The following is a 60,948-nucleotide window of genomic DNA, read 5'->3' on the forward strand; positions in this document are numbered from 1 at the left end:
GCGACACAGTTGCGCGGTGAATCCCCAGACTCCATTACGTTATAAGTCTCTGCCCCACGTCAGTAGCCGCCGCCACGCTGAACTTTGCCCCTTTGGCTCAGAAGATAACGACCCCCTAAGAAATCCTAATTGTACCCAGTTATTAATGGAAAATGACAGAGAAAATCTAAAAATGTGAGAATGAGAGAGAATAAAGAGCTCGTTAACTCAATGGGACTGACTCACTCGTTAGGCCGGGGGGGTGTTTAAAGAAACAGTAACCCATTATACTGTGTGATGTAATGATTGGCACCCTAGGTGTTAATTATGTAGGTGCCAGGGGGCCCCACTATTCCCCTACTCTCCCCCCTGCCTGGCTGCACCCAAGGGTCCCACACCCAACCGTCCCTGGCTGCACCCAAGGGTCCCACACCCACCCGTGCCTGGCTGCACCCAAGGGTCCCACACCCACCCGTGCCTGGCTGCACCCAGGGGTCCCACACCCACCCGTCCCTGGCTGCACCCAAGGGTCCCACACCCACCCGTCCCTGGCTGCACCCAGGGGTCCCACACCCACCCATCCCTGGCTGCACCCAAGGGTCCCACACCCACCCGTCCCTGGCTGCACCCAGGGGTCCCACACCCACCCGTCCCTGGCTGCACCCAAGGGTCCCACACCCAACCGTCCCTGGCTGCACCCAAGGGTCCCACACCCACCCGTCCCTGGCTGCACCCAAGGGTCCCACACCCACCCGTGCCTGGCTGCACCCAAGGGTCCCACACCCACCCGTGCCTGGCTGCACCCAGGGGTCCCACACCCACCCGTCCCTGGCTGCACCCAAGGGTCCCACACCCACCCGTCCCTGGCTGCACCCAGGGGTCCCACACCCACCCATCCCTGGCTGCACCCAAGGGTCCCACACCCACCCGTCCCTGGCTGCACCCAGGGGTCCCACACCCACCCGTCCCTGGCTGCACCCAGGGGTCCCACACCCACCCGTCCCTGGCTGCACCCAAGGGTCCCACACCCAACCGTCCCTGGCTGCACCCAAGGGTCCCACACCCAACCGTCCCTGGCTGCACCCAAGGGTCCCACACCCACCCGTGCCTGGCTGCACCCAGGGGTCCCACACCCACCCGTGCCTGGCTGCACCCAGGGGTCCCACACCCACCCGTCCCTGGCTGCACCCAAGGGTCCCACACCCAACCGTCCCTGGCTGCACCCAAGGGTCCCACACCCACCCGTGCCTGGCTGCACCCAGGGGTCCCACACCCACCCGTGCCTGGCTGCACCCAAGGGTCCCACACCCACCCGTGCCTGGCTGCACCCAAGGGTCCCACACCCACCCGTGCCTGGCTGCACCCAGGGGTCCCACACCCACCCGTGCCTGGCTGCACCCAGGGGTCCCACACCCACCCGTCCCTGGCTGCACCCAGGGGTCCCACACCCACCCGTGCCTGGCTGCACCCAGGGGTCCCACACCCACCCGTCCCTGGCTGCACCCAGGGGTCCCACACCCACCCGTGCCTGGCTGCACCCAGGGGTCCCACACCCACCCGTGCCTGGCTGCACCCAGGGGTCCCACACCCACCCGTCCCTGGCTGTACCCAAGGGTCCCACACCCACCCGTCCCTGGCTGCACCCAGGGGTCCCACACCCACCCGTCTCTGGCTGCACCCAAGGGTCCCACACCCACCCGTGCCTGGCTGCACCCAAGGGTCCCACACCCATCCGTGCCTGGCTGCACCCAAGGGTCCCACACCCACCCGTGCCTGGCTGCACCCAAGGGTTCCACACCCACCCGTGCCTGGCTGCACCCAAGGGTCCCACACCCACCCGTGCCTGGCTGCACCCAAGGGTCCCACACCCACCCGTGCCTAGCTGCACCTAGGGGTCCCACACCCACCCGTGCCAGACACTGACCCCCCATGACAGGGCCCAGCAATATACTTATTATATAAAGCTGTTTTTTGCCCCCAACTCTGGGCCAAACCATTGGATCAGTTGCCTTTTCTGCACATAAAACCCAGTAGGAACCTCATATTCTCCTCATATAAATGCGCCAGATCCACTCTCTCGGCGCCAAATCCCAAATCCCTCTCCCCCATGTGACCTGCACTCATTCTCCGCTAATGAAGGATAATTACTTGGCTCGGGCCTTGGCGCTGCTTAGCGACCATTATCCACTCATAATGATTCTTCTCTCGGAGTCACGGATTTGGCAGGGACAGCGGTGCCACAAAGGGGCCAGGGCTGTAATAGGCACCGGTATAGCAACATGAGGGGGCACAGTAGGGTGAGTACAGTAGGGTGGGCACAGTAGGGTGGGCATATTAGGGTGAGTACAGTAGGGTGGGCACAGTAGGGTGGGCACGATAGGGTGGGCACAGTAGGATGGGCTCAGTAGGGTGGGCACAGTAGGGTGAGTACAGTAGGGTGACAGTATGGTGGGCACAGTAGGGTGGGCACGATAGGGTGGGCACAGTATGGTGGGCACAGTAGGGTGACAGTAGGGTGGGCACAGTAGGGTGACAGTAGGGTGGGCACAGTAGGATGGGCTCAGTAGAGTGGGCACAGTAGGGTGAGTACAGTAGGGTGACAGTAGGATGGGCACAGTAGGGTGGGCACAGTAGGGTGACAGTAGGGTGAGCACAGTAGGGTGACAGTAGGGTGGGCACAGTAGGATGGGCACAGTAGGGTGACAGTAGGGTGGGCACAGTAGGATGGGCACAGTAGGGTGACAGTAGGGTGGGCACAGTAGGATGGGCACAGTAGGGTGACAGTAGGGTGAGTACAGTAGGGTGGGCACAGTAGGGTGACAGTAGGGTGGGCACAGTAGGGTGACAGTAGGGTGGGCACAGTAGGGTGGGCACAGGGCTGTGAGGTTATTGGGCTGCTCAGTGCATGGCACACCCTGGCACCGGGGGCCGGCAGCCCCCACACACATTCCCTTTACAAAAGAACAAGTCACTTTGGGAAGGCGCTTTGGGTTCTCTGTGTTCCTGGCACCGGCGCCTCCATCACAGGGACTGGCTGTTTATCATTCCCTGCAGCCTCGGCACAATGGGCCCCTGTAACCCTGCCTCCTATTGGTCAGTGCCCCCTGAACTGCAGGTTGTGCAAAAGGTACAGGCAATGGTACCCAGGCTCTGACTTATATCCAGGCCTGATTTATTTTAAAGGTAAATTGATTATGGGGTCATAATTAGCCAATACAGTGAGGGCCCCCAGGACAGAAGGGCCACAGGAGATGCAGTGGTCGGCCATGTTTGGAGTCAGCAGATCACAGGGGGATAAGGGGCGGGACTTGGGCAGATCAGGTCAGAGTGGATCATTTATTTTCATTGGATCCCATCGTAGTTGTTAGTTGGCCCCTTTATCCAGGGGTCACGGTGATCAATGGGCTAATAATTAGGGGCCCCTGGGTGGGAGGGCCAGCTAACTTAGTAATATGGGGCCCATGATTCCTGATGGTGGCCCTGTGGATAACATATTCAGGTTACACTCACCTAGAACCCCAGAATGTGGCAGTGTAACCCCGGGGTTCATTTACTGGGGGGCATCACGCCCCTCTCTCCTCTGCTTTTGTCCAGGAAAATGTTCATATTCTTGCAAAGAGTTGGCACAGAAAGGGTCTGAGATTATTCACTGGTTCTGAATCCCAAATGGTAGTGAAGCTGCCGGGTTTATTACCTAGGGGACAATATCAGGAGTTGGGGGGATAAGCAATATTAACCAATGGGTCTTCCCCCCCCCCTTTCCAGAAATGTTACACAACCCATTGCAGCCCAGTCTGGCACATCTGATCCAGTTACACTTGTCTGAACAGAAAGTTCTGACCTACATGAGGCAGAGAAATGGCCGTGATGGGATGTGTGCAGAATATTAGCTGAATGCTACCATCTAGTGGCCAATTTCCGTATTGCATACAGCATATTTTGCATAGTCCTATTCCTATGAAGATTTTCATTCATCCAGGCCATGGTATATCTAGTATAAATGAATCTAAAGCAACTGGACTTTTTAAGTAATCACTGAAGACGTTTCACTACTCATCCGAGCAGTTAACTGAGTTGAACTGAAGCTGCTCGGATGAGTAGTGAAATGTCTTCAGTGATTACTTAAAAAGTCCAGTTGCTTTAAATTTATTTAGACTAGATATAGTCCTATTCCCGGGCACCGGCAGGGCAGTCAGTATGTGCCCGGGCACCGGCAGGGCAGTCAGTATGTTCCCGGGCACCGGCAGGGCAGTCAGTATTTTCCCGGGCACCGGCAGGGCAGTCAGTATGCACCTGGGGCACCAGCAGGGCAGTCAGTATGCTCCCGGGCACCGGCAGGGCAGTCAGTATGTTCCCGGGCACCGGCAGGGCAGTCAGTATGCACCTGGGCACCGGCAGGGCAGTCAGTATGTTCCTGGGCACCGGCAGGGCAGTCAGTATATGCCTGGGCACCGGCAGGGCAGTCAGTATGCGCCTGGGCACCGGCAGGGCAGTCAGTATGTTCCCGGGCACCGGCAGGGCAGTCAGTATACGCCTGGGCACCGGCAGGGCAGTCAGTATGCACCTGAGCACCGGCAGGGCAGTCAGTATATGCCTGGGCACCGACAGGGCAGTCAGTATGTGCCTGGGCACCGGCAGGGCAGTCAGTATGCACCTGGGCACTGGCAGGGCAGTCAGTATACGCCTGGGCACCGGCAGGGCAGTCAGTATGCACCTGGGCACTGGCAGGGCAGTCAGTATGTGCCTGGGCACCGGCAGGGCAGTCAGTATGCACCTGGGCACTGGCAGGGCAGTCAGTATACGCCTGGGCACCGGCAGGGCAGTCAGTATGCACCTGAGCACCGGCAGGGCAGTCAGTATACGCCTGGGCACCGACAGGTCAGTCAGTATGTGCCTGGGCACCGACAGGGCAGTCAGTATGTGCCTGGGCACCGGCAGGGCAGTCAGTATGCACCTGGGCACTGGCAGGGCAGTCAGTATACGCCTGGGCACCGGCAGGGCAGTCAGTATGCACCTGGGCACTGGCAGGGCAGTCAGTATGTGCCTGGGCACCGGCAGGGCAGTCAGTATGCACCTGGGCACTGGCAGGGCAGTCAGTATACGCCTGGGCACCGGCAGGGCAGTCAGTATGCACCTGAGCACCGGCAGGGCAGTCAGTATACGCCTGGGCACCGACAGGGCAGTCAGTATGTGCCTGGGCACCGGCAGGGCAGTCAGTATGTGCCTGGGCACCGGCAGGGCAGTCAGTATGTGCCTGGGCACCAGCAGGGCAGTCAGTATGTGCCTGGGCACCGGCAGGGCAGTCAGTATGTGCCTGGGCTGTACAAGCTATACATAGTGACACAGCCCCTTGCAGCTTGGCAAGTTGGCAGAGCCCCAATACCAAAGATAAAATCCATAGAAGAAAAGTAAAAATAAAGTGTTAACGTTACCACCAGTCAGAGCTAATCAGTGATTGGTTACAATAGGTCGCCACCCCAATTAAAAAAATTGATTTGTTTTCTGCAAACTCACTGTCCCCAGAGGTGCAAAACAGAGCCCGACCTCCCTCAGGTTTAACTCACTTGGGGGGAATTCACAAAAGTGGAGATAGACCATTTTTGCAGTAAAAGTGGCGGAAAACACTTTCTTCATATTCACCAACAAAATGTCTAAATTCCAACTAAAACGCCACTTTTTCCCCACCATTTTCAAAATGGAGTAAAGCTCAGTGTAACTGTGTCAGATCAATGCTAAGCTCTGCTCTTTTGTTTCACCCAGTCTCCATTTCCCACCTCTGGTGGGGGCCCATTGGGGATCAGTAACATTAATGGGGATTAGCAGCCTATTGTTAGGGGACAAGTCTCTGTTTAACCCTAGAACAATAGGTGCAAAAAACCTAATTAACATTTAATAAACAGGGGGGCAGAGTAGTGCCGGGGGGGGGGGGGCCTTGAGTCACTTTTTCCCATGAAGAAGGTAATTAGACCCTTAAATCCTGTTACAGAAGTGGAATTACACAGAAATACAGAAAACATTGGAAAGCCCAGCAGCTTGATGTGTAGTTTCCCTGGGCAAAATAAAATTACCCTTCAGGAAATGCCCCTAAAGTGAAATGACAAATGGAAAATCCTGCTGGGAAAATCCTGATTGCAATCTATAGTGAATACCAGAGCTGTCCAGCTGGGGGCGCACACACCCAATGTCTCTCTCCAACAGATGTACGGGCCCCCAGGCTGCTGAAGGGCTCATCATTGTATTATAATCTGGCCTGTACATACATGTAGTTCTAGTGAATACTCAGCCCACTGTACCTATACAGCCCTGGTGTGTGCAATAGTGACACCTAGTGGTGCATTTGTACAACTACAGAAATCTAACATTTTGAGTCAATATTTTAATTTTCTAGAAAAAAACATGTATTTCATTATCACATAATGGAACTGGGTTTCAAACGGCTTTACCACATATCAGACCTGTTTACTTTGTTCAATTATATATGTTTACCACTGGTTGTCGCCATTGTATACACTACAAATATACACTATAGATAGTTGTCTGCTTTACACCTGCCTCTCTTGAGGAGAAGGATTTGGGGTTCCAGCTGTTCTTTCTGAGCATTTTTGGATGACAAAAAAAGACAACTGGATTTTATAAGGATTCCCTAATGCCATAAACTGAAGAATAGAATATAAAGGAGCAATTGCCAATATCTGCCTGTAGATGGCAGCGTCTGCCGAGTCAGTTCCACCCCCTTATACCTAGGGCAGAGGAAATAATATACAGCAAGTGTCCCAATCCTAACCCACCCCCCATGATCAAGGTAGAATTGGTCCCCACCTGACCTATGACCCCTCAGCCCTATTCGCCAGTGCCATGTTAACTCCCAAGGTTCCATACGGTATCATTTTTCTTCCGCTTTATTTTTACAGATATTGTGTGTGCTGTGTTACCCCCTCATTTTATGCTTCTTGGGGGAGGGACAGAACCGGCCAATGGGAAGTATGCTTGCATGAAACGTTCCATGTGCAGAGAAGAGCTCACTGAGCACGTGCAGTGCCACTGACACCCTGAAGATGGCCTAATGAGATCAGAAGATGGGGAGGAGCTGCTGAACTTCTGGGTTGGCACAGGCAGTTCAGTATATAAGCCGGCATCTCTAGGCAGATTCATTTTGAGGGTTTAGTTCCCCTTTAAACCAAAACCCCATCCGTTACTCTTTGATTCCAGCCCAAAACCCTCAGGCTAAACCCCAGAATGACAGAGACGGGTGACTCCTTGTCAAAGTGGCGCTTTATTTACATTTCAAGTCAACGACATGCAAAACGTTTATGTAGATCGTGGTTAGCAAAAAAAAAAACAAAACACGTTTTAATCGCAATTAAATATACAAAAATAGAGCTTACAAAAACATCGAGTTCTTCTTAAAAAATATTCTTCTGCTGCAGAATTTTCTTACTTTAGTGTACAAATAACGTCTGTGGGGGCCGACACTATACGGCCCCCACAAACAGACAGACATAGAAGGCTGTAAGAGACAGACGGGGGGCGGGGCTACGGAGAAGATGGAGGGGGCGGGGCAACGTTTTCCCATTTTAATCCCCTATTTTCCAAGGGGAACATTTCAACCAATAGAAGTGAGCTCTCAGCTGATTAAAAGGGGGGTGTCTAATAAATAGGGGGGGGGCATTACTGAATAGTTATACCCCACACATCCCAGACCAAAGGTTGCCATACAGTGGGGCTGGCCCCCACTAGGTGACCCCAAACCAGTGAAAGTGAGGGCCCCCCGGCCTGACACCCCAATGAGGGAGGTGCTAGCGTGCCTTGAGCTGATATACCCACCTTGTGGGGCAATTACAGTAATACAACAAAAAAAAGAAAGGTTGTAAGGGTCACCAAACTGCCAGTATTTTGGTTTGAGGCTCTGAACCAATCAAACGACCCGTATGTAAATCCACGAGAGCGAGTCTATTTGTAAAGGTTTTTTCGAGAGTTTTCCATTCTGTCGTTAGGGGGGTTAGAACTCGGCAGCAGCACTGAGCTCTATCCCCGCCCCCAAATCTTTAATCCCCAATGGAAGGAAACATTCACTAACGAGAGACAAACCATCGACACCTCCCAGTTCTAACGAGACACAAACACGGGTTCATTCATAAACACAGGGCAGATTTGCGCAAGGGCGGTAACTGACCGCAACCAATCAGCAATAGGCTTTCCAGAATTCAGCCGGCTGCCATTGAGCAGTGAAAGCAAACATTTGATTGGTCGCCATGGGTTACTGCCCAGGGGAACATTTGCCCAGTGTTTCTAAATGAGCCCCATTTATATCTTTTTGATGATTTTCCCCACGAGCCCCCATTTTTTTTCACAAAAGGCTGGAAATTCTTTTCACTTCTACTGCGGGGGGGGGGGGGGGGTTGCCAGAACGGATATTATTTTTAACATTTATTTCCCACAGGCCAATAGAAAGCTGAAAATTGTTTTTGCTTTTTTATTTTTTTGCCCAATTTACAAAAATTTTGTGTTCAGGTCTGAGATGGTTAAATTCTTATTATATCTAAGTATCCTTTCTGCAAAATGGGTTTAAACTTGACCCGAGCCAAAAAACTCCCATCTGATCTCATAGTGGATCCAAATGGGTGCTGAGAAAATATGGTTTGCAATAATAGGAAATGTTCAAAAAAAGAAAAGAAAAAAAAAACTATACATTTAAGACTGTCAAAAGAAATGGGAAAAAAAGAATCTTAGATTTTTTTTATTTTTTTTTAAAGAAAAGCTCCAGCTGGAGCAGAATACTAAAACGCATAGAATCTTCATAATCTGTTTGGCAGGACTGAGGGGGGCAAGGACCTGACCCTACAAACACTCAGCTGACAAAATACAAAGAGAAAGAGGAGACCCTCAAGAGAAGAACCTCAACAGGAGACCCTCAACAAGAGACCCTCAAGAGAAGAACCTCAACAGGAGACCCTCAAGAGAAGAACCTCAACAGGAGACCCTCAAGAGAAGAACCTCAACAGGAGACCCTCAAGAGAAGAACCTTAACAGGAGACCCTCAACAAGAGACCCTCAACAAGAGACCCTCAAGAGAAGAACCTCAACAGGAGACCCTCAAGAGAAGAACCTCAACAGGAGACCCTCAAGAGAAGAACCTCAACAGGAGACCCTCAAGAGAAGAACCTCAAGAGAAGAACCTCAACAGGAGACCCTCAAGAGAAGAACCTCAACAGGAGACCCTCAAGAGAAGAACCTCAACAGGAGACCCTCAAGAAAAGAACCTCAACAGGAGACCCTCAAGAAAAGAACCTCAACAGGAGACCCTCAAAAGAAAAACCTCAAGAAGAACCTCAACAGGAGACCCTCAAGAGAAGAACCTTAACAGGAGACCCTCAACAAGAGACCCTCAACAAGAGACCCTCAAGAGAAGAACCTCAACAGGAGACCCTCAAGAGAAGAACCTCAACAGGAGACCCTCAAGAGAAGAACCTTAACAGGAGACCCTCAACAAGAGACCCTCAACAAGAGACCCTCAAGAGAAGAACCTCAACAGGAGACCCTCAAGAGAAGAACCTCAACAGGAGACCCTCAAGAGAAGAACCTCAACAGGAGACCCTCAAGAGAAGAACCTCAAGAGAAGAACCTCAACAGGAGACCCTCAAGAGAAGAACCTCAACAGGAGACCCTCAAGAAAAGAACCTCAACAGGAGACCCTCAAAAGAAAAACCTCAAGAAGAACCTCAACAGGAGACCCTCAAGAGAAGAACCTCAAGAGAAGAACCTCAACAGGAGACCTGCAAGAGAAGAACCTCAACAGGAGACCTGCAAGAGAAGAACCTCAACAGGAGACCCTCAAGAGAAGAACCTCAACAGGAGACCCTCAAGAGAAGAACCTCAACAGGAGACCCTCAAGAGAAGAACCTCAACAGGAGACCCTCAACAGAAGAACCTCAAGGGGCCATTTAGGTGTAACAGGCTATGCCTGATCTTTAGACAAAGTGCAAAACCTACAGACTACAATGTTTGTAGACTCACAAAGACCATGACACGAAGGTATACGACACCAGACAAACATCTAAAGAACATCCAATGTAAATGTCTTCTGAGCTTATTGCTCAAAAAAGTTTTTTCTAAGCCCTAGCGTAACTGATGTAGAGTGTGACAGCCCTTAAAATTATTTGTGTCAAGAATGATTAGTTGTTACCAAGTTTCCCACTGGATTTAGACAGTCTAAGGACAAGGAATAACCAATTTAGACCCTAGCCACCAGCTCCAGTGTCTCCTACAGGGGAAAACAACTTGTATTTAAGTGCAAAATGCAGCTTCTGCCTGATCCCACCAGTGTGACTATGAAGCAAGAGATGGCAAATATAATAACACTGTTGGACAAATTCCGATCTTTTAAAGAGTCAGCAGTTTGGCCAAAATCACCACTTTCTTTAGCCAAGCATGTTGACAATGGTTTGGCCCTTTAGTTAATACAAAATCAGGGTTAATGAAAACACTTAAGTACAATAAGTGTGGTAATGCTGATTCAAGAAGGTTGGGCGGAGCTTCCTAGGACACACCCAACTACACAAGTATGGCCACTTCCTTATACAAGATGGATTGCAATTTTTCAACATTACTAGTAATATTTGTACTAGTAATGTTTGAAAGACTAGTAACAGAGCAAGGGCAAGTTCCACTGATTACTAATTATCAACACTGAGTCAGGCCTCGTTAGAGAGGCTCAGATATTATATAGAAGCCAATGTAGAGGGCAGATACACCAGCCCGACAGGTCCTACTGCTCCTCTGGTCCAGATGGTGCCCACCATGCCCTCACCCTCATTGGATCTCAGGACTACAGATGTCGGCCAGTGGCCCAGCCCCCTTTAACCGTCAATTGTAAACATCAACCAATAATATTTGCTTTGCAGTCACTGAAGACATTTACACGCTAAGGCATTAATACTTTCAGGTGGCCCTATGGATATTAAGTAGGGCTAGATGGTAAACTATGGTGGACCAATCAGTCCAGACCCCATGGATATACTGGTGCTTATGGTTACGGCTATCTGGTTGATTGGTGGTGGGGGGTTCATGGGTTGAAGTGCAACAATGTCTACTGTAAGGATTTCCATTAAACACAATCAGTGCCATTGGTTACATGAGAGGGGGCAGTTAGTCACTGCTATACTGCCCCCTATATATAGAGCAGTTTCAGGAACACCTAATACATTCACACATTTTATGGAGTCCAGAGGCAGCCAGAATAAAGCGGCACAGTAGCCTGGCGCTGGACGAGTCAAAATGTAACCCAACTGGATTTGATTAATCAGAATGTAAAATGCAGTTGGCCAAGAAGCTTACACCATCCCCCCCCCACAAGAGTGAACATCTATAGTGACTGATCCAACCCAACAAGGATTTACTGGCTACACAAACCGCCAGTCTGGGTGTTGACCAGCCTTTCGCGTTGACCAGCCTTTCGCGTTGACCAGCCTTTCGCGTTGACCAGCCTTCGCGTTGACCAATTCTTACTAATGGAATTTCCTGTATGAATTGTATGCAGGGCCCATTCGTTGGCTTGGCAATAAGGGGCAATACTGTACTTGATGAAATTAATGGGCAATTTGGTGCACCGAAGACTAAAGATCATTGAAATATGTGGCCGTATCCTTAGCCAAACACTAGGAAGCCTTTTAATACCCATAAAACCATTCCCCACCATGAAATCAATGTATGTCAATACGCCCATTGAAACCCATGGAGGCTCCATGCTCTCTCCCAATGGAGACAAATTAATAAACTATAAATATTATATCCGACACACATGAACCCAATGACTAGAAACTGAAACCTTGACATAAATGTAACCGCTGTCTCATCATTTGTACCTTATAAACTGCTTAGAACCGTTACAGGATAAGAAGTTTGCTCGGTTGCCAAGGTAATAAACCAAGCTAGAACCTAAAAAGTTAGGGTTTCAATTTTTTTTTGTGGAGGGGGAAGACCAAACAACCTGCAGACATCGGTACAATCAAATAATACAAGAAGTAAGTGCTCTCCGTTCTACGTGGAACTAAGGTTATTGTGCTTGGCATGGGGGTGGTGGAACCTTGCACTTGGGTTTCCAGCCTTAAGAATAGAAAAATAAAGGGATGTTTTAGAGTTTGGGGTCAGGAGTGACTAAAGGAAGTCAAGGAAACCCTTATTGTCTACATGAAACCAACTGCAAGTCTACACATTCTCACATCAGTCATTAGATGACCAAGAGGAGGAAAGGGAGGCTGAAGTTCCTCACTGAAGGCCAAACAATATCTATATGAAGGGTACATGGTACTCTGTCCTACACTTTTCCCCCCCTAAAGTCACAGCTATGCTATCATCACGGGGAGTATATACTACTAAACTACTCTAAAGCCATTGGGTGATGGGTCTTCATACCAGGGCTGATTGTCTAAGGCCCCTCAGATTCCCAGACTGCAGTAGCTACGCACAATGCACTGTATATTGTAAACTAATTGTACAGGAAAGGCCAAAAAAACAAATGCAGCTCCCCCTTGATGGACCTTTTCCGTTTCCCTTTTAGCCACAGTCATAAAGTCCTACAGCGGGGGTTGTGCATCCCAGGTACAGTCTTGGAGATGCAGCTCATGAAAAGGAACGCAAATGTGATACAGACGTAAACAGGTGAACAACTCCATTCTACTCCATCTTGTGTGCACTTTCGTTGGGCAACAGAATGGGGTAAAAGGCAAAAAGACTTAGCGATGAAGTCCTGCTCCTCTTAAGGATCTGGTGATAGAAAGGCTTGAAGATCTCAGCTGTGAAGCCAACCACAAATCCCATAAGGTGGTTGGACCTTTCTCCAACAAGTGCCAGGAATTATACAGACTTTTACACCATTAGCACAAAGCACATTCATGACTCATGACATTTTTTTATACAGTATGTGGCCAAGTTCTAGAGTGGTGCTTAGGTGACCCTAATATCTGGTCATTTGAAGGTCATTCATTGTCGCTCTTTAAGTTGGCATTTGGTTGCATTTTGTTGGAGAGTTTTCTATTCAACCTGATCCAAGTAAATATATTATTGTCCTATTAAGGCTGTGGATTCTGGGCAGACCTGTTGAGGTTCTTCTCTTGAGGTTCTCCAGGGATGTTGTCTCCATGGCTCTGGGGTTGTTTTGATGACAAGCACCCAGTATCCTCAGCTAGCAAAGGACGAACCAGATGAGCGTCATGGGCGACACCCCTACCATAGATGTTACATGCATTTGTTGCATTGAGATGCAGGTCAGATGGTGATGGAGACCGGTTTGTGACCGGATGTGGATATTCATTGCCTAATGTTTCCAGTTTTGCTAACCTGCCCCACTTTGGGCCTCTATAGATACTCAGTACGATGAGATGGTCGCTGTAGAGTCGAGCAGTTTGCATAGTGGGCTGAGTCTCCCATTCCCTTCTCCGTGGTACCTTTGCCTTCAAACATACAAAACTTTTCTTTACATTTTTTTTTGGGGGGGGGGGGGGGATTTCCCTCCTGGCACAGTGAAGCTTCCAGTCAAAAAGTGAGAAGAACAAAATAAAAGTATCAGTCACAAAGGTTTCCGTTAAAATGTGGTAAAGTGCTCTTCCAAGGCCTATACTGCTGCTGAGTGTCCCCCCTCGTACGTGGCTCCTCCTCCCGCCGGCGTCAAAAGTGCTTTGGCTGCTGTAGAGTCCACACGTGTGTGCGTAGGAGCCTCACGGGGGCTTAGTGTTGGGCGGGAGATCTGTGGCTCTGTGTGTAGGGGGCCCTGGGGGCATTGGCTGAGAGCTATACAATGTTCTCTGCCCCGGGGAGGGGCCCTTGTGGGGGGCCATGTTCCTGGTTACTGTGCAGCTGAGCCAACTGTAGGACCGGCATGTTGCAGAGCGGACACACTTTCCGCACCTCCAGCCATTTAATGAGGCACCTGAGAGAGGATAGGGGATTAGATAGACAGGTTTTACTAGGAATGCTGGGAACTCTCTGTAGTATTTCCATGCAGACAGGAACAGGAAGACTTGCTACAAGTATAGATATATATAGGGGGCAGGGGGAGGAGAGAAGAGACAAAGGGGGGCAGGGGGAGGAGAGAAGAGACAAAGGGGGGCAGGGGGAGGAGAGAAGAGAATTAGGGGGGCAGGGGGAGGAGAGAAGAGACAAAGGGGGGCAGGGGAAGGAGAGAAGAGACAAAGGGGGGCAGGGGAGGAGAGAAGAGAATAAGGGGGGCAGGGGAGGAGAGAAGAGACAAAGGGGGGCAGGGGAGGAGAGAAGAGACAAAGGGGGGCAGGGGAAGGAGAGAAGAGACAAAGGGGGGCAGGGGAGGAGAGAAGAGACAAAGGGGGGCAGGGGAAGGAGAGAAGAGACAAAGGGGGGCAGGGGAAGGAGAGAAGAGACAAAGGGGGCAGGGGAGGAGAGAAGAGACAAAGGGGGGCAGGGGAGGAGAGAAGAGAATAAGGGGGGCAGGGGAGGAGAGAAGAGAATAAGGGGGGCAGGGGAGGAGAGAAGAGAATAAGGGGGGCAGGGGAGGAGAGAAGAGACAAAGGGGGGCAGGGGAGGAGAGAAGAGAATAAGGGGGGCAGGGGAGGAGAGAAGAGAATAAGGGGGGCAGGGGAGGAGAGAAGAGAAGAGAATAAGGGGGGCAGGGGAGGAGAGAAGAGACAAAGGGGGGCAGGGGAGGAGAGAAGAGAATAAGGGGGGCAGGGGAGGAGAGAAGAGACAAAGGGGGGCAGGGGAGGAGAGAAGAGAATAAGGGGGGCAGGGGAGGATTTGCAGCACAGTAGCACAGACACACGTACTTTCTATGGAAGGCATGCTTGCACGGGCATATTCCCAACTCATCTTTGGGTTTAAATTCCTCCAGACACACAGCGCAGATCTGACAGGTAAGAAAAGAGATGTGAGAGATCCCAGTACATTGATATTCCTACAGCTTGTACCTTCTGTACTGGGAATAGTAACTGTGTCCTTAGTTATTAGCCCTTATACATGAGTTCCCTGTATAACTCAGCCTTGTGCCTTTATATGGGCACAGAACCCCTCAGTGACTGCTAATATCCTTATCATTTACAGTAGGGGGTACATTATCCCTTATAATACATGTGTGATACTCAGAGTTCCCTGTATAACTCAGCCTGCAGCCTTGTGCCTTTATATGGGCACAGAACCCCTCAGTGACTGCTAATATCCTTATCATTTACAGTAGGGGGTACATTATCCCTTATAATACATGTGTGATACTCAGAGTTCCCTGTATAACTCAGCCTGCAGCCTTGTGCCTTTATATGGGGGGCACAGAACCCCTCAGTGACTGCTAATATCCTTATCATTTACAGTAGGGGGTACATTATCCCTTATAATACATGAGTGATACCCAGAGTTCCCTGTATAACTCTGTATAATTATTATAGAGGCAGTGGAAGGGTGCCGGGGTGCACCCACCGGTTGTTACAGTAAGAGGCACGTACACACAGACCCAGCTCATCCCCCTTTCAAACCCGTAAGACAAACATTTGCCGGAAAGTGAATATGTGTCACTAGTGTATTGATTTAATCCCGCTGGCACCATGATGGGCTGTGGGCAGGAATAAAAACAAAGGTAAAGTAGAATATAGGGCACTGGGGGGGGGGGGAGCATTACCCGCTGGCACTGCCAGGAGAATAAAAAGCACAGTGCTGGTCACAAACCATAGGGGGCGCTGCCCTTGTTAATCTTGTTCCTGTATTGACTTTCTGTTGCCGTTTGTTATTGCATCAGAGCCTCATCCCGGCTGGTTATATAAAGGCTTCTAACTATTAGAGAATGACCTATACTAAGCAGCTTTTCAATTGGTCTCCATTATATATGTGTTATAGATTTTGAATTATTTGCCTTCGTCTTTCAACTCTTTGCAATTTTTAAATGGGGGTCACTGACTCCGGCAGCCAAAAAACTATTGCTCTGTGAGGCTCCAGTTTTATCGTTACTTTATTTCCTATTCAGGCCCTCCCCAAGTCATATACCAGTCTCTCATCCAAACCACTCCCTGGTTGCTAAGGTAATTTGGATCATAGCAACCAAATAGCTGCTGACACTCCAAACTGCAGAGCTGCTGAACTGAAAATGAAATAATTAAAAATCTACAAATAATAAAAAGTGAAGACCAATTGCAAACAGTCTCAGAATATTACTCAAACGCTTCTTGTTTTATTCCCTCTTATGTATTCAGGTGCCTACTATACAAAGAGCAGTTCAGCAGGAACAGCCCCGTGAGTTTGCCCCAGTCACAAAGCCCAAAGGTTACAGACAGACACAATCACTCACCTCATACAGGTTAAGCTCTTTAACCTTTTCTTTTAATATCACCTAAAAAGCAAGAAAATAAACATTAAACACTGTAAACTCAAACTTTATCAAGAAAACATAAAAACACTTGAATGTAATTGCATTAAAATGTATATATGTATAATATAGTAAAGAGCCTGAATAAGAGCAATGTGTTGGAAGATGACTACCACCTAGTGGTTAAGATACAGCACTGCAGCTGAAAGATACGTGCATTATGGCAGTTTCTATGAGCAGTAGGGTCACTACCTTTAGTTACAAAATATATTGGCTGGTAGGGCTGTGATGTCAGGAGTGGGCGGGGCTGTAATATAAATGGGGTATTTAGAATTTCTAGCATTTATTCCCAGGCCAGACTCACCTGCTTGTAAGCATACAGCTCCTTTCTTGCCTGGTGCCTTAGTCTAGAAAGAAAGGACAGAAGGAGAAGGTGTAAGTACAAACAGCTACATTATTCATGCCAATATAACAGCCTTATAGCCCAACAGCTCCATGGCAACACGGCATTTACCAGACCAGAGTCAGACTGACCCGCTAGAGTCCCAGAGGATGCCCAGGTTCTATGGGGCACCAATCAGGGACTGGCATTTCTTAGTTTAGATATAACCTCTATTACATTCAGCACTGCCTCCATGTGATTATTATATGCGTGGCCCCTGGATGTCAGGCTCCCTAGGGAAGCAGGCCGGCCACTGAATGCCTTTAGCTCACTATGAACACTGAGCATGTTGATTCCATATCTGGATTTTACCTACATTAGGGTGACTGGATCACTTGGAAATTCAAGGACACGTCTAATCAATACATGTTACAGGGCAGCACTGACTGCATTAAATATAAACGGGTTCAGCCCTGCTAGCTGGATTTTTTTTTTTAGATGTTTCCCTGAATTTTCAAGTGATTTGGTCACCCTAACATACATACAACAGAGTAGGTATTGGCCCCCAATCGCTGCTCCTCACCCCCCCACCAGACTGGCGGAAACAGGGAAACGGGTGCAGAAAGTGTCGTTATTTCAGAACCACAAGAGAACAAGTCAGGACTGAATGTTCTGACCCGAGGGATTAAGAATATTTACTCACACTGGGGGAGACGAGTGAAATTGCGCTCGCTGTTTGCCGTGACACAAATGGAGATATTTTATATATTATTATAGATTTGCATCAAAATAGCAGAGGTTTCTAGAAGCAAAGATTCCTCCATGTACAGCATTTATATTCTGATAAAATAAGCAATTATTTATCTACTTATTGTGCCTCTTCTCAGCCTGAAATGTAAAACTGTGCTCAGTTTGCCAAGGCCAGGGACCCCAGCACCCAGGGACCCCCAGCCCCCAGCACCCAGGGATCCCCAGCAACAAGGGACCCCCAGCAACCAGGGACCCCCAGCACCCAGGGATCCCCAGCAACAAGGGACCCCCAGCAACCAGGGACCCCCAGCACCCAGGGAACCCCAGCACCCAGGGACCCCCAGCACCCAGGGACCCCCAGCAACCAGGGATCCCCAGCAACAAGGGACCCCAGCAACAAGGGACCCCAATGCCTGTGTCCCATCAGCTGCCTTCAGAATATTCTACCTCTGTCCACTTCTTACCACTTTTCCACTGGCTCTTTAAAGGGGGGGTTCACCTTTAAGTTAACCTTTAGTATGTTACAGAATGCCCTATACCTAGCAACTTTGCAGTTGGTTTTCATTTTTCATTTTTTATAGTTTCTGACTAATTTGCCTTTCTCTTCTGCCTCTTTCCCGCTTTCGCATGGGGGTCACTGACCCCGGCAGCCAATCACCTTTGTTCTGTGAGGCTCCAGTTTTATTGTTACTTATCTTTCTATGCAGACCTTCTCCTATTCATATTCCTACCTCTCGTTTAAACCCCTGCCTGATTGCTAGGCTAAATAAGACCCTAGCAACCAAATAGCTGCTAAAGTACCAAATGGAGAGCTGCTGAACAAAAAGCGAAATAACCAGAAATAAAAAATAAAAAAAATTGAGACCAATTGCATATTGTCCCAGAATATCAATATCTACAGCATATAAAAAGTTAATTTAAGGTGAACTACCCCTTGTAGTGAAGTCCTACTAACGGCTTTATTACCTAATGGGAACAGGGAATCACTTACCTGAGCTCAGGGACCAACCCACAATATACTGTATATTTAGAATACAAATCTCACATTATAAGCCTGATTCACATTACATTGCAGAACAGATATCTATGTATTATATATATATATGTTTCATCCATGAAAATGTGCAGTCTCCCGCTCCCGTGCCAGATGCATTCAGTTAATGTTTTGACCATTTCCCATGACCCCTCAGCTCAGCTTCTCATTAGCAGCTCACTGAGCATGTGCAGTGCCACTGACACACACAAGATGTGTAGAAGAACTAGGTCATTACTGTTATAGGCATGGGGAACCTCTGGCAGTTTACAGAAGCAGGGGCTGGACTAGAGCCCTCTTATGGTAGAAAAGGGTTAGGAAGCCTTTAAAGGGAAACTACACCCCCAGAATGAATACGTAACCAACAGACCAACTATGTTAAGTGGCCTATTAAAGAATCTCCCCAAACTGGAATATATATATCAGTAAATATTGCCCTTTTACATCCTTTCCCTTGAGCCGCCATTTAGTGATGGCCTGTGTGCTCCCTCAGAGATCAGCTGACAGGAAGTGATGCAGCTCTAACTGTAACAGGAAGTAGTGTGGGAGCAAAAGGCAGAACTCTGCCCATTCATTGGCTGATGGGGCCTAGCATGTATGTGTGCCTTGGCTTGTTTGTGTGCACTGTGACTCCTATGATCCCAGGGGGCGGCCCTTAGTACCTAAAATGGCAGTTTCCTATTTAGGATTACCCAATGGCACATACTGCTAAACAAGTATATTTATATGAAAATGGTTTATTTAGATGAAGCAGGGTTTTACATATGAGCTGTTTATGCAATATATTTTTATAGAGGGGTATAGTTTCCCTTTAAATGTTAATATTTATGAACAGCATTTGTTATTCCTTTGCTTTATACCTTTATACACCCCAGTATGTAATTCTCTCCTAAACTCGTTGCCATGGCGCTGGGCACCATACTCCGCTGACAATCCCGTATGTAGTGATTAATGCATCGCAGTAATTACTGCCCCCCGCCGCGGGTAATCTCTCCTTCCATCCTATAAATGGGTCGGGCTGATTGCCTCTCAGCGCCGGAAGAATAGAGCAACCTTAATATGCACCTCGCGGCACCTTTTTTGGACGGGGGCCACATGATCAGAGGGTTGCTATGGCAACGGAACAGTTAAAGGAAAGAACGGTTCATACATTTACCTCCAGTCTAAGTACCCTTAATGTCTTGGAGCTCACAGACAGAAATCGGTAGCAGCACATTCTAGAAGAAAAAACCTCGGTAAAAGTCTCACATTTTGGCGCAGGCGGATGCAGTGTGTCTGATTACAAAGCAGGGCTGGAGCAGGACATGGGGGGTGTATTTAACATTAAAATATATATATAAATTGATTTATATAGCGGCCGTGGGGCTCATTTAATCAGGCCCATTCTGAGTACAACCGGCCATCTCTGCCTTTTCTCTTCTTTCCATAGTTGCCCACTGTCTGCCCGCCCACTCCTCCCGTTTCAGCCACTCAGCTTTGAGATATTTCATGTCTTGTTACTGTCCTTCCTCAGTGAGCTCCGCAGGGGCGGGACTTCTACTGTATATGCCAATGTGATAATGTCTGCTATGGGCCAATTATTAGGCTATGAATTATTGGCCGATTAGGTTTTTTTTTTTTTTTTTTAAATATATAGTTGCCTTTCAATGGCATAATAGTTCCAATGATATACAGGTATGGAACCCATTATCCCGAATGCTCGGGACCTGGGGCTTTCCGTAATTCGAGAAAAGGGAATAATTTAACCATGTAATAAACCCAATAGGGCTGTTCTGCCCCAATAAGGGGTAATTATATCTTAGTTGGGATCAAGTACAGGTACTGTTTTATTATTACAGAGAAAAGGGAATCATTTAACCATGAAATAAACCCAATAGGGCTGTTCTGCCCCAATAAGGGGTAATTATATCTTAGTTGGGATCAAGTACAGGTACTGTTTTATTATTACAGAGAAAAGGGAATCATTTAACCATTAAATAAACCCAATAGGGCTGTTCTGCCCCCAATAAGGGGTAATTATATCTTAGTTGGGATCAAGTACAGGTACTGTTTTATTATTACAGAGAAAAGGGAATCATTTAACCATGAAATAAACCCAATAGGGCTGTTCTGCCCCAATAAGGGGTAATTATATCTTAGTTGGGATCAAGTACAGGTACTGTTTTATTATTACAGAGAAAAGGGAATCATTTAACCATGAAATAAACCCAATAGGGCTGTTCTGCCCCAATAAGGGGTAATTATATCTTAGTTGGGATCAAGTACAGGTACTGTTTTATTATTACAGAGAAAAGGGAATCATTTAACCATTAAATAAACCCAATAGGGCTGTTCTGCCCCAATAAGGGGTAATTATATCTTAGTTGGGATCAAGTACAGCTACTGTTTTATTATTACAGAGAAAAGGGAATCATTTAACCATTAAATAAACCCAATAGGGCTGTTCTGCCCCCAATAAGGGGTAATTATATCTTAGTTGGGATCAAGTACAGGTACTGTTTTATTATTACAGAGAAAAGGGAATCATTTAACCATGAAATAAACCCAATAGGGCTGTTCTGCCCCCAATAAGGGGTAATTATATCTTAGTTGGGATCAAGTACAGGTACTGGTTTATTATTACAGAGAAAAAGGAAATTAATTTTAAAAATCTGAATTATTTGATTAAAATTGAGTCTATGGGAGAAAGGCATTCTGTAATTTGGAGCTTTCTGGATAATGGGTTTCCGGATATAGGAATCCGATACCTGTACTAAAAACAAGAAATATCTCAAAGTCTCTGTAAAGGTGGAACATACATGGCAATAAGTATGCTCTATAGACCCCCAAACATTTCTTTGGAATATGTAAGATATTTGGGAATGTATCATTGCTGCCTGGGATATTCCCATGGATAAAACAAAGAGAGATGCGTCTCTGCATCAGTAACCTTGGCATTGGTGAAAGTCCCCGTCGGTCTCCTGGTTTTAAGTTACTAATGGATGAGCCAATCTGCAGCCTGCAAAGAAACAATGGGACACAGGAGACCGCACACATCATATATACAGTGAAGCCATGCACATACAGACAATATACTGAATTCCTCTGGGTTTGCAATGGCTGCCGTCAGAACCTGCCTATTCCAGCTGCTTTTTTGTAAAAAGAAAAAAGTGTAACTGCATCCAGGCTACCTGCAAGGAAGTAGGTGTCATTCTAGCTGTGCACTACACTTCCCAGCATCCTTAGCTAGCTGAGCAGTTTCAGGCTGACAAGCTCCAGTACCGGCGTAGGGTTTCCCATTAAAGTGAATGGGGGGTGGAAGTGCTATAACCCTAGGCCTGCAATCGAGGAAGAGGTTAAATATTTAGTTTCACATTAAGAAGTTTGGGTGTAAATTCTATTTAAAAAAAGTGAATGATTATAATTATAACCAAGGCTTGAATAGTAGATGTAATTACACCCATATGCTCATATTTGGGCCTGTGTCCTGACTTGCAGATTATAAAAGCTACAAAGGAATGTGCTGAAACCTACAAATAACAATAAAATCCGCTGTGTGCGCCAATCCCTGACCAATCACCACTAGAGGGCAGTGTTGTGCTGCGGTTTATTTGGAGAATGAATCCGATGCAGACGGCTCCCACCCATGTTATATGTTGGGTGCATATAATAACCTATTTAGACATTTTGCTTCCAATCCCAACCCCTATTAACGAGGCGCTGATTTACTATTACAAGGCTAGTTCATTTTCTTCTCAGACAATTTGCACTTGGTCTTCATTTTTTATCTTTCTGCACCTCTCCAATTTCAACCCCTATATGGCTGCTAGGGCCCCACGTATCCTAGCAACAATGCAAAGGTTTAGGAGCAATTGAAAGCATAAGAGAACCAGTTTTTTTTTGGTTGCTGGGGTCAGTGACTCCAATAAACAGACTGCATTTAAAATCACTGGAAAGAGGCAGAAAAGGCAAATACAGGTATTGGACCTCTTATCCGGAAACCCATTATCCAGAAAGTTCCAAATTACGGAAAAGCCACCTCCCATAGACTCAATTTTAATCAGATAATTAACATTTTTAAAAATGATTCCCTTTTCTCTGTAATAATAAAACAGTACCTGTACTTGATCCCAACTAAGATATAATTACCCCTTATTGGGGCAGAACAGCCCTATTGGGTTTATTTCATGGTTAAATGATTCCCTTTTCTCTGTAATAATAAAACAGTACCTGTACTTGATCCCAACTAAGATATAATTACCCCTTATTGGGGGCAGAACAGCCCTATTGGGTTTATTTAATGGTTAAATGATTCCCTTTTCTCTGTAATAATAAAACATTACCTGTACTTGATCCCAACTAAGATATAATTACCCCTTATTGGGGGCAGAACAGCCCTATTGGGTTTATTTAATGGTTAAATGATTCCCTTTTCTCTGTAATAATAAAACAGTACCTGTACTTGATCCCAACTAAGATATAATTACCCCTTATTGGGGGCAGAACAGCCCTATTGGGTTTATTTAATGGTTAAATGATTCCCCTTTCTCTGTAATAATAAAACAGTACCTGTACTTGATCCCAACTAAGATATAATTACCCCTTATTGGGGCAGAACAGCCCTATTGGGTTTATTTCATGGTTAAATGATTCCCTTTTCTCTGTAATAATAAAACAGTACCTGTACTTGATCCCAACTAAGATATAATTACCCCTTATTGGGGCAGAACAGCCCTATTGGGTTTATTTCATGGTTAAATGATTCCCCTTTCTCTGTAATAATAAAACAGTACCTGTACTTGATCCCAACTAAGATATAATTACCCCTTATTGGGGCGGAGCAGCCCTATTAGGCTTATTTAATGGTTAAATGATTCCCTTTTCTCTGTAATAATAAAACAGTACCTGTACTTGATCCCAACTAAGATATAATTACCCCTTATTGGGGCAGAACAGCCCTATTGGGTTTATTTCATGGTTAAATGATTCCCTTTTCTCTGTAATAATAAAACAGTACCTGTACTTGATCCCAACTAAGATATAATTACCCCTTATTGGGGGCAGAACAGCCCTATTGGGTTTATTTCATGGTTAAATGATTCCCTTTTCTCTGTAATAATAAAACAGTACCTGTACTTGATCCCAACTAAGATATAATTACCCCTTATTGGGGGCAGAACAGCCCTATTGGGTTTATTTCATGGTTAAATGATTCCCTTTTCTCTGTAATAATAAAACAGTACCTGTACTTGATCCCAACTAAGATATAATTACCCCTTATTGGGGCAGAACAGCCCTTTTGGGTTTATTTAATGGTTAAATGATTCCCTTTTCTCTGTAATAATAAAACAGTACCTGTACTTGATCCCAACTAAGATATAATTACCCCTTATTGGGGCAGAACAGCCCTTTTGGGTTTATTTAATGGTTAAATGATTCCCTTTTCTCTGTAATAATAAAACAGTACCTGTACTTGATCCCAACTAAGATATAATTACCCCTAAGCATTCTGGAAAATGGGTCCCATACCTGTAACTCAAAAACCATTAAAAAATGAAGACCAACTGAAAACTTGCCACGAATAGGTAAATCTGTAATATACAGAGTTACAGAGACTCACCATCCAGATCCAAAGAGGTCGGTGTCGGTTCCCTGGGTCGGCGTGTACAAAAGCAAATACTCGGCACAGAATACGGGCGAGAGGTTGGTGCCGCAGGGGGCGGGGCTTACCTGATAAGGTAGCAGCAGAAGAGAAGGCTGAGGATGAAGACGAATATGGCCGTACCGAACACCACAATGTAGATGTTGAGAGGCAGGTTCTGGAACCCAATATTCGGCATTCTGAAGCTGTAATGCTGGAAATCTGGGCTCATGGGTGGGCTGCAAAGGAACACACAGAACTTGGAGGTGGTTCTATATATCACAGAGGACTTTCCACAGGAAAAAGAGATTTGCACAAGTCTGTGCTCCCCCCGCGCTAGTGGTACCTTCCCAGATCACAAGCACTCACCACAAGTTTAGGCCTAAGGCACCCTGGGAAATTTCAGGAATTTTTAAAGCAAAAACAAAATTGACTTTAATAGGAGAACTCATGTAGTGAATGCTTAGGCTTCCCTTATGGCACTACTTCTACTTTGTGGTCGCCATCTTTATCCCCCCCATTGTGGCACCCCCCAATTACTGTCAGGCCAGGCGTGTAGAATTCCCACTAATTACAGGTAACACAGGTTAATGGTAAAATGAATGTTGCTGTGAGGCCCGGTATCATCCAGCTGCGCTACTGGGATTTCCCCAAGATGATGGGAGTTTACACAGGAATTGAACTCATGTCCTCAGTCACAGTCAAGTGACTTAACCAAAGGCCACACCTTCCCCTATGAAATCATTAAATACATAAACAAGTATAAAACAGTCACCTGATTCTGCTCCCACCAATCAAACCTGCCCCTGGTCCATGTCTATTTCATTCTCATTTTTAAATCCCAGAATCCTCTCTGGTCCCATTCCTTAACTAAACTCGGATTTGTCATTTTATGGAACACTCTGTGCCTATCAGGCAGACATATAATCTCCCCGTGACACCCAGTCGCGCCACGGACAGGTAAAACAGGCTCAGGCACCCTGATCGGACAACTCCCATGATCCTTGTCTGGCCGGAGCTCACTCCCAGCCGGTTTGAAATCTGTAGTCGAAAAGATCCCTAAGTCTTTACCCTACTGCTTTATTCTGATTGGTTGTGGGTTGGTCTAGCCCTGTGTTAATTTTCTGATTGGGTACATGTTGGTCAAGCATTGGTGTGAATGTTCTGATTATCTACAGCTTGAACTTGCCCCAGTTGGGTGCATTAGGGGTACCCCCAAGTCCAGCAAAGGATGCCCTATGGTAGCTCCTACTCATATTTCTTACAGGTAATATAGTGAATAAAGTAACCCCGCTATATAGGGATATCATAAGTCACAAAGGAGTTCCATGACCATATAATATCCTCCTATTTTACAACAGGAAGTATGTTATTATAATAAACAAGTTTTAATGAGTCATGTGACATTACATCACTAAGCTCTGATTATAAGGATATCATTTACAGTTTGATCCCATAGGGAAATGACCAAACAGTATATTATATGAACATATCCCTATGCCTCTGTGCATCCTACATATATAATAGGCTGTAATGGCCATTGGTCAGTATTGCGCTTTATATATACAGGATATTAATATTTTAGGCTAATACACTTAGGGAGACGCCACTTACAGGAGGAGCTGCATGGGTGCCAAGGTGCTGACTGCTCCCAACCTATTTCCCTTCATTCCTTTATTTATCAAAGTTGTGCTGCCCCCGCCCAGTTGGCTGGAAAATTCCCCCGGAGGCAGCAGGACTGTAAGGACAAGCTAACCCAAATCCCTCTCTTATGTACTGTGGGGCAGGGGGAGCGACTGCACTAGGACCTGGGCCACCTAGGTCCCACGGGGGAGATGCACCACAGTAAGGATGAGGGGGTACGAGGGGGTACATAGGGGCCCACAAGGAACCAGCTAGGTTACTGCGTGCACAGTCAGCAAGTGGTATATACTGACCCCCTATCTGAACACAAACTCTGATTGGCTGTGTGGGATGCAAGACCCGGTGCACTACACAGGCAGGTTTCATACTAAAACACTGACAGATACATAATATGGGTAACAGCAAATAAAGGGTTAAGAAATGGTTGTACAGATATGGGATCCCTTATCCGGAAACCTATTATCCAGAAAGTTTCGAATTACGGAAGGCCATCTCCAATAGACTCCATTATAAACAAATAATACTAATTTTTAAAAATGATTTCCTTTTCTCTGTAATAATAAAACAGTACCTGTACTTGATCCCAACTAAGATATAATTACCCCTTATTGGGACAGAACAGCCCTATTGGGTTTATTTCATGGTTAAATGATTCCCTTTTCTCTGTAATAATAAAACAGTACCTGTACTTGATCCCAACTAAGATATAATTACCCCTTATTGGGGGCAGAACAGTCCTATTGGGTTTATTTAATGGTTAAATGATTCCCTTTTCTCTGTAATAATAAAACAGTACCTGTACTTGATCCCAACTAAGATATAATTACCCCTTATTGGGGGCAGAACAGCCCTATTGGGTTTATTTAATGGTTAAATGATTCCCTTTTCTCTGTAATAATAAAACAGTACCTGTACTTGATCCCAACTAAGATATAATTACCCCTTATTGGGGGCAGAACAGCCCTATTGGGTTTATTTCATGGTTAAATGATTCCCTTTTCTCTGTAATAATAAAACAGTACCTGTACTTGATCCCAACTAAGATATAATTACCCCTTATTGGGGGCAGAACAGCCCTATTGGGTTTATTTAATGGTTAAATGATTCCCTTTTCTCTGTAATAATAAAACAGTACCTGTACTTGATCCCAACTAAGATATAATTACCCCTTATTGGGGGCAGAACAGCCCTATTGGGTTTATTTAATGGTTAAATGATTCCCTTTTCTCTGTAATAATAAAACAGTACCTGTACTTGATCCCAACTAAGATATAATTACCCCTTATTGGGGGCAGAACAGCCCTATTGGGTTTATTTAATGGTTAAATGATTCCCTTTTCTCTGTAATAATAAAACAGTACCTGTACTTGATCCCAACTAAGATATAATTACCCCTTATTGGGGGCAGAACAGCCCTATTGGGTTTATTTCATGGTTAAATGATTCCCTTTTCTCTGTAATAATAAAACAGTACCTGTACTTGATCCCAACTAAGATATAATTACCCCTTATTGGGGCAGAACAGCCCTATTGGGTTTATTTCATGTTTTATAGTTTTTTTAGTAGACGCAAGGTGTGGAGATCCAAATTATGGAAAGACCCCTTATTCGGAGTACCCTTGGTCCCGAGCATTCTGGATAATGGGTCCTATACCTGTACTTCATCAAAGAAGGTGAATTCCAGCTAAAGTCAAAAGTTATAATATTTAATCTCTGCCCACAATCCCCAAATGCCCCGAGGCTCTGTTTTGCTTCTAAGGAGTTAAAAGGTTCTGAAATGTCACAAAATCCCCACTTATCTCCGTGGCCAGAAATGTTTATTGTCTATAAACTGAAAGTGAAATAAACCCATAAACACATGAAAGCAAAGCCGGAGCGGGGACATGGGATATGTTATTTATAAAACTCCCTGTCAGTGCCATAATGTAAAGTGCAAAAGTGCTCAGAGGAGCAGCTTCCCCTGGAGTTGCTTAGGTAGGTTTACTTGCCCTTTACTTAGCCAGAAGCATTGTTTCGCAGTACCATGTGACCCTTTCCCTGCTATATAATACAAATGACAGCCAGTCCCTGCAGGCATTACTAGCACAAATAGGTTCATAAGGATTTATGGAATTTTCCATATAAGCGACCCCCACGTATCCAGCTCAGGATAAAAACAGAGGGGGGTATTTCATGTAAAGGGGTAAAATACCTCTCTGTATTGTTACATTTCAGCCCATTAACCTTTAACAGACTTTTGGCCAACACTGTACAAACATTCCAAACATCGCCCATGAGCGGCCGGACCCCACCCCTACTGAGGAATCTGCGCCACTGTCCATTTAGGGTATTAGCCGGCTAACAGAACTGCCGTATGCATTATTATGTTATATATTTGCCTTTATATCTGCAAACAAAGAAGCTGCCATATTGCTTCCTCAGGTTGAAAAAAATTGTCAACAAACAGCAGCTATTTATGACCACTAGGTGGTGCTGTGTTATGGCTGTCAATCAGAGGAAAGCAATATGTATATAGTCCCCATTTGTAAAGCCTTCACAAAATTATAAAACAATAGACCCTTTAAATAGCCGTACTTACTGTAGGGCATCAATACCTACCCATAGCCGTACTTACTGTAGGGCATCAATGCCTACCCATAGCCGTACTTACTGTAGGGCATCAATGCCTACCCATAGCCGTACTTACTGTAGGGCATCAATACCTACCCATAGCCGTACTTACTGTAGGGCATCAATACCTACCCATAGCCGTACTTACTGTAGGGCATCAATACCTACCCATAGCCGTACTTACTGTAGGCCATCAATACCTACCCATAGCCGTACTTACTGTAGGCCATAAATACCTACCCATAGCCGTACTTACTGTAGGCCATCAATACCTACCCATAGCCGTACTTACTGTAGGCCATAAATACCTACTCTTAGCCGTACTTACTGTAGGGTGGCAAATGCCCTGGGATTAATGTCAAACCACTAAACCTCCAATTCAGGCACGGAAATGGGGAAAAGTGTACTAAGGGGTATATTTATCATGCTGTGTAAAAAGGGAGTGAAGCATTACCGGTGATGTTGCCCAGGGCAACCAATCAGCAATTAGATTTCAACAGTTAGCAGCCAATCAGATGCTTTGCTTTGATTTTCTATGAGCAACATCACCGGTGATGTGTAACTCCACTTTTTACACAGCGTGATAAATATACCCCTTAAGTCACCTGGTAACAGTTACTCATGGATCAATGGCTATAAAAAACACAAACCCGTTCTGTATCTCTGTATTGGATGTAAATAGAAGGGCTGGGTACCTGCTCATTATGTCTGTAATCACTTACTGACTCAGTACTTACTGGGAAACAGAAAGAGAAAGCAAAAGCACTTACAGTAAACAGGTCCCTTAATCAACTTATCTTCTGTTTCTGGGAAGCTTATGGCACCGGGGTCACAACACTACATGCGTCATCTGCCTGATACAGTAACAATTACTGAGATTCTAGCTATCTGTATAACAGAGCATTCTATCACAGTGGCACAGATCCTATCTGATCCCCCCCCCATTGTAAGCAGCAGTCCTGCCCTGCTTTATGGCTGAGATTCTAGCTATCTGTATAACAGAGCATTCTGTCACAGTGGCACAGATCCTATCTGATCCCCCCCATTGTAAGCAGCAGTCCTGCCCTGCTTTATGGCTGAGATTCTAGCTATCTGTATAACAGAGCATTCTGTCACAGTGGCACAGATCCTATCTGATCCCCCCCATTGTAAGCAGCAGTCCTGCCCTGCTTTATGGCTGAGATTCTAGCTATCTGTATAACAGAGCATTCTGTCACAGTGGCACAGATCCTATCTGATCCCCCCCATTGTAAGCAGCAGTCCTGCCCTGCTTTATGGCTGAGATTCTAGCTATCTGTATAACAGAGCATTCTGTCACAGTGGCACAGATCCTATCTGATCCCCCCATTGTAAGCAGCAGTCCTGCCCTGCTTTATGGCTGAGATTCTAGCTATCTGTATAACAGAGCATTCTGTCACAGTGGCACAGATCCTATCTGATCCCCCCATTGTAAGCAGCAGTCCTGCCCTGCTTTATGGCTGAGATTCTAGCTATCTGTATAACAGAGCATTCTGTCACAGTGGCACAGATCCTATCTGATCCCCCCCATTGTAAGCAGCAGTCCTGCCCTGCTTTATGGCTGAGATTCTAGCTATCTGTATAACAGAGCATTCTGTCACAGTGGCACAGATCCTATCTGATCCCCCCCCATTGTAAGCAGCAGTCCTGCCCTGCTTTATGGCTGAGATTCTAGCTATCTGTATAACAGAGCATTCTGTCACAGTGGCACAGATCCTATCTGATCCCCCCATTGTAAGCAGCAGTCCTGCCCTGCTTTATGGCTGAGATTCTAGCTATCTGTATAACAGAGCATTCTGTCACAGTGGCACAGATCCTATCTGATCCCCCCATTGTAAGCAGCAGTCCTGCCCTGCTTTATGGCTGAGATTCTAGCTATCTGTATAACAGAGCATTCTGTCACAGTGGCACAGATCCTATCTGATCCCCCCATTGTAAGCAGCAGTCCTGCCCTGCTTTATGGCTGAGATTCTAGCTATCTGTATAACAGAGCATTCTGTCACAGTGGCACAGATCCTATCTGATCCCCCCCATTGTAAGCAGCTGCCCTGCCCTGCTTTATGGCTGAGATTCTAGCTATCTGTATAACAGAGAACACAGGGAGTAACTCCCGCTAGGCACATAACACACTTGGTAGCCATGTTGCAGAGCAGTGGTATCCCCCCCAGGGTCGAGTTTATTCAGCTGAATAGCAACAGTCCCTTTACCACTGAGATAGAAATAGAAGGGACGGGCCCAGAGCCATACAAATGTCCACAAAACTGAATTCCTGGCCACAGAGGGGAACCGTAACCTGACAGGGAGCCAACCCAAACACCGCTCCATTTCAGCGGCTGGGAAACAGGGCCTTTAACCCTCTCAGGTCCATTTCATTTCACTGATTTCAAAACTCAGTTCCATTTGCTCAAGTCCAATACTTAGTCGGGTCTCTCTAACCTTATTACAAGGCTGAAGGGCTAATTTACTGGGCCCAACATTGATACAGAACTGTGCCCAATTAAAAGCCTGAACTTCTTGGCACCTACACGTGCTCCTTCTACTAGTGCCAGTCAGTTGGCTGCGCCAGCATTCGTGCCAAGGGCAACTTTTAGCTGTTTGTTATTTTACTCATCAGCAGGAGATGCCTTACTGCTTGCCTTAAAGCAATAGTCATGGGAAAACATGTTTTTTTCAAAACCCATCAGTTAATAGAGCTTCTCCAGCAGAATCCTGCATTGTAATCTGTTTTTCCCATGGGGCTAGCCATATTCTTCATTTCCCAGGGTGCCACAGCCATGTGACCTGTGCTCTGATAAACTTCACTCACACTTTACTGCTGCGCTGCAAGTTGGAGTGGAATAGCACTCAATAGTAAGAAATCCAAGTCCAGCTTGGGACTCCTCCAGTTACATGGGAGTAGGAGAAACAATAGGTTAGCTGAAAGCAGTTCTAATGTGTAGCGCTGGCTGAAAGCTCAGACTCAGGTACAAGGCACTGAGATGGCGCCTACACACCAATATTACAGCTACAAATACATTTGTTGGTACAAGAATAAAAGGTTAAATGGCAGAGGGAATTATTTGCTGTGTAACAGTGTCATTTAGAAATAAAAAGTACCCCATAAACATCATGACAGTATCTCTTTAAGCTAAACATTCTCCACCGCCAAGAAAAGCAAAATTTTTGCATCTTGTATGATATGTTATAGTTATATTGGATAATCCAGTACTTCCTAATGGGGGGTTAACCCCCTGGCTGCTCGCTATAACCTCAGGAGCTCTGGACCCCCCAGCGACACAGGGCAATGCCGTTTTTAGATCTCCCTGAATACATGTCGGGGGCACATCTGGCTCACTGCAATATTTGGACACTTTACATTTCCTCAGAATATTCTATAAATACATATATACAGCCCTACGTCCCACTGCGGCCTTACTCCCAATGAAAACATCCGTAGTGGAACAGTCCTGGCCCCCCCGGCACATAGAATGCCCTGTCACAATGCTAGTGTTTGCACGTGACTCATTGCACAAATTTGCCCGTTTCATCCATTTTACACGTGGCAAGCGTCTCAGGGCAACGGCCAAGAGAGCAGAAATTAGTTTTTTTCCCAAGTGGTTGTGTGATTGTCACGGCCCCAATGAATAACAGATAACGGTGCTTTTATCCGGATCACTTAGGAAATGTTCTTATTCGGCACCTGGCAACGTAACATATCAGTGCTCTGGGGTGTGGGAAGATTCTCAAGCGCATGAACAGCCAATCATCTATCTGATACATGTGCCTGCCATTCAGCAAGCAGCCAATCATCTATCTGGTACATGTGCCTGCCATTCAGCAAGCAGCCAATCATCTATCCGGTACATGTGCCTGCCATTCAGCAAGCAGCCAATCATCTATCCGGTACATGTGCCTGCCATTCAGCAAGCAGCCAATCATCTATCTGGTACATGTGCCTGCCATTCAGCAAGCAGCCAATCATCTATCTGGTACATGTGCCTGCCATTCAGCAAGCAGCCAATCATCTATCCGGTACATGTGCCTGCCATTCAGCAAGCAGCCAATCATCTATCTGGTACATGTGCCTGCCATTCAGCAAGCAGCCAATCATCTATCTGGTACATGTGCCTGCCATTCAGCAAGCAGCCAATCATCTATCCGGTACATGTGCCTGCCATTCAGCAAGCAGCCAATCATCTATCCGGTACATGTGCCTGCCATTCAGCAAGCAGCCAATCATCTATCTGGTACATGTGCCTGCCATTCAGCAAGCAGCCAATCATCTATCTGATACATGTGCCTGCCATTCAGCAAGCAGCCAATCATCTATCCGGTACATGTGCCTGCCATTCAGCAAGCAGCCAATCATCTATCTGGTACATGTGCCTGCCATTCAGCAAGCAGCCAATCATCTATCTGGTACATGTGCCTGCCATTCAGCAAGCAGCCAATCATCTATCTGATACATGTGCCTGCCATTCAGCAAGCAGCCAATCATCTATCTGGTACATGTGCCTGCCATTCAGCAAGCAGCCAATCATCTATCTGGTACATGTGCCTGCCATTCAGCAAGCAGCCAATCATCTATTTTTTTGGGAATATCTGGAAATTCAGTGCAGAAAGAGGAATTTACCCAGAAGCCAACCAGGCAGAATGGTCAACAATTACCCACCGGTAGCAATCATGGGGCGCCATACTAAAAGTTTAGCAGCAGCCTTTCCCACTGAAGGCCCCTAATTAATTAACTGGGCAGTAGGCCCAATGGGGGGAAAACATGCCCATCATGCCCCTGCTCTACTTGGTTACTCCCCATTATGCTTAAACCCAACCCACAATCTGCCCAAACAGTGCCCACACCCTTACCAACCAATATATTGCACCTTCGTACCTCTTGGGGCCCCCCTCTGCCATAGGGCCACAGACTGGAGTATGCCCTTTACATGAGAATAAGCCCTCTGCCTGTATATTAAATAGCCTCTCCGTCTCGGTGTCTCTATTCACTTACCTGCCAGCCAATGGGGCTCAGCGCCGGACCTACAATAAATCAGCCTGATGGGAAATGCGGGGCAGGTTTCCCAGAACTGCGGCTCGGTGCCTAAACCCTGCGGATTAGCCCAGTGAGCCACTGTATCTAAAGAGGGAGTTAAATATCTTTATCAGTATCCAATGGACTCGTTACAAGCGGCTGGCAGCCACTACAGACGGAGGGCCCCGTTGCACAAGTGGGGGAAAGTAGGTCAGTGGCCCTTCCCATCACCATGTTTAGCGAGAGATTTCCCTGGCCCAGAGGTCGGTATCTGCCCCTACTACTGAAACATGAGCAGGGTCTCACTAGGGTGCAACCTGACCCTCCGCACCCACCGGAGATACATGTCTGTCAGTGGGACACGTAGGCACAACTACGGCCTGTACATATGTAACCCCGCTGGGTGCAACTGCTTCTTCTTAAAGAGACAGTACACCAACCAGGGATGACTAGGACGGGAAACTCACAACACAACACAGAAACTCCCATTATACCTATCCCTGTAATCTGTTCCTTCAAAAAGTAGGAATAAATCCCATTTTATATGCTGAAATCCAGCTGCAAAACAGCTCTTCTCTTTCTGCATCATTTGAAATCCTGGCAGGGGAGGAGGGACTGAAACACTGATGTTACAAACTGTAACAACTTCTCCCCAGCTTACAGACAGCATGCAGGAACTACATAACCCACAATGCATTGCACTGGGATGTTCACACAAGCAAAGACAGACTTCAGTTCCCTATCAGGTCAGCCTAGCTGCTGATTGGTTCCTATCCTACAGTGCAGTGTGCCGAGAGCAACCGCCCCCCCTGCACATCCAGAGAATTCAGCCAACAGGAAGTGGAAGAGATGGGCAGGACCAATAGGGTTATGGGGGAATTTCTTAATAAATCAGTCCTAAACAACTTTTTTTTTTAAGCACAATCCTTCTATATTCAGAGTATAACGCACTGGTACATTCTTAATTTTCACATGATATGTCTCCTTTAATCACACAAAGATCACAAGGTAGGAAGTCAGGCAGATGAGGTCTTATGATCAATTTGTTCCTTTAGTCTGAAAAGTGCCTCCGTGATGTTATTTACCATTTTAAAGGGGAACTTAAAGCAGGCCTGGTCAAACTCTAGCTCAGAACTGACCCTCTAAAGACACATAGGCCAGATGTGGCACTACAAGGCCCCCAGTACTGCTGAAGGGCTACAAAGACTTCTTTAGATGACATGAAAAGGGTTGCACTGCGCTGCGCTGCTGCAAAGTGGGTTGATCTGCGATTAATGGCACCACAATGAGAAAAGTAGGGACCCCTGCAACAGTTGCATGTAGTCGACAGCCAGATAGGTTTAAGGTCTTGTGACAGGTCAATGGGGACATTGATTGGGCAATTACAGTTGCCCACAAACCTGTCTGTGCATTGAGCTCAATTTCTGACTCACTGCTACCATTATATCTGTGTATACGGCCTCTTCAAGAGATGGACTGGGCACTCAAGTGGGGAGGCAATGGCATATGTTACTATAGATTTTCACCTTGTACTCATGCCTCAGAGTATGGGGTCGGCCTAAAAAAACTATTTTGGGACCAAAAGGATCAGATGAATGTAATATTACCCAGGCTCCCTAGGGACAATATACTTATAAAAGAGAGTTTATTTTCCCTTTAAAAAATCATCTTTGTAGCCAGGCTTGGGGCATGCTAACTACCTGTAGTCCAAAGGCATTTTGGGAACATGGTTTGGCGCTACACATTAGAACTGCTTTCAGCTAACCTATTGTTTCTCCTACTCCCATGTAACTGGAGGAGTCCCAAGCCGGACCTGGATTTCTTACTATTGAGTGCTATTCTGATACCTACTGGGAGCTGCTATCTTGCTCCCTTCCCATTGTTCTGCTGATCGGCTGCTGGGGGTGAGGGGGGGGGATATCACTCCAACTTTCAGCGCAGCAGTAAAGTGTGCCTGAGTCTGAGCTTTCAGCCAGCGCTACACATTAGAACTGCTTTCAGCTAACCTATTGTTTCTCCTACTCCCATGTAACTGGAGGAGTCCCAAGCCGGACTTGGATTTCTTACTATTGAGTGCTATTCTGATACCTACTGGGAGCTGCTATCTTGCTCCCTTCCCATTGTTCTGCTGATCGGCTGCTGGGGGTGAGGGGGGGGGGGGGGGATATCACTCCAACTTGCAGCGCAGCAGTAAAGTGTGCCTGAGTCTGAGCTTTCAGCCAGCGCTACACATTAGAACCGCTTTCAGCTAACCTATTGTTTCTCCTACTCCCATGTAACTGGAGGAGTCCCAAGCCGGACTTGGATTTCTTACTATTGAGTGCTATTCTGATACCTACTGGGAGCTGCTATCTTGCTCCCTTCCCATTGTTCTGCTGATCGGCTGCTGGGGGTGAGGGGGGGGGATATCACTCCAACTTGCAGCGCAGCAGTAAAGTGTGACTGATGTTTATCCCTGTTTTCCCATGTCAGTATTCCTTTAAGTTGGTTCCTGGCTTACACCAAGGATAAAGCATTTAAACCCTCTCCCAGTATCTATATACCGTATATATATATCTCGCCCTGTGAAGAAATTCATTTCACCTGTTACAGACCTGGTCTCCAAATTTAGCCCGGAGCCCCGGCCAAAGAGGACGTCAGGGGGCTGATCGGGTAACCTCGTGACTGGGGCATGAAATGCGATGCCGTACTATGCTTGGCAAACAACCCAAAGGGGGGATCTTGGGAGCTGGCGGAGAGTATAAAAGGGGAAGAATATGTTGTTTATAAATAAATTTGCTTACTGAGTGGGCAGGTGAGTCCTTGTACAAAGAACAAGGTGAAGCTACAATCAATCAGAGAATACCCAGGGGCAGGGAGGCATTATACACAGTTTGCCCATGGGCAGTGAACTGTACCAGAACCAATAAAAGAAGCACTAGTCAAATCTCATGAAAATATCCATGAAACAGCTCCTCCAGCTGGTGATAGGTGGTACTGCATGTGACAAAGTTATGACTATGGCTATTTAGTGACTGCAAATCATTGTTCCAAGAAGCTGCAGGCGTATAGTGCCCTTTGGCTTATTCTGGAACCAATCGCCTAAGCCTAATGAGGGTACCGGGGCGAAATCCCACAATCCTTATGTCCCTGGCGCTACGGCTATGCAGTGGGGAGACTCCATGTTAGGTGACATAAGGCTGCTGGCTGAGGGAATTAGCACAGCATCCCAATGCTATAAAAGTGCGTTAAAAATAAGTCATTTACTAGTGTCTTTAGTTGCCCTTTTAAAAAAAAAATGAATAAACTTAATGTCACTTCTTTCATGGTTCTAATGTGTAAATGTGAGAGAGAAAGACAGAGACACACAGAGCTACTAGTGGCAGCTACTTGTAGCGGCTACTAAAATAGACAATGCTGATCATTTAGGTTGAAGACACACGGAGCTACTAGAAGCAGCTACTTTTTCATGGCTACTGAACTCCAGAAAATCCCGTCAAAAACAATACTGAGAATTGCCTCTGCTAAAACACACAGAGATAATTATCAGTAAATGATCAGCATTGTCTGTTTTAGGGCTCTGGTACACGGGGAGATTAGTCGCCCGCGAGCAGGGAGTTTTGCCGCGGGCGACTAATCTCCCCGTGTACCAGAGCCCTTAGTAGCTGTGACAAGTAGCTGCTACTAGTAGCTCCATGTGTCTTCACCCTTACTGATAATTGTCTCTATGTGTGTTTAGCAGAGGCAATTCTCAGTATTGTCTATGGCAGGGGATTTCCTGGAGTTTATTAGCCGTAAAAAAGTAGCTGCTACTAGTAGCTCTGTGTGTCTACTTTTTTACGGCTAATAAACTCCATAAAATCCCCTGCCATAGACAATACTGAGAATTGCCTCTGCTAAACACACATAGAGACAATTACCAGTAAGGGCTCTGGCACATGGGGAGATTAGTCGCCCGCGACAAAACTCCCTGTTCGCGGGCGACTTATCTCCCCGAGTTGCCATCACCTGCCATCCCACCGGCGGTGCGATTTCGGGAAATCGCCGAAAAAGCCTTCCCGAAATCGCACCGCCGTGTGTGCCATCCCACCGGTGACTTATATTTTTGCCGGTGGGATGGCAGGTGATGGCAACTCGGGGAGATTAGTCGCCCACAAACAGGGAGATTTGTCGCGGGCGACTAATCTCCCCGTGTGCCAGAGCCCTAAGGGTGAAGACACACGGGAGCTGCTAGTAGCAGCTACTTGTCACAGCTACTAAAACAGACAATGCTGATCATTTACTGATAACTGTCTCTACGTGTGTTTAGCAGAGGCAATTCTCAGTAAAGTCTATGGCAGGGGATTTTCTGGCATTTAGTAGCCGTGACAAGGTGTGTCTTCACCCTAATTCATCCACAATACAAGTCCCTTGAGTTTGCCATAGATACATATACCGTCTCTCACACAGAGTTGTAACAATACTTCCCCTTTAAATGTTGAACACAAAAATATAGTAACTTTTTTTTTCTCTGCTTCTTTAATAGTACCCATCCCTTACTCACGTTCGAATGGAAATTTCCAGACGTCCCAGAAAGAGTTTATTCCCATGGAGAGAAAAAGGGGAAAGGCAGACCTGGCTTGGGCCCATTGGGCTCCGAGTGTGTGAGGATTCTTTATCCGAGCGCAAGAGAAATCTTGGCTCTTCCTGTCGGTTCTGCAAACAAGGGAAGGGTGCCAGCGCTATTCCAGGGCCCAAAACACTCTCTCTGGTTTCTTTTTTCACCTTCCCCTAGTTGTTGTCAAACTACAACACCCAGCGAGCACCCACTGAGCATGTGCGGGGTCACTGTCCTTATAATTAGGCAAGAGGGGGGTAATAAATGGTGGCCTCGTGTTACCTTTTAACAAGATGGGTTATTATTCCTCAGCCGGGGGCTAGAATGCCATTAAGCGCGCACAGGCGAACACCCATTCAGCAGTTAAACTGCTCCCAAGGAAGCGCTCCAACAAGCTGTCAGCCGTACAAATAACCCCAGTGTTGCCTCATTACTTTCTGCATTTAAATCAGTTACTCTGTAGCCGCTTAAATTCCGACTTCAAGTATTAAACGGGCCACACACAGTCAGTTCCGACTGTCACTCATCAGCAACACCCCTGCCCAGTAGGGGCTGCAATGGCACATGTATCAACTACTGTATCAGTATAGAGGGGTTCCAAAGCTTGGGAGAAGGCTTCCTATTGGACAGAGGCAGGGGCAAATTAAACACATTCTTTAAAGGGTTTGTTCACTTGTGAGTATGATGTAGATATTAATTGCAATTGGTCTTCCATTTTTTTTTATTATTTGTAGTTTAATTATTTCAGTGTTTGTTCAGCAGCTCTCCAGTTTGGATTATCAGCAGCTATCTGGTTGCTAGGGTCCAAATTACCTTGGCAACCAGGGAGTGGTTTGGATGGCATATGAATAGGAGAGGGACTGAATAGAAAAATTAGTTAGAAAAAGTAACGATAGTGATAGTTTTTTGGCTGCCGGGGTCAGTGACCCCCATTTGAAAGCTAAAAAGAGTTAGAAGAAGACGGCAAATTATTAAAAAAAAACTATAAAATTGAAAAGTTGCTTAGAACTGACCATTCTATAAGATATTAAAAGTTAACATAAAGGTGAACTAACCCTTTGAATGTTAGATCTGGATTTCCCGTGATATGAACGTCAGTTAAATGGGGTTTGGGTGCAAGGGCCCCCCGGTTGTACATGAAGGATATTAGGAAGCACAAAGACTGAATGTATGGGGAGGGGGGCACAGAGGGTCTCCGTGGGATCGCGCTGGTAAGAATGTGAGTGAGTGGGAAGCATGGAGGATACGCTGGGACTGTACATTGGGATGGAATTCGGCCCAGAAAGCGCAGAGGATTCCAAGTCCCTACAATCCATGGGCTGTTGTGCCCCACCCAGCGCTAGAACTGGCAGCACCCAGCCATATGCACCCGGTTATACCCCAAATATCAGCACCAGGGCCCCTGGAGCAGCCCCCCTACAGTTATGTACTAAAACACCCGTTCCCTTCATATAATACCCAAAGTCCCCTTGGTGGCAGCGACCGACCGACCGACACAAAACTGTGCTCTTTATGGCACCACAAGGAGGCCAATACTTGCCCACAAGGCCACCAGTCCGCACTTATAAGCTACTTGCCACTGTCCTCGTCCATCCGCAGACACTCCAGTAAAGTTACAGTTATCACAATTACACACAAGCCATTTTCCCACCATGGGTTTATACTGAGCACTATGTGAGCATCATTTCCTCCAACAACATGAATATGCCCAGGCATGCCGAGGGGTTAAACTTCATAATCCAAGATGTGCAGCTAGGGTCAGATCCTATCTGATCCCCCCATTGTAAGCAGCAGTCCTGCCCTGCTTTATGGCTGAGATTCTAGCTATCTGTATAACAGAGCATTCTGTCACAGTGGCACAGATCCTATCTGATCCCCCCATTGTAAGCAGCAGTCCTGCCCTGCTTTATGGCTGAGATTCTAGCTATCTGTATAACAGAGCATTCTGTCACAGTGGCACAGATCCTATCTGATCCCCCCATTGTAAGCAGCAGTCCTGCCCTGCTTTATGGCTGAGATTCTAGCTATCTGTATAACAGAGAATTCTGTCACACTGGCACAGATCCTATCTGATCCCCCCATTGTAAGCAGCAGTCCTGCCCTGCTTTATGGCTGAGATTCTAGCTATCTGTATAACAGAGCATTCTGTCACAGTGGCACAGATCCTATCTGATCCCCCCATTGTAAGCAGCAGTCCTGCCCTGCTTTATGGCTGAGATTCTAGCTATCTGTATAACAGAGCATTCTGTCACAGTGGCACAGATCCTTTCTGATCCCCCCCCCCCCCCCATTGTAAGCAGCAGTCCTGCCCTGCTTTATGGCGGCTGGGATATATCTTTATATTAGAGCACTGTGGGACAGAAGTGCATAATAAAACAGGAATTAAACTGAGAACATTGGGGAGGCTAGTATCCCTTTTCCAGTGGCAGAGAAGGGCTTTTTGTGCTATTGAATACATAGTTAACAATCACGCGAGGCCTAATCACTCCCAGCTGCTCTATTTAACAGACAATTCCCAGCGTCAACCGACAGGAAAAGAAGACAGAAAATTGGGCTCATTAGATGCAAGTAACCAGCCGAGGAAAAGGAGTGGGATTTGCATGAAAACCAGAAACGGAATATATGCGATGGACGCTAATTAAGCAATTAAGCCGACCCCGCGTGGGCCAATCATAAAAGACTTGTTTGCATTCAGGGACGGTTGTATCTGTTGGGGGGCGATATGTGCACCCTCATAGAATTACAATTCCCTGGGAGAGCAAATTAAGGGGTGTATTTATTAAAACTGGAGCCTTACATTGCCCACAGCAACCAATCAGATCTTTGCTTTGTGTTCAAATCCAATTGTCGATCGGTTGCTATGGGCAATATAATAATATTGGTTGCTATGGGTCCGCCAGAAGAACTGCATCACTGCGGTCAGAACCCATTTAAGTCCAGCAAGGGCCCATAAGCGTCTAATTACACTACTGTTCAGAGAGGTAACCCAAGAACAGACCAAAACACGTATGTAGTGTAGCATGATCACAATGCATATGCACCGTATGTGGAGAAATACTCACTTTGAAAGCCGGTAAAAGAACATATCACGCGGACGTTGCGCTCCTCCTGCCGAGCCCCCTTCTTTCTGCACAACAGGCGTCTCACTGGGCCATAATACCTCCCGGCTCACTCTGTAAGTAACATGTATGACAGTTCCGTGTTATGGTTGCACAACATCTCAACTATGGGAGGGGCATAAAACAAAATGATCCGTGATTGCGTTTCGTGGGTGGACCACATATCCGCAGGGTTAGTAAAACTGAACCAATCAATATATTACATTTTATAATAAATATTATAAAGCTAGGATCAATTAAATGGCAATCGTGAATTAAAAACAATTAGTTCTAGTGGCGTTAATGGCATATTCTCCGCCAGCAGAGAGGAACCCAATCACTGTCATAATGGCTAGTTTTGGACTTAGTGGCCACAATCTGGCAGTCACTGCCACAAAGCAATGCCTTGCAATGAAAACGACCCATAGGGTTACATATAATAACCAGGTTATAGGCCAACAAGCAGATAATTTGCCCTGGCCCCCCGGCACATAGCAATAACATAGGGCAAAGGCAAGCTAACATTATATATATATATATATATATATATATATATATATATATATATATATATATATATAAAGACATATATATTGTATATATATAGAAAGACAGTGGGCCGCACACACAGGGACTTTACTGAAAAAATAATACATTTATTTTCTTAAATAAATGTATTATTTTTTCAGCAAAGTCCCTGTGTGTGCGGCCCACTGTCTTTCTATATACAATTTTTTGCAAGCACCCTGGGCATTTGACTATTAATAAGGTGTGCTCTGTTTGTTCCTATATATATATTATATATATATATATTATATATATATATATATATATATACATACATACAGAATACTTGCCATAGAGAGAGGCAGGACTGTTTGCTATAAATAAAGGAGAGTTCATCTGACTTTCTTATGGAACTACCTTTAATAATGGCATTTTCGGATAAAGGGGGTCCCTGTCCATTTTCTGTACATAATACATCACTCACCATATATTCAATGGTACATCTGCCTGTAACTATCCCAAATGATTGAGTTGGGGAGGGGTCTGATTATACAAGTCTCATTATCTCTATACATTAAGGCATATAGCGCATTGGGCATAGCCCGCAAACACGGAAGGAGTGGTGAGGAACATCCATAGGGGCAATAACGTAGATGTGATCTTTTGTGGTGTTACATGGATGTAAGGGCGGCGCTTCTCCAGGGACTTTCTACCATCAAAGAGCAATTGGTGCAAGTTCACAAGCAAAAGGTCAGGATTCAATGGCGCTGAATTCCGGTGACCCTCCAGCTGTCTAAATAGGAAATATAGCTAAACAGAACTTCCTGCTTTACAATACTTACTATTAATATATAAAACGGTAGCTGTTGCCTGTGAGAAGATTTGATCACTCAAATGTACACAAAGTTGGAAAGGTTTGTATAAAGTCTATATATATATATATATATATATATATATATATATATATATATATATATATATATATATATATATATATATATATATATATATATATATATATACACTAGTAATATTCATTGTGTGATACTCAGAGTTCCCTGTATAACTCAGCCTGCAGCCTTGTGCCTTTATATGGGGGGCACAGAACCCCTCAGTGACTGCTAATATCCTTATCATTTACAGTAGGGGGTACATTATCCCTTATAATACATGAGTGATACTCAGAGTTCCCTGTATAACTCAGCCTGCAGCCTTGTGCCTTTATATGGGCACAGAGCCCCTCAGTGACTGCTAATATCCTTATCATTTACAGTAGGGGGTACATTATCCCTTATAATACATGAGTGATACTCAGAGTTCCCTGTATAACTCAGCCTGCAGCCTTGTGCCTTTATATGGGGGGCACAGAACCCCTCAGTGACTGCTAATATCCTTATCATTTACAGTAGGGGGTACATTATCCCTTATAATACATGAGTGATACTCAGAGTTCCCTGTATAACTCAGCCTGCAGCCTTGTGCCTTTATATGGGCACAGAGCCCCTCAGTGACTGCTAATATCCTTATCATTTACAGTAGGGGGTACATTATCCCTTATAATACATGAGTGATACTCAGAGTTCCCTGTATAACTCAGCCTGCAGCCTTGTGCCTTTATATGGGCACAGAACCCCTCAGTGACTGCTAATATCCTTATCATTTACAGTAGGGGGTACATTATCCCTTATAATACATGAGTGATACTCAGAGTTCCCTGTATAACTCAGCCTGCAGCCTTGTGCCTTTATATGGGCACAGAACCCTTCAGTGACTGCTAATATCCTTATCATTTACAGTAGGGGGTACATTATCCCTTATAATACATGAGTGATACTCAGAGTTCCCTGTATAACTCAGCCTGCAGCCTTGTGCCTTTATATGGGCACAGAACCCCTCAGTGACTGCTAATATCCTTATCATTTACAGTAGGGGGTACATTATCCCTTATAATACATGAGTGATACTCAGAGTTCCCTGTATAACTCAGCCTGCAGCCTTGTGCCTTTATATGGGCACAGAACCCCTCAGTGACTGCTAATATCCTTATCATTTACAGTAGGGGGTACATTATCCCTTATAATACATGAGTGATACTCAGAGTTCCCTGTATAACTCAGCCTGCAGCCTTGTGCCTTTATATGGGCACAGAACCCTTCAGTGACTGCTAATATCCTTATCATTTACAGTAGGGGGTACATTATCCCTTATAATACATGAGTGATACTCAGAGTTCCCTGTATAACTCAGCCTGCAGCCTTGTGCCTTTATATGGGCACAGAACCCCTCAGTGACTGCTAATATCCTTATCATTTACAGTAGGGGGTACATTATCCCTTATAATACATGAGTGATACTCAGAGTTCCCTGTATAACTCAGCCTGCAGCCTTGTGCCTTTATATGGGGGGCACAGAACCCCTCAGTGACTGCTAATATCCTTATCATTTACAGTAGGGGGTACATTATCCCTTATAATACATGAGTGATACTCAGAGTTCCCTGTATAACTCAGCCTGCAGCCTTGTGCCTTTATATGGGCACAGAACCCCTCAGTGACTTCTAATATCCTTATCATTTACAGTAGGGGGTATATTATCCCTTGTGTTCATATTAATTGCCTCCAGCTACTATAAAGACAGGAAAGCTCTTCACTATAATGAATTAACCTTGGCAAGTGACATGAGCTGCAATTTGCAGATGAGATTGTGAGAGATTAGACTTATCTTTCCCAACCATCTAATCTGTTAGACAGCAGGGCCCGGCGTCTGTCAGAGCAGCTCAGAATAATTTCAATAAATTGCTCAATGCTGCTGGAATGCAAAAAAAAGGGCAAATCAAACTCAACTGGATAGTTTAAACTATGGCATTTTAGTAAAATTGCCCAACGCAAGTGGGATAATGACTCTGCCGTCACTTGAGGAGCCCCATTAATCATAAATGACTCCATACATTTTTTCAAAATATGACAAATATATATTAAAAGACAAGGAAAGCAATTTATACATCATTTGCCCCTATAGAAAGACCCCTTTCCTTAACCACCCCACCCTACCGAACATGGGATGCTCCGTGTCAGCTTCCCGAGAGCTGGGAAACCAATACCCACCAGCCTTACTAACAGGTACGGTCACACAGGGCGGGACTGGCGAGCGCGGGTGGTGCGGTTCTGGAAGGGAGTCTTCTGCAGGGGATGTATAGTGCATAAATTGCTTTCCTTGTCATTTACAATAACTGGTGAATCAATAACGAGCATAAATACGTGATACTAATTTATATAATTAGCTAATAAAGGAATTTATAAGACAACATCAAAAGTGCTCAGAAGAGCACAAAATTATTTCCGGGGGTTGGAGATTTGTTCCCCTTTATTCCAGCAGTCCAGCAAAGTGTTCAGTTCTCTAGCCCTGTTATAGGCACCGACCCCGACATAGGCACCGACCCCGACATAGTTGGCTGGGTGTAACATAGTGAATGTTACACAGTGTTCTTTCACACTCAAACCATAGGCACCGACCCGGCCATAGGCACCGACCCCGCCACGGGCACCGACCCCACCACGGGCACCGACCCGGCCATAGGCACCGACCCCGCCATAGTTGGCTGGGTGTAACATAGTGAATGTTACACAGTGTTCTTTCACACTCAAACCATAGGCACCGACCCCGCCACGGGCACCGACCCCGCCACAGGCACCGACCCCGCCATAGTTGGCTGGGTGTAACATAGTGAATGTTACACAGTGTTCTTTCACACTCAAACCATAGGCACAAACCCAGCCATAGGCACAAACATGTGAATGTTACACCGTGTTCTTTCACACTCAAGCAACACATGTAGCACGTCTGTAACACGCCTGGGTAGGAAGCCATCAGTGCCAGGGTGCCTCCAAACACAAACTTCCCACAAGATATCATTCCATCTAGGAATTAGTGCCGGATTACACATTAAAACATAATTAGGGAATAATTGCCCTTACACAAGAGTACGCCGTCTCCCAGCCCCACCTTCATATGCGCCTTACAATAACAACAACAACAACCACCACATACCTATTAGCAACACTGTGCAAATCAGGATTCCCACAACCAACAGCTCCTATGGTCACTGGGAGCAGGACTGTCCTACCTCAAGAGGCCACCAATGTCTATGTGCCAACCTAGGGAGTTAGTGGCCAGCCCTTGCACATTGTGTCGGGCATATTATCATCCCAACTTGTGCCACCTCCATCGTGCTCAATAAGGCCCATAAAACAGCAGGCAAAGTGGGATTGGGAAAGGTGACCTTTACATGCCACCAATGTGTGCCTGGTGACAATGGCATGACCCTTCTATTTACTTACTTGCTGCTGTGCACTTAGTTCACAGTTAAACATAACTTAAGCTTTTTGAAAAGAAAACATAATTTCATGAAACTTTGTACTATACATCAATTAAACAATATGCATGACAAAATATTTCATGATGTTTAATGGAATAATTCCCTGCTGCACACGTGATGTCAATAAGGAAAGGAACATCCAGTGCAATGCATTGTGGGTTATGTCGTTCCTGCATGCTGTCTGTAAGCTGGTGGGAAGTTGTTACAATATGAATGTTTTAGTCCCTCCTCCCCTGCCAGGATTTCAAATGATACAGAATTGGAAGAACTGTTTTGCAGCTGGATTTCGGCATATAAAAATGGAATTTTGCCTTGCTAGCGGCCATATAAGCATATAAGGAAGCTCAGCATGGCTACTGCATTATTTGTATCAAACCCATTTGAACCTGAACAGCCCAAGTCTCTCTCCCTCCCTATTATATCCTCCCAGAATAAAAAGATAACATTGCTGTCCATAAGGGCCGCTTCATTGGCAGCCAGTCCAGTATTAGCCCTGCCCCTGCTGCGTGATTTATAAACTTACTGGAGCCAAACAAACCAAGCGATTTGGAATGAAAGGCAACTTATCAGCGGGAAGGAACCGCACACTGGGCCAGCGGGGTGCTCGATGCTTTAAACCGACAGCACAATCCAAAGAGACCGACAAACGGAACCCTGAGGGCAATGCGGCTTCTCCATCTGTCACTGACATGAATGAAAACCATGTTGTAAGGCTCAATTATTAATTATAATAACCTTTAACCCCATTGTATCAGGCTGGTTCCAATCGCTCCAATACGACAAGCCTTTTAACAATGAGGAAGCGATTAACTTACCCTTTAAAGTTGTAAAACGCTTACACTTGCATATGTCTTTATGGAGAAAAATAAAATAGGAGACCTTGGTACCTCCTACTGGAACTCTCCCCATACAGAACCAGCGATGAGCTCTGCGCCCGGGGGGGGGGGGGGGAAGCATCCAGCACTTTCCCTGTATTGTTAGCCCACGTGCCAAACCAGCATTTTCCTACCAACATTCCATAAGTGGTGACTGTTTTTATTGTCATCCGGTGCCCCTGAGCCACAATGTTACGGAAACAGATGGAATGACCAACAATAACAGAATTATGAGGGTCGGGAAACAATTTTAAGATTGTATATTCCCCCCCCCCCCAGTCGGGCAAAGATATTTTTAACCTTACAGGCTGGGGATGACAGTTGTAGCAGAATGCTAGAGCGGCTACCTCACTCCTTTAGAACCGGCCACATATAAAAGGAACTCCGGCTTCTGAACCAAAATTTCTTAAGACCCCCACACAACACAGAAACCCCTAATATCCCTATCACTGTAATCCGTTCCTTCAAAATTTAAGAATAAATCCCATGTTTATATGCTGAAATCCAGCTGCAAAACAGTTCTTTTCTTTCTGCATCATTTGAAATCCTGGCAGGGGAGGAGGGACTAAAACATTGAATTGTAACAATTTCCCCTCAGCTTACAGACAGCATGCAGGAACTACATAACCCACAATGCATTGCACTGTTTTCCTTTTCTTATTAACATCATGTCTGCAGGGAATTGTGGGATTGAGAGTATTCAGGCTGAAGGCAGGCTGAGGACAGTCAACTACTTTTACATTTTATTTGAGCTAAATAATAGGAATAACAGTATCACAGAACAAAAAACAGCCATATTCAGTAGGCACGGCTTTAGAGTGGGGATATGGCTGCAAAAGTGAACCTATATTATATACAATAAGGTAGCCCGGGGGGGGGGGGGTTACTAAGTGACTTGTGTATATGGGATTTTAATCTGTTTACCAAATAATAGAGCGCATATTTCAGCAGTAATAATACCTTCAATTACACGGAATGTAATAATAACAACTAATTTCCTCTTTCAAACAATTGGTTGGATCACTTAGTAACCACTTGTAACATACGGCATAGTTACGCTGGCAAAACGCCTGCCTTTCATAATCCTCTTTATTCAGCACAGCCGTGCCACCCCTTTGTCTGCCCTACAGATGATTATAGAATCAGTAGCCTGTAGGCTCTTTAAATCCGCCCTTTCTGCTTGCCATTGGCTCCTAATATTAGTACAGTATCAAATACAGGTATGGGACCTGTTATCCAGAATGCACATGATCTGGGGTTTTTTGGATAAGGTGTCTTTCCATAATTTGGATCTCCATGCCTTAAGTCTACTAAAAAAAATTAAACATTAATTAAACCAAAAGGAATGTTCTGCCCCCAATAAGGGGTAATTATATCTTAGTTGGGATCAAGTACAGGTACTGTTTTATTATTACAGAGAAAAGGGAATCATTTAACCATGAAATAAACCCAATAGGGCTGTTCTGCCCCCAATAAGGGGTAATTATATCTTAGTTGGGATCAAGTACAGGTACTGTTTTATTATTACAGAGAAAAGGGAATCATTTAACCATTAAATAAGCCTAATAGGGCTGCTCCGCCCCAATAAGGGGTAATTATATCTTAGTTGGGATCAAGTACAAGTACTGTTTTATTATTACAGAGAAAAGGGAATCATTTAACCATGAAATAAACCCAATAGGGCTGTTCTGCCCCAATAAGGGGTAATTATATCTTAGTTGGGATCAAGTACAAGTACTGTTTTATTATTACAGAGAAAAAGGAATCATTTAACCATTAAATAAACCCAATAGGGCTGTTCTGCCCCAATAAGGGGTAATTATATCTTAGTTGGGATCAAGTACAAGTACTGTTTTATTATTACAGAGAAAAAGGAATCATTTAACCATTAAATAAACCCAATAGGACTGTTCTGCCCCAATAAGGGGTAATAATATCTTAGTTGGGATCAAGTACAAGTACTGTTTTATTATTACAGAGAAAAAGGAATCATTTAACCATTAAATAAACCCAATAGGGCTGTTCTGCCCCCAATAAGGGGTAATTATATATAATATTTTTTTATTACTTATTCTTCTATTCAGATCCTCTCCTATTACTATTCCAGTTCCTTGTTCAAACCACTGCCTGGTTACTAAGGTAACCTCGACCATAGCAACAAGATAGCTGCTGAAATAACAGACTGGAGAGCTACTAAACAAAAAGCTAAATAATTCAAAAACCCCAAATAATAAAGACCAATTGCAGATTGTCTCAGAATTATTACTCTTCGCAGCACACTAAACGTTAATTTAAAGGTGAACAACCCCCTAACTATAGAATATTGCCCAAGTGCAAACCAGCACCAACAGGGAGGAGGGGAACGGGGGGTTAAAATATGACAGAAAAGCTTATTCTGGCTCCAGGTCATATCACTTACAATTACTTTTATTTCATCTCAAAATCCAGGAAATCCAAATCTTCTATCATTTTTAAATGATAAAGACAGTGAGTGCTCAGGGGCTGCGCGCCCCCCTCAGCCTTCATCCCCCCAGCCCCCGGGGGCACACTGGTACTGATACACTTCCATACACATAGAAGGACAGTAATATCACATTGTCCCCAACGCCTGCTGAGCAAACAGTCCCTATGTGTATGTTACCTGTTAAAATTAAAGGGCAAATATTTGCAGCCCTGGCAGGTAACCATAGCCCGGCGGGAATGTGGAAACGAGGGCAGGGGATATTGCGGCCTGTCTCCTCTCCGGGTTATTAATGGCCTGTAGATGTGGGTCACCCTGCCTGCCGTCGGTAAGGTCCGCGTGTGCGTCAGCTCAGAAATAATTAATGGTGCATATTGGCCAATCAGAAACCCTCTAGCAATCCACAGGGTTGTCATGCAGATACCCCCTCTGCCGGGGTCCCTTCTGGGTTCCTCAGGGGCAGCTTTTGGTCCCTCTGTTGCAGGGGAACCCCAATCGTATCAATCCATTTTTAGTTATTTCATTTTCAGTTCAGGAGCACTGCAGTTTGGAGTTTCAGCAGCTATTTGGTTGCTAGGGTCAAAGTAAACTTAGCAACCAGGGAGTGGTTTGGATGGGAAACTGGTACAGCTATCGGACCCCTTAACCCGGAAACACATTATCTTGAAAGTTCTGCATTACGCAAAGGCCATCTCCCATAGACTCCATTTTAATCAAATAATTCTAATAACTCCCTTTTCTCTGTAATAATAAAACAGTACCTGTACTTGATCCCAACTAAGATATAATTACCCCTTATTGGGGGCAGAACAGCCCTATTGGGTTTATTTCATGGTTAAATGATTCCCTTTTCTCTGTAATAATAAAACAGTACCTGTACTTGATCCCAACTAAGATATAATTACCCCTTATTGGGGCAGAACAGCCCTATTGGGTTTATTTAATGGTTAAATGATTCCCTTTTCTCTGTAATAATAAAACAGTACCTGTACTTGATCCCAACTAAGATATAATTACCCCTTATTGGGGCAGAACAGCCCTATTGGGTTTATTTCATGGTTAAATGATTCCCTTTTCTCTGTAATAATAAAACAGTACCTGTACTTGATCCCAACTAAGATATAATTACCCCTTATTGGGGGCAGAACAGCCCTATTGGGTTTATTTAATGGTTAAATGATTCCCTTTTCTCTGTAATAATAAAACAGTACCTGTACTTGATCCCAACTAAGATATAATTACCCCTTATTGGGGGCAGAACAGCCCTATTGGGTTTATTTAATGGTTAAATGATTCCCTTTTCTCTGTAATAATAAAACAGTACCTGTACTTGATCCCAACTGAGATATAATTACCCCTTATTGGGGGCAGAACAGTCCTATTGGGTTTAATTACTGTTTAAATAATTTGTTTGTAGACTTAAAGTAGGAGACCCAAATTTTGGAAAGATCCCTTATCCGGAAAACCCCAGGTCCTGAGCATTCTGGATAATGGGTCACATACCTGTATATGAATAGGAGAGGGGGACTGCATTGAAAAGAAAGTTACAAAAAGTAACAATAACAATAAAACTGGAGCCTCACAGAGCAACAGGTTTTTGGCTGCCGGGGTCAGTGACCCCCATTTAAAAACTGCATGGAAGAAGAAGGCAAACGATTTGAAAATTGTAACAAATAAATAATGAAGACCAATTGAAAAGTTGCTTAGAATTGTCCTTTCTTCAACATACTAACAGTTAACTTAAAGCTGAACCACCCCATTAAGCTGGTTGAATAACTGCCAATCCCCGACACTGGGTGGTCTGCAATCTTGTCAGGAAAGACCCCTGACCTTAGCTTCCTTTCAAACTACAACTCCCAGCATCCTCAGTATCATATGCACAGCCCAAGGGCCTACCCGTAAGGCTTTTATTATGGCAGGAGGCTCGGGGAAGGCAATGCCAGTAAGGGATCCCCGCAGCTGCTCAGGGATTTCAGTAGGTGCACATGAGTGCCAAATGGCATTTAGGGCGCAGGGCTCCCTATTTCTCCGGCGCGCACCTGTCTCTGGGCCCTCAGGCAACATTCCTGCTGCCGACAGCCATAGGGAACACACCAGCCCTGCTGAAAACTGGATCAACTCCTTTGCCAACGGCAGGATTAGGGGTGCCCGGGCATGTCCCTTAGACCTGGCAACTTGATTTCTCATCATGGATACAGTACATGGTAATAAACATGTAAGTGAAAGACTACAGGGAGGGGGAACTACAGTTCCCAGCAAACTCATGGTGCACAAAGTACAGAGTAAAATGCACACAGGCAGCCCACAGGGGGGATTTTATTCATTATCCAAAATATTTAAGGGACACGTGCCAGGTATACTCCCCCTGCACTGGTATAAATAATGTATATATATTATATATATATATATATATATATATATATATATATATATATATATAACAAGAGGCTCTCGCTTGTGCGCTGCGAGAGGGGGAGGAGCCAACAGCTGCATTCGTGTCATGTAAAGGGAGTCTTTGTGCTGCCCACCCTAGTGAATCAGGATTCCAACAGGGCAGGGTTTGGGGGGGGGGGGGCGGTATGATCGCAAGAAAGTTAACTCTTTTCGTGCTACTGTGCAAAACACATTTGTTTTATAGAAGCTCAGAACATCCTCCGAAGGTCTATACCCAAAATAAAGGCAGTGTTTGAAAGATATAGAACTATATACACTGAGGATAAAGTGCATTAGGTGTATATTTTTATTCATACATACGGGTGGGAGCTGCCATAGTGCTTATAGACAATATATAATACAAGCAATATGGCTGCTTCAACTTATGCATACATGTAAATGTGCTTTATTAAATGATTCCTTGCACCTCCAGCAAACAAGCCCCTTTGCTACATGGTACCCTCTCACCCTATAAATATTATATTCCTCTCTACTATAGGAGCAATGCGCAACAAAGACATAAATCCCACAACTATAGTTCAGTAAAATACATTACCCACCTGCTGCCCCAATCTGTCACTATTCTGTCTCCCGGGGTGTTAAATTACTGCATTACTGCATTATCTTATGGATTTGACCCTTGTTGGTCTGACCTTCCAGATACTCAGCCTGTCTGCTGACCTTACCAACCCTACTAACCCTGGCACGGCCTAACCAGGTCATGTCTGCACATATTCTTGTCAATTTCTACCCCAGGCCAAATGGAAAAATCAGGTTGACCAATGACCCGGTTAGACAGGAGTATATAATCATCAGCTCCAAGTGATCAGAAAATCAACATAAAAATAATATACACTTACCCCAAATCTCCCCCCTAACTGGCCTTCAGGCTGGGCCCCCTTAGCCCATAACAAGGTTACAGATATATAGAAACATTGGGGTAACAGTCACCCCGCTATAGTTCCAGGGGTACCCAGGGCACAAATAAGCACTCACCCCAAATCCCCCCCTAACTGGCCTTCAGGCTGGGCCCCCTTAGCCCATAACAAGGTTACAGATATATAGAAACATTGGGGTAACAGTCACCCCGCTATAGTTCCAGGGGTACCCAGGGCACAAATAAGCACTAACCCCAAATCCCCCCCTAACTGGCCTTCAGGCTGGGCCCCCTTAGCCCATAACAAGGTTACAGATATATAGAAACATTGGGGTAACAGTCACCCTGCTATAGTTCCAGGGGTACCCAGGGCACAAATAAGCACTCACCCCAAATCCCCCCCTAACTGGCCTTCAGGCTGGGCCCCCTTAGCCCATAACAAGGTTACAGATATATAGAAACATTGGGGTAACAGTCACCCCGCTATAGTTCCAGGGGTACCCAGGGCACAAATAAGCACTCACCCCAAATCCCCCCCTAACTGGCCTTCAGGCTGGGCCCCCTTAGCCCATAACAAGGTTACAGATATATAGAAACATTGGGGTAACAGTCACCCCGCTATAGTTCCAGGGGTACCCAGGGCACAAATAAGCACTCACCCCAAATCCCCCCCTAACTGGCCTTCAGGCTGGGCCCCCTTAGCCCATAACAAGGTTACAGATATATAGAAACATTGGGGTAACAGTCACCCTGCTATAGTTCCAGGGGTACCCAGGGCACAAATAAGCACTCACCCCAAATCCCCCCTAACTGGCCTTCAGGCTGGGCCCCCTTAGCCCATAACAAGGTTACAGATATATAGAAACATTGGGGTAACAGTCACCCCGCTATAGTTCCAGGGGTACCCAGGGCACAAATAAGCTCTCAACCCAAATCCCCCCCCAGGGCCGCCCATCCTCTGCTTTGGTCCATCCTAGGAAGGATACATACATTTCTATGGAGCATCAATCAAAAGACCACCATAGTTATTAAGAATTAAAGGGAAAGTAACCCTTTATATAACCAAGCATTAAATCTATACATAATTCCACACAGGATTCAGCCATATTTTATATACAGGATATGCATTTAGGGCTGCAGCCCTTATCTTTACTGATAGCCAGGCGTATGCTGCCATATGCGTTGCCTCTCCATGGTGTGAAATCCCCACACCGCATAAAAGGGTTTCTCGGATACACATATCTATTTAGTAAGAGAGGGTGGCTTCCGTACGTGCGGCTGACAGGATGTGTGCGCTTTCGCTGTACATTTCCACTGCACCCAGCACCCAAGTACATAAAGGGAAAGCCCTCATGTCTGCCAGGTCAACCTCTAATGGAAAGTGTGAGCAATGAGCTCTCTATATACTGTTGCATTCGTGCAGTGGGAGCTGCCATACTGCTTGCAGGCAAAAATACACTTTATCCATGCTTTGAATCCAACAGGGGTGTACAGTTTACAACAAAGAGGCGATTGTCTGATGGGGGGGGGTCTCCCAGCCAGCGGATGTATCTAGGGTAAACACTGAAAATGAGCAAAGCAGAGCTCCCCTGCCGCTTGGAATGCTTGGTATGACCCGGAGTGCGGCTAAAAAGAAACCAGCACCCGCTATGTAATATTGTCATCTATAAATCATATTCCACTTAATAAAAGCACAGCAACATGCCCAGGGCAGCACCCTACACGCTCTCGGCACCACCGAATGAAATGAAGGATATCGATGGACGTGTGAATGTAATAAATAAATGTAAGAAGCAAAGGAACTTACTAAGTGCACAGGTAGGGGGCCCTGGTCTCAAGAGCTTACCATCTAGAGATTGCTGGGGAAAAAAAATCATATTTTGAGTCGCTGAAACACTGCAGGCAAAATGGGCTATGTCAGCCTGGGCCAAACCAACTGTAAAACAGGATGGGGGGAGACATGCACATAATGTCTTAATTTCCCTCCACCTTCTCCATCTGCGGTACAGACAGCAGGGCCCCAATAGGGGTCCTTAACACTCAGTGCGCTCTTGGGCTGCTTTCTATACACCCAGCCGGCCAAGCCCTCTTCCCTGGCCAAGTGGACACCCCCGCTGTAGCAGAGCAAATTGTACAAACCAGCATTCACCTTCACAAAGGCCACATGGTTGGGCTGATAAACATAAACACTACAGGGGGGGAGCGCCAAGGCCGGACCAATCCACTGAATAGGGGCGGCAGAATCATCCAGAAACTGCTAAAACGCAGCCTCCCTGCCCACCCCTCCTCTGCTGCTCATACAGCCTCTCGCTGCTGCTGGCACGGGCTCATGGGAGCTGTAGTTCCACACTAACGGGATAATCCATATTCTGCATTCAAAAAAGAATCTGTCTCGTGGCACAATCTCCTGAGACACGGAATGGGTTAATATCCCACCCCTCCACCGGAGCTGGGCACCTTCCCAACTGCAGCCTTTAATGAGCCATTAACATGTCTAATTACTGCTTAATGTATCATGCAGGTGGCTAATATCCCAGGGCTCTGGGCACACAGCCCCCCCCCCCTGTATGTGTTATACATACCCACCCCCCTATATACTGGCACAGAGCCCCCCCCCTGTATGTGTTATACATACCCACCCCCCTATATACTGGCACAGAGCCCCCCCCCTGTATGTGTTATACATACCCACCCCCCTATATACTGGCACAGAGCCCCCCCCCCCCTGTATGTGTTATACATACCCACCCCCCTATATACTGGCACAGAGCCCCCCCCCCTGTATGTGTTATACATACCCACCCCCCTATATACTGGCACACAGCCCCCCCCCCCCCCCATATGTGTTATACATACCCACCCCCCTATATACTGGCACACAGCCCCCCCCCCCCCATATGTGTTATACATACCCACCCCCCTATATACTGGCACACAGCCCCCCCCCCCCCCCCCATATGTGTTATACATACCCACCCCCCTATATACTGGCACACAGCCCCCCCCCCCCCATATGTGTTATACATACCCACCCCCCTATATACTGGCACACAGCCCCCCCATATGTGTTATACATACCCACCCCCCTATATACTGGCACACAGCCCCCCCCCCCCATATGTGTTATACATACCCACCCCCCTATATACTGGCACACAGCCCCCCCCCCCCCCCCGTATGTGTTATACATACCCAACCCCCTATATACTGGCACACAGCCCCCCCCCCCCCCCGTATATGTTATACATACCCACCCCCCTATATACTGGCACAGAGCCCCCTCTGTATGTGTTATACATACCCACCTCCCTATATACTGGCACAGAGCCCCCTCTGCATGTGTTATACATACCCACCCCCCTATATACTGGCACAGAGCCCCCTCTGTATATGTTATACATACCCACCCCCCTATATACTGGCACAGAGCCCCCCTCTGTATGTGTTATACATACCCACCCCCCGATATACTGGCACAGAGCCCCCTCTGTATGTGTTATACATACCCGCCCCCCTATATACTGGCACAGAGCCCCCTCTGTATGTGTTATACATACCCACCTCCCTATATACTGGCACAGAGCCCACCTCTGTATGTGTTATACATACCCGCCCCCTCTGTATGTGTTATACATACCCACCCCCCTATATACTGGCACAGGGCCCCTCTGTATGTGTTATACATACCCACCCCCTATATACTGGCACAGAGCCCCCTCTGTATGTGTTATACATACCCACCCCCCTATATACTGGCACAGAGCCCCCTCTGTATGTGTTATACATACCCACCTCCCTATATTCTGGCACAGAGCCCCCTCTGTATATGTTATACATACCCACCCCCCTATATACTGGCACAGAGCCCCCTCTGTATGTGTTATACATACCCACCTCCCTATATACTGGCACAGGGCCCCCTCTGTATGTGTTATACATACCCACCTCCCTATATACTGGCACAGGGCCCCCCTCTGTATGTGGTATACATACCCACCCCCCTATATACTGGCACAGAGCCCCCTCTGTATGTGTTATACATACCCACCTCCCTATATACTGGCACAGAGCCCCCTCTGTATGTGTTATACATACCCACCTCCCTATATACTGGCACAGAGCCCCCTCTGTATGTGTTATACATACCCACCTCCCTATATACTGGCACAGAGCCCCCCTCTGTATGTGTTATACATACCCACCCCCCTATATACTGGCACAGAGCCCCCTCTGTATATGTTATACATACCCACCCCCTATATACTGGCACAGAGCCCCCTCTGTATGTGTTATACATACCCACCCCCCTATATACTGGCACAGAGCCCCCTCTGTATGTGTTATACATACCCACCCCCCTATATACTGGCACAGAGCCCCCTCTGTATGTGTTATACATACCCACCCCCCTATATACTGGCACAGAGCCCCCCTCTGTATGTGTTATACATACCCACCCCCTATATACTGGCACAGAGCCCCCTCTGTATATGTTATACATACCCACCCCCCTATATACTGGCACAGGGCCCCCTCTGTATGTGTTATACATACCCACCTCCCTATATACTGGCACAGGGCCCCCCTCTGTATGTGGTATACATACCCACCCCCCTATATACTGGCACAGAGCCCCCTCTGTATGTGTTATACATACCCACCTCCCTATATACTGGCACAGAGCCCCCTCTGTATGTGTTATACATACCCACCTCCCTATATACTGGCACAGAGCCCCCTCTGTATGTGTTATACATACCCACCCCCCTATATACTGGCACAGAGCCCCCTCTGTATATGTTATACATACCCACCCCCCTATATACAGGCACAGAGCCCCCTCTGTATGTGTTATACATACCCACCCCCTATATACTGGCACAGAGCCCCCTCTGTATATGTTATACATACCCACCCCCCTATATACTGGCACAGAGCCCCCTCTGTATGTGTTATACATACCCACCCCCCTATATACTGGCACAGAGCCCCCTCTGTATGTGTTATACATACCCACCCCCCTATATACTGGCACAGAGCCCCCCCCTGTATGTGTTATACATACCCACCCCCTATATACTGGCACACAGCCCCCCCCCCCATATGTGTTATACATACCCACCCCCCTATATACTGGCACACAGCCCCCCCCCATATGTGTTATACATACCCACCCCCCTATATACTGGCACACAGCCCCCCCCCCCCCCCCCATATGTGTTATACATACCCACCCCCCTATATACTGGCACACAGCCCCCCCCCCCCGTATGTGTTATACATACCCACCCCCCTATATACTGGCACAGAGCCCCCTCTGCATGTGTTATACATACCCACCCCCCTATATACTGGCACAGAGCCCCCCCGTATATGTTATACATACCCACCCCCTATATACTGGCACAGAGCCCCCTCTGTATGTGTTATACATACCCACCCCCCTATATACTGGCACAGAGCCCCCCTCTGTATGTGTTATACATACCCACCCCCCTATATACTGGCACAGAGCCCCCTCTGTATGTGTTATACATACCCACCTCCCTATATACTGGCACAGAGCCCCCCTCTGTATGTGTTATACATACCCACCCCCCTATATACTGGCACAGGGCCCCCCTCTGTATGTGTTATACATACCCACCCCCCCTATATACTGGCACAGAGCCCCCTCTGTATGTGTTATACATACCCACCCCCCTATATACTGGCACAGAGCCCCCTCTGTATGTGTTATACATACCCACCCCCCTATATACTGGCACAGAGCCCCCTCTGTATGTGTTATACATACCCACCTCCCTATATACTGGCACAGAGCCCCCTCTGTATGTGTTATACATACCCACCTCCCTATATACTGGCACAGAGCCCCCTCTGTATGTGTTATACATACCCACCTCCCTATATACTGGCACAGAGCCCCCCTCTGTATGTGTTATACATACCCACCCACCCCCCGATATACTGGCACAGAGCCCCCTCTGTATGTGTTATACATACCTACCCCCCTATATACTGGCACAGAGCCCCCTCTGTATATGTTATACATACCCACCCCCCTATATACTGGCACAGGGCCCCCCTCTGTATGTGTTATACATACCCACCCCCCTATATACTGGCACAGAGCCCCCTCTGTATATGTTATACATACCCACCCCCCTATATACTGGCACAGGGCCCCCCTCTGTATATGTTATACATACCCACCCCCCTATATACTGGCACAGAGCCCCCTCTGTATGTGTTATACATACCCACCCCCCTATATACTGGCACAGAGCTCCTATACATGCCTACTACACGCCTGTACTTGCCACCAGCCACACTCACAATACATGTCCGGGACTTGCCCAGGGATCAGACACGGAGCACAAGCTCATCCTACAGAGGAACGTGTGGTACTGCCACAAGGTACGGGCACAGTCACACCCTATACTAGTCATGCCATCCCCTACATACTGGGCACATTCACATGCCATCCCCTAGATACTGGGCACATTCACATGCCATCCCCTACATACTGGGCACATTCACATGCCATCCCCTAGATACTGGGCACATTCACATGCCATCCCCTAGATACTGGGCACATTCACATGCCATCCCCTAGATACTGGGCACATTCACATGCCATCCCCTAGGTACTGGGCACAATCACATGCCATCCCCTAGGTACTGGGCACATTCACATGCCATCCCCTAGATACTAGGCACATTCACATGCCATCCCCTACATACTGGGCACAATCACATGCCATCCCCCAGTTACTGGGCACATTCACATGCCATCCCCTAGATACTAGGCACATTCACATGCCATCCCCTACATACTGGGCACAATCACATGCCATCCCCTAGATACTAGGCACATTCACATGCCATCCCCTACATACTGGGCACAATCACATGCCATCCCCCAGTTACTGGGCACATTCACATGCCATCCCCTAGATACTAGGCACATTCACATGCCATCCCCTACATACTGGGCACAATCACATGCCATCCCCCAGATACTGGGCACAATCACATGCCATCCCCCAGATACTGGGCACAATCACATGCCATCCCCTAGGGACTGGGCACATTCACATGCCATCCCCTAGATACTGGGCACAATCACATGCCATCCCCCAGATACTGGGCGCATTCACATGCCATCCCCTAGATACTGGGCACAATCACATGCCATCCCCCAGATACTGGGCGCATTCACATGCCATCCTCCAGACACTGGGCACATTCACATGCCATCCCCTAGATACTGGGCACATTCACATGCCATCCCCTAGATACTGGGCACATTCACATGCCATCCCCTACATACTGGGCACATTCACATGCCATCCCCTACATACTGGGCACATTCACATGCCATCCCCTAGATACTGGGCACAATCACATGCCATCCCCTAGATACTGGGCACAATCACATGCCATCCCCTAGACACTGGGCACATTCACATGGGCACACTGGGCACAGGATCCTATTGTGGGTAGATAACTGGCATGTTGCAGAATCTCCCACTGAGAGAGGTTACTGGGCAGCCAACAGGACCCACCCCGCACTGTGCCATGCTGCCAACTAATTCTCAGCCACTGCCCCCAGGAACAGCAATGAGCCTTTATACACAGGTTTTGTGACCCACAAAGCTAACAATCAAATTCATGACATCAGCTCCCCAGCCAATAAAATTCATTCCCTCCTTGCAATCCCCCCTCCCTATAGAAAAGCGGCCCGATGGGTAGCCCCCCCCAGCCCCCTCCCATGCATCTGTCTGTCACCCCCATTGCCTCTGTGCCCCCCACAGCCTGTACCAACTCCCCAGCAGGGGGGGCTGAGTCTCACCTCCCAACTGCCCCAGCACTGCTTCCCATTCCCAGTTGCCCCGGCGTGGGGTACTTACCCAAGAGGGTTGGGGTGCAGATGCTGCAGATGTCAGTAGGGCAGCTCCTGTGTGTGACGGACAGGTGGGTCGGTGGGTATGCTGGCTAGGCTGCGGTGCTATATCCAGGCATGGGCTCCAATCGCTGCTGCTTCACACTATCTCCGGCCGCAGCTGCAGGGGAAAGCGACTGTCTGCGCTCCTTGTGTGGCACGTAGCTGGGGAGAACCAAGGTTCCCGCCCCCCTCAATCCCAGGCAGAGAGGGCGGGGCTAGGAGGGGAGGGGCGTGAAGCTGCTGTAAGGAGAGTGGGGTGGGCGGGGCCATTTAGGCTCAACTCGGATCCGGCTGCTTTTCCTACAGCTGAGTATTTCCCTTGTTAGAGATTAATGTAATGTAATTAATGTAACAGTCATTATTCTATTAATCACTACTGCTCTTACGCTTACCTGCCATTGTTCCACCTTATATACAGGGAACTGCCTGCACTCTGTGCC

The 60,948-nt window shown here is 46.3% G+C and overlaps 1 protein-coding gene across 12 annotated transcripts; it reads right to left on the reverse strand.

Moving 5' to 3' along the window:
- Window positions 1-7,233: 7,233 nt before the first annotated feature.
- Window positions 7,234-60,723, reverse strand: rnf24 (ring finger protein 24). 12 transcript variants are annotated; one of them, XM_031895239.1, is made up of 9 exons: window positions 60,474-60,723; window positions 40,994-41,104; window positions 24,169-24,318; window positions 16,659-16,701; window positions 16,277-16,318; window positions 14,772-14,851; window positions 9,796-13,903; window positions 9,448-9,739; window positions 7,234-8,973 (listed from the first exon to the last, which is right to left on the reverse strand). In XM_031895239.1, the coding sequence occupies exons 2-7, from the start codon at window positions 41,014-41,016 to the stop codon at window positions 13,765-13,767; spliced, it is 477 nt and encodes a 158-aa protein (XP_031751099.1). In that variant the 5' UTR covers window positions 41,017-41,104; window positions 60,474-60,723; the 3' UTR covers window positions 7,234-8,973; window positions 9,448-9,739; window positions 9,796-13,764. The 12 variants fall into 12 exon arrangements, with proteins under 12 accessions (XP_031751099.1, XP_031751095.1, XP_031751098.1 ...); XM_031895235.1 differs by having other exon boundaries at window positions 7,234-9,307; window positions 9,420-9,739; XM_031895238.1 differs by having other exon boundaries at window positions 7,234-9,001; window positions 9,308-9,739.
- Window positions 60,724-60,948: the final 225 nt, after the last annotated feature.

Source organism: Xenopus tropicalis, chromosome 1 (genome assembly GCF_000004195.4).
Source record: "Xenopus tropicalis strain Nigerian chromosome 1, UCB_Xtro_10.0, whole genome shotgun sequence".
NCBI classification, from domain to species: domain Eukaryota; kingdom Metazoa; phylum Chordata; class Amphibia; order Anura; family Pipidae; genus Xenopus; species Xenopus tropicalis.

Coding starts and splice junctions, on each gene's coding strand:
- rnf24 (XM_031895232.1), bottom strand. CDS start 41,016: ATGTTCTTTTACCGGCTTTCAAA. Junction 24,319..40,993: donor TTCTTTTACCGGCTTTCAAA/GTGAGTATTTCT, acceptor GTTCCTTTGCAG/CCCACCCATGAGCCCAGATT. Junction 16,702..24,168: donor TTCTGCTGCTACCTTATCAG/GTAAGCCCCGCC, acceptor CTTTCTTTCTAG/ACTAAGGCACCAGGCAAGAA.